The following is a 71,548-nucleotide window of genomic DNA, read 5'->3' on the forward strand; positions in this document are numbered from 1 at the left end:
CAATGGTCTTTGTGTTGTCGCTACTGCATCGCTCTCTCTCTGCATGGCTTTCTTTCTCCTGTGTCCCGTGTGAAGAGAGAAAAAAAAATGGCTCGTGCCTCGTGACTGGTCCCTGCTGGTCCCACTTCCTGACAGTCCTCTACCCTGCTCGGCCTCTCTCAAACGTGACCACGCACAGGTCTGGCTGCATATCTGCATGCACATGTACTGTTGCGGTTACTGCTCCGTTGATCCGTTCGTACTGGAGTATCACTAGTACACTACTCTTGCTGTGGTGCGGCACAAGTGCTGATGCATCCACGATCCATCTAGCCCACCTCACAGCCACAGATTTGATTTCAACGTTCATTCAGGCCATTTGGATCGTAGGAAAACATCATACAAACATAGGGAATTTTTCTTCAAGTTTTTTTTTTCACGATCGGGTCTTGTACCCATTTTTCATGAAGAGGAAAGACAAAAAAAAAAGGCCAGAACATGGATACAAAGAACTTACAAATAATCATAGGATTCCCGGTGGAATCCTAAAAACACAAACAAACAGCAATAATACACAGGGGTGGGGGAACCTCCACCTCCAAAACACTAACCGACTATGCCTGCAAAAGAGAAAGAAAGACATCCGGCTCAATGGTCGCCAACTGGGGGGGGTTGAAGTCGTAGTGGCAAAGCATCCACCGAAAGATCCGTAAAGCGACCAGGTAGCCGTTGCAAAGAAGAAGAAGACTGAATTCGCCAGCGACCAGGTAGCTGCTGCGAAAGTAGAAAACGACAGTATCCGCCAGCGACCAGGTAGCCGCTGCGAAGTAGAAAACGACAGTATCCGCCAGCGACCAGGTAGCTGCTGCGAAGTAATAGACGACTGCGGCAACACCAACACCCAAGGTGGACATACCAAAGCGAAGAGGAAGCTGAAGCACAGGCAGACACAGTACAAGCAAGGAGCGGCTCCGACGGATGGTGGCCGACAACGAAGCCTCCAAGAAGGGAATGACGTCCACACACGTCAACAACGTTGAAGAGGGCACAAGAAGGACTTTCGTCCCCGAACGGCCCTAATGACACGCGCAACGAACTAACTAATCCTTCGACAACGCCTTTAGGAAGGTGGATGACACAAGTTGCGCCACCGTCGTCGGCCCTAAGCAAGAAGTCGGGCAGGGTTTTCACCCAGGAGCTTGTTCGACGGTCGCTGGGTGTGTCTCTTGGCCCCGGCCACCGGCCCAAGAGGCGCTGGGCACCGCATGCCCTGGCCAGCAGCCCACCTGCACGGGCCCCGCCATAGGCGCGGTGGATGGGACACTAGTAGCACGACGTCTCCTGCGAGAGATGGAGCCGCTCCAGGACGCTCCGCGCCCGTGTAGCTCCCCGCTGCCCTTGAGCAAGAGCACGACAACGCCTTACCGCCGCAGGAAGCTACGGATGCTCGCACCGCTCGACACGGCGCCGGGGCCCTGGTTGGATCCCAGAGCAGCTCCACACGGCGACGGATGTCCGAGAAGAAGTGCAGGGCGCCAGACGCGACCTCCATGGATTCACCCACATACCACACACAACGGGCCCGCATGGCCACGATGCCGCAGTTGCGAACCGGGCCCGCTGGCCACCAGGCCAGCCATTCGCCGCCGCCAACCGCATCCGGGCGAATCCACCACGGCACCCACAAGATCCGGAGTAGGGGCGCGAGATTCGGCCATGGAGGGCCCGGATCTGCCCCACCGCCCAACTGGCAGGCCACCGCGGGCCAACTGCAGCAGGGGAGCGAGATCCGGACATGGCTGGCCAGGATCCGCCCAGCCACCCATGGCAGCCAGGATATCCGGCACCTGGGACCCTGGATCCGGCCGCCCGCCCGCCCTAGCTCGCCGGAGTTGAGGAGGGTAGAGGGGGGGGGGGGGGGTTAGAGGGGAGATGGGGAGGGAGGGGGGCTGCGAACAGCACCCTTTTTTCGGAGCTGCCTCTGGCCGCCGCAGCCACACGCCGGAGGGCGGCGACGGCAGCCGGAAGAGGGTGCGTGGGCGCGGCGGTGAGTCGCCCCCGAGCCGCCTCGGGAGGTAGGTGGTGCCTCTATTTTTGTCTATATAAAACTAAAAACCCCTTTCTTCAAGTTTGAGTTTCTGTAACTTCCTTTGGTTCTCGGGAAATATTTCTGTATTTTTCATTCCTCCATTTTGTACATATGCATTCCTGTTCTATTCGTAATATCAATATATCATGCATGTATTTCTAAAATCCTACGGTCCAAAGCGCCTTAGATTTTATACTGGAGCTCAAACACGAGGACAGCGCTAGTGTAGCGTGCCACCGGTGCTGCAGCGTGCGTTCAGCGATAGTAGGATCATGCTGCTGGACAAGAATATGGGAAGGGCGGACGTAGCAGGCAAGGGTGCATGCCTCAGCTCAAACGTGACCACGCATGTAGATGTACTGCTCCCTTGATCCGTTCGCACTACACTTCCACTGCCAGTCTGCCACGGTAATGTGCATGAGTCAAAGTAACGTCTCGTCTCTTGCTTGGTGCTGCACTTGTGCTGATGCATCTAGGCCACACCTCACAGTCACAGACTTGATTTGGATTTCAACGTTCACATTCAGGCCTCTTGGATCGTAGGGGGAAAAAATCCACTCAAGCCTCATGTCCTTTGCTTTCTAATTTCCCTGTATCTCCGTAAATTGCTGTATTTTTCATTCCTTTATATGCATTTCTATTCCACTCTAAATTGCTGTATTCCTGTATTTCTGTAGTATCTCTGAAGCTGCTGCTGAGGGCGCGTTTAGGTCATGTTTAGATTGCAAAAAATTTCAACCTGATGAATAGTAGCACTTTTGTCTTATTTGGTAAATATTGTCCAATCGTGGACCAACTAAGCTCAAAAGATTCATCTCGTGATTTCCAACTAAACTGTGCAATTAGTTATTTTTTTTTACCTACATTTAATGCTCCATGCAAACGGCTAAAAATTGATGTGATGGAGAGAGTGAAAAAACTTGGAATTTGAAGGTGATCTAAACAAGGCCTTAGTTCCGGAAATTTTTGGCTTTTGACTACTGTAGCACTTTCGTTTGTATTTGGCAAAAATTGTCCAATTATGGACTATTTAGGCTTAAAAGATTCGTCTCGTCAATTACAGGCAAACTGTGCAATTAGTTATTCTTTTTACCTACATTTAATGCTCCATGCATGTGCCGCAAGATTTGATGTAACGGAGAATCTTGAAAATTTTTGGTTTTTGGGTGAGATCTAAACAGGGCCTGAGCAAGAACAAGGGAAGGGAAGACGTAGCAGGATCAACCAAGGATGCTCTCTCGATCAGTTGCTGCCATTCTGGTTTCTGGCGAGGCGGAGCAGAGCACCAAGGAAGCGAGGGCCAGTCACATGGGGTCTGCACAGATTGACGAAGCAGGGGATGGCGCTGCCTGCCGGCTGCTGTAGCTCCTGTAGACTTTTTTCTTTCTCCTTCCTGGCTCCACTCTCCATTGCTTCCAGCAGATCTGCCTTGGTAGCTGTGCCCTGCCTCTGCCCCGGATCAGAGGAGAGCGGTGAAAGGTCGTCGTCTTCTCCGATCCATCCACTCCTACCAGCAGCGCTGCTGCAGCAGCAGGAACTGCCCCGGCGCAGCCGCACAGTGCACGGCTCCGGGCAGGCGGCCACCGCCAGTCCGCCACCTGCATGCACGCAGCATGCATGTGTGCTACGGCCGGCTACTACGGCAGGGTGCAGGGACAGGGAGTGGGTCTCCTGCCTCCTGCCACAGACGTACCAGTGGCTAGCGCCATGGCCAGAGTTGCGCGCTAGCCCAGCCCCCACGGCCCCACCCCTGAACGGCTGAACTGCTTGGTCGTCGCGTAATGCCAAAGCAAAGCACCAAGCCGGGCAGCCGGCCGCCGGGCCCGGCTCGCTCGCCCCTTCCTTCATCCACGACCACGACAGGTTGACCGACCTGCCGGTGCTGTCAGTAATAAATATAAAACAAAGTGTGCAAGAATAACCGCTGGATACTGGAGGTCCAAGACCGACATCAGCTGCTACCGCATTAAGAGGAATATTAACCTGAAAGAACATTCGCCTCCCACTTCCTCCTGCTCTCCATTACAGTTCCCCTTTAATTAATATATACTACTAACAAATAATGATCCTCTTTCAGCATGATGATCCGCGGGCGATGGACAGAAAGGCTAGCTGCTGCTCATTGCCATTCATGTGCCGCTAGCTATGAGTAGTAGTGCATGGATGCATGGCAGCTGCTTTGTTTGTCTCTTTGCTGCAGCAAAGCCTAGGCACCTTTTGTTGCTCTCAAGTCTCTTTGCTCTGGCCTTTGGCACAAGTCAAGCACTAAACAATGGCCGTTCTGGTGGGAGGAAAGAAGAATCGAATAGCACAAGTGACAAATGTACTAGCTTTGGAGCTTGGGTGTTGTTATTAAGAAATGGAAGAAAAGCGTCGTCCATCCATTGCGAATTTGCAAAGTTGCAGAATTGCAGTGCTGCAGCACGGGGGGAGGGGAGATTGGCCGACCGAAGGTACTACTATCTCCTTCCCAAAAGGAAAGATGTAATTATATTTTTATGTTGAGTCAAACTTTCCAAATTCTGACAAAGTTTAGAGAGAAATATTAATATTTTATGAATCTAAATAATGTTCTATTAAAATTATTCCTGGATTAACCTGATTATACTCGTTTGGTATCGTAAATGTTACTGACTTTTTTTTATATATAAATAGATTTAGTGAAATCTATAATTGTTTGACTCATCAAAATGCTATTTTTTAGATGGGGAGAGTAAAACTCATTCATCCCAAACTCATGGTCCTGCTTGCTGCTCTGCAGGCAAACACTTTCGCTCTGTTAGGCCTCTGCATCTGCACTTGTGCTGATGATACGTCGCACTACTCAGGACCTGAAACGAATTCACCGTGGAGTGCGTCTGCGCAGTGCCACGAAGGTCCTAGGGCGAAATTTGGCAATTTGGCTACTGTAGCACTTTTATTTTTATTTGGCAATTAGTATTTAATCCTGGACTAATTAGACTCAAAACGTTCGTCTCGCGATTTCCAACCAAACCATGCAATTAATTATTTTTTCGTCTACATTTAATGCTCCATACATGTATCGTAAGATTCGATGTGATAGACACTGTAGCATTTTTTGGGAAAGACCAACATGTTCCAAAGCAGGCGGAGCGGAGGACCTGCTTGGTGGATTTTTTCTAGTCCTGTCGTCCTGCCCACAACACCACCATTCCATTCCATGCTGATGCTTATCCACTCCTTGCCCTGCTGCGTCTAGCGCAGAGAGGCTAGAGAGGTTCACTTGGCATCATCAAACTAACATGACCATGAGCAAAACACATGGCAATTAACCAGTAACCATATAGCAGATCTATTCAAGTCGCCAGAAAATTACGCAAGTAAAATGACATGTACCGTGACCTCGGTTTTCTTCCGGTCGGTAATTGCCATGAAGCTCTACGTGGAAGCCCAAAATAAATACTTCCTGTCTTCAGCCTACTCATTTACCTCTCTAACGGACGGCCCAACAAGGCTTGGCCCAGCTTAACTTCCACCAGCCATCAGGAACAGCCGCACGATTCACACCCGAGCATCGGACACTGCCCGCAGCGCTCCTCTGTTCTCCCTCTAGTTTTCCCACAAACCCTAGCAGTCGGCGGAGGCGGCGGCTGTCGGCGGACAGCGCGTCGGCCGTTGGCGCTAGGCGACCGGGAGCACAGGGCTGCGGGGCGCGGGCGGTGGCCGCACCCGCCGTGGCCCGTCGCGCGAGCTGCCACTGCAGCCTGCAGGGCCACTGACCGACAGACCGAGGGGCTACTGAACTGTGAAATTCAATATGTAAGTTAAAATTTGTTCAGTTGTCTTACCAATTTTCCATTCAATATATTACTGATTGCAATTAGTGAAATAGAATCAATACGCTGAACAATTGGTACTTTTTATATGTTAAACAATTTTCAAGTTATACTCAGTTCTATGCATCTATGGAAGAATGCATTAGTATATGTTATATCTGCTGTATATTATATAATACAAAAGTTCGGCACATATCCATATCCTGCCGACCGTTTCCAAAAATAAAAAAGCCAGATATTAAGGTTGTAAAAATAAAAGATGGCCCTTCGCAATTCAAATATCCAGCCTCAAAATTCTGGACCTGCCTACCCTTGTCAAGTTTTAGCTACGCATAGCAACTTGCTAAAGCCTGTGAGAACTACAATTTCACATCGATGACTTCAATGCGCCTCCTTGCCTAGATTTCATGTTAATATAAGACATCTGCCTTTCGTGTGTGTTTACGCTTTGTTCCTGCTTGTCCTTGATACATCGCTCCTGTTGCAAATGATGGTTCATTTCATTCGCTTCAACCTCCAGTTAACACTGTTTTTGCCTTCCTTTCCCGTCCAGTCTTTTTTTTGCCTGCAGAACACAGCGATGGACGGACAGCCAGGTGCTGCAACGGCGAGTCTTGGTTCGAGAGTAAAAGCAAACCTGGTTCTTGGATCTGAATCGTTTGCTATCAGCCCCGAGTCCGGTATGCTGTCAGAGCAGTTGGCTGCGATGAAGGAGAAGAGCATGGCGATCCTCAAGGAATACATCACCAAGCACAATGCTCCAAACGATGTCCCTGATGAGTCTGTTGAGGGTGAATCTGATGGCGAGGGTGAAGTGCTTGTCAACAACCCGCCAAAGAAATCTAAGAAGCAGAAGTGACCATCCTGAACTTGGTCAGATTTATTATTAGGCAAAGCTAGTGCATCTCCAGTTATGCCTGTGACACAGGAAGACCAGAATTGTTGTTTGGCACGTGTTGCTTGTGTAAGACCAGATTGTTGTCAGCCACAATATGCAGATGTAAACACTTGCTGTTCATACCATTATCATGCAATTCTGCCTCGTGTTCAGATTTTCCTGTCCTGCATTGACAAGGGTGCTCCTCTCTATCCGTGTGCTGCATATGCGTATCATACTGGAAGGCCCATCCTCCTTCCTCTCCACGTCCGCAGCTGCCATCTCTCCGCTCGACTCCGCCTCTCGGCCTCTCCCACACTCCCCCAGTCCCCAATCCCTCCCGCCGCCGGCCGTCGCCCGTGCGGCCCGTCACCGTCAGTGACTCCCGCCGGCCGCCGGTGCCTCATCTCCTCCCGACGTTGCCGTCCCTCCACCGCCTCGGTCCTCAGCCTCTTCCCCGTTGATCTCCTTCCCCACGGGCGACGGCCATGGTTTGTCTGCTCTGCACCTGTTATTCTGTTAATCTGTTATACGTGCTAGAATTTCACCTATGAGTTCGGTATCTTCCAAAAAAAAAAAAATTGCAGCACAATTACCTGTTCCTAGCTTAGCTAGTTAGTGTAGTGATGGAGAGCTACTTCTGGTTCGGCATGTATATCAGTATGTATATGCATGCTTATTTTTTTCGAAGTTTGTCTTCACATATTTACACACACGTTAATTACCTTGCCATGCACCTCACGTTACACGCTTTAGGTTGTTGTCACGTTACATATTGTTTTGGGGTAGTTAGATATAGATATATTTTTTCACTCTATATCATATTTTCCAAAATATAATATAATAACTATATTTATCTATTACTAGCTAGCTTTATATCTATATCTGTCTATACCTAATAAATATATTATTAAAGGGTGAAAGGTTTCTTTCGTCCTGCTTTTTTTACTTCCAAACTACCCTTGCACCCTCCATATTCCGTATGTGATTAGGATTCATGACCTACTTATATGAATTAAAACAACTCACAAGTCACAATCAATAACATGGAGTCCGATTTTTAAGATGTATTAGGTTCCATGCGACGCACGAGCAAGTTTGCTAGTATCTTAAAATATAAGAGATTTATGTTTGTCCTAAGTCAAACTATCGTAAGTTTGATCAAGTTTATAAAAAAGAATAATCATCTACAATATGAAATGAGCATTAGTAAATATATTATGAAATATATTTTCATAATTTTTCTCTTTGATGTAGTAGATGTTAATAGTTTTGTCTACTCCCTTTGTCCTAGAATATAGTGAATTTTGAGTTGCCTAAGTTAAACTATTCTATTTTTCACCAAGTTTATAGGAAAAAACAATTATGTTTATGATATCAAATGAGCATCATAGATACCTTATAAAATGGATATTTTAGTTTACCTCCTTGATACCATGTCAATATTTTTTTCGATAAACTTGGTTGAACTTAGAATGGTTTGACTTGGTATAAACTAAAATCCATTCTATTACATGACAAACGACGACGACGACGACTAAGTCCCAAACAAGTTGGGGTAGGCTAGAGTTGAAACCCAGCAGAAGCAATCAAGGTTCAGGCACGTGAATAGCTGTTTTTCAAGCACTCCTATCTAAGGCTAAGTCTTTGAGTATATTTCATCCTTTCAAGTCTCCTTATATTGCCTCTACCCAAGTCAACTTCGGTCTTCCTCTGCCTCTCTTCACGTTACTATCCTGGCTTAGGATTCCACTACGCACCGGTGCCTCTGGAGGTTTCCGTTGGACATGTTCAAACCATCTCAGCCGGCGTTGGTGCTACCCCTAATCTATCACGTATATCATCGTTCCGAATTCGATCCCTTCTTGTATGACCGTAAATCCAACGCAACATACGCATTTCCGCGACACTTATCTGTTGAACATGTCGTCTTTTCGTAGGCCAACATTCTGCACCATACAATATAGCAGGTCTAATCACCGTCTTATAAAACTTGCCTTTTACCTTCTGTGGTACCCTTTTACCATTCTATTACAGGACAGAGGGAGTAAAAAATTAATCTAACTTAAGATATGTAGCTTGACTTAGGACAAATGATGGAGGAACCGAGGAAGTACTCTTAGAAAGTAATATATCATACATTTGCAATCCTATCCATCTAAATGGAGGTCCATGGTCGTGTCAGGTTATGTAGAAATCGCCATATATGTTTGCCGTTCTGGCTAAGTCTAGTTTATTAGTGAATTGTTAACAGTCTGTGATTTGAACGGGCTAAAAAAAATGTTGTCCACCAGACCGTCACCACCTTTGCTACAACCCCTCTAGCTAGCATCCACTGAAGACGGACTCAGTCAATCCCTCTAGCTAGCATCCATTGAATACCGACAGTTACTAACTGCCAAGTGCTGTGAACATAGAGAGTAAGTATATGTGAACAAGGAATAAGCAAGAACCGTCGCTAGTCGAGCAGGGTAGAGCTAAACACCGATAATGGAGCAATTGCTTTCTTCCATTGCACTCCTGGTTCCCACCCTTGTGTTCTTACTCCAGCAACCTGCTTTGCTCATGGGCATTGCTGCCCAAACTAACCAGCTAAAAGCCAGACCCAGATCCACCATGACACCCACTCATCAAAACCTGATACGGAGATCCTCTGGCCTCTTTGCATTTGGCTTCCGCAGATTTGATCCTAGTCTCCACCCAAACCAGTTCATCCTAGCCATATGGTTCAACTTTAATGCGAGAGATTGCACTAGTAAGTCAGTGGTGTGGTTTGCGAGAGACAGCGTCTCGGATGACGCAGTGATCACCACAGAGCGGTATGCTCTTAATTTCCATGGGAACAGCCCGCTATCCCTCATCAACGATCACCAGCAAGCAGTATGGACTCCAAGCCAAAAGTACGGCTCCACTCTGGTACTCCAAGAATCCGGTAACCTCCAGCTATTTGGCCAACCTGGTGGTGGCGGCGTTGCTGATGTATTATGGGAAAGCTTTGTTGATCCCACTGATGTGCTCCTACCAGGTAATAACATCACCGTTGGCCCTGCTGATCCCAAAAGGCAGCCTTCATCCAAGAAAACATACACAGATTTCTCTTCTGGGCGTTTCGTTCTGGCGGTTCAAAATGATAGCAATGTTGTCCTGTACATGAGGGACCAAGAAAGTGGTATAGGTTATCCATACTGGAGTACAAGGACAGATTACAAAGGCACCTGTGTTGCAACTCTTTTCTTCAACGAGTCCGGGATCTACAACAACATCACCAACTGCATCTACAGTAACATCATGTCAAGGGCCTGAGTATCGAGGGTAGGAGGCCCTCGGCTACGTAGATCGTAGCCTTGGTCCGTCTTCTCCGGTGAGGTTTTGCCCCTCTTCCGAAGGCTTGAGTGCGGTAGGGAGAGGAGAGAGAGTTCACGGTAGAATTCTTGATTGATTCCTCGGCTACAAGGCTTAATAGCCTGTTTTGCAAAACAGAAGGAAACTATCTCCTATAATTAAGGATCTCCTCTAATATCCCAACTAATTCTATTTCCTATCTTAGCCACTATTTCCCTTTCCTTCCTCCAGAAGTTCGGGCGTGGCCCTGATAGCCGCGCGCTCAGCTGCGCGCCTCTGGTCCCTCGCGCGTCTACGGCGTGTATAGGGGAGGCCCCACATGACATCTCTCCCCCCCTCGACTTGCAGCTCGTCCTCGAGCTGGAATGAGGGATGCTTGGCTGTGAACTCCTCCCAATCTTCCCATGTAGCAGCAGACGCCGGCTGTCCCTTCCAGCGCACCAGCACTTGTTTGATGCCCCGGGCGAGGCGAGAGCGTACCACGCGCTCTGGTTCGGGCACTACTGCACCATGCAGCAGCTCAGGCAGCGCCGGAGTGGAGGTTGGAGGCGTGCCCACCCATTTCTTCAGGAGCCCCACATGGAACACATCATGTATCTTGGCTTGGGGTGGGAGGGCCAGACGAACAGCCGCTTCGTTGATGACCTCAGTGACCTGATAGGGCCCAAAGAACCTGGGCTGCATCTTCCCCTTTGGCGCCAAGGACATAGAAGCTACTGGCCGGTTGCGGAGGCGCAGCAGAACCCAGTCCCCGACGTCATAGGCCACTGCACGGTGTTTGTTGTCGTAGAACCGCTTCTGGATGGCCTGAGCTTGCTCCAAGCGATGGCGTACATCCTCCAGAAAGGCCTCGCGCTCAGCCATTGTCTTGGCCACAGCTGCCACCCGGGTGTCACCCTCTTCATAAGAACGGATGGATGGAGGGTGCCGGCCATACACCACCCTGAACGGGGTGTCACGGAGCGAGGACTGGTACGCCGTGTTGTACATGTACTCCGCCCAAGGCAGCCACCTGAGCCAGTCCCGTGGGCGATCGCCGGTGATGCAACGAAGGTACATGGTGATCACCTTGTTGGCTGCCTCGGCCTGACCATCAGACTGGGGATGGAAAGCCGACGTCATATGCAGCTTGGCGCCCATGAGCCTCATCAATTCTTGCCAAAATGTCGAAGTGAACACCACATCGCGGTCCGAGACGATGGACTGTGGCATGCCATGAAGGCGCACAATGTCGGAGAAGAAAGCCTGTGCCACAGTTTCAGCGGAGTATGGGTGCGCCAATGGGATGAAGTGCGCATACTTGCTGAAACGGTCCACCACCGTCAAGATGACGGATTTGCCTCGAACCTTCGGGAGAGCTTCTATGAAATCAAGACCGATGTCCGTCCACACCGCTGTTGGGATCGGCAGAGGCAGCAGCAACCCAGCCGGCAGGAGATGCTCAGACTTGTTGCGCTGGCAAGTGGAGCACGCCCGCACAAAGTCCTGCACCACGCGGCGCATGTCGGGAAAGTGGACGTCCCGGCGAAGACGATGAAGGGTGCGCTGTACCCCTTCGTGGCCGTCCTCATGGACTGCGGCCAGCAGCTCTCGAAGCAGCGGCGACGACGGCGGAACGTAGACGCGGCCATCGTATGTGAGCAGACCGTCAGTAATGGCCCAGGGAGCAGAGCGCGAGCCGGCAAGGACCTCCTCCTTCAGAGCCACAGCCGCCGGGCGGATGGCCTGCTCCTGGCGCAGCCGGTCGATGTAGTCGAAGCGGGGTGCGGATATGGCGAGCACCGTGCCCTCCGGCGTGTCGCGGCGAGACAAAGCGTCGGCCACCGCGTTCTGGGCGCCCGGCTTGTACTCGACGCCGAAGTCAAAGCCCAACAGCTTGCCCACCCAGTGATGTTGGGGGATGGTCGCAAGCCGCTGATCGAGGAGGAACTTCAAACTGTAATGATCCGTGCGGACTGTAAACCGGCGCCCCCACAGGTACGGCCGCCAGTGGCGTACAGCGTGCACCAGGCCGATGAGCTCGCGTTCATATGCTGCGAGGGAGCGATGTCGAGGCGCCACCGGCCTGCTGAAGTAGGCGATGGGGTGGTTCTCTTGCAGCAGCACGGCGCCAAATCCGTGCGTCGAGGCATCGCACTCCACTATGAACGGCTTGGTGAAGTCCGGGAGCGCGAGCACAGGCGCCGACGTGACAGCGGCCTTGAGCGCCTGGAACGCCGCCGTGGCCTCGTCCGTCCAGGAGAAGCCCTCCTTCTTGAGCAGCGCCGTCAGAGGTGCTGCGATGACGCCGTAGTCGTGGACGAACTTGCGGTAGTAGCCCGCTAGCCCCAAGAAGCCTCTGACCGCGCGCACCGACCGGGGCTGTGGCCAGTCCCGAACCGCCTCCACCTTGGCGGGGTCCATAGCCACACCATCAGCGGAGATCACATGGCCCAGGTACGCCACTGATGCCACCGCGAACGCGCACTTGGACTGCCTGACGAAGAGTTGGTGCTGCTGATGATAGCCCGACCGCAGATCCAACTTGGTGAAGAAGCGGGCGCCGTTGAGCTCGTCCAGAAGCTCGTCGACGACTGGGATCGGAAAGGCGTCCTTGATGGTGAGCGCGTTCAGCGCCCTGTAGTCGACGCAGAACCTCCAGGAGCCGTCCGGCTTCTTGATGAGGATGACCGGCGACGAGAACGCCGAGTCGCTCCGGCGGACGATGCCCTGGCCCATCATCTCCCCGCATTGCCGCTCCAGCTCATCCTTGTGGGCTGCTGGGTACCGGTAAGGGCGCACAGCCACTGGAGCGGCGCCTGGCTGTAACGTGATGGCATGGTCGCGGGTACGCTGCGGTGGCAGTCCTGTTGGTGCAGCAAAGACGTCGCTGAACGCGTCGAGGAGGCCGTCGAGGAGGGGGCTGTCCCCAGCGGTCGCCGTGAGGCGCGGTGCGCGCACCTTCGCCACATCAGTCCAGCAAATCGCCCGGCCTTGCCGAGTGAAGGACATGGTCCTGACGGTGAAGTCCCAGACAATCTGTCCCAAGGTAATGAGCCACTGCGTGCCCAGAACCAAGTCATAGCCGGCGAGAGGCATGACATAGAGATCCACCAGGAAGTGTTCACCGGCGACGGAGATCGGTGCCTGCCGGATAACGCCGGGGCAGCGGATGCGCTCCCCGTTCGCCACAGTCGCCGTCAGACGTGGACGTTGCTGCACTTCCAGTCCGGAGCGGCGCGCTGCCTCTTCGCCAATGAAATTGTGGGTGGATCCTGTGTCCAGGAGAGCCACCAGTGAGACCGCGCCCACGTCGACCGGCACCTGCATGGTGTCGCAGACCGGCACCCCCGCCACGGCCTGCAAGGAAAAGACAGGAGCCTCGGCATCCTGATTAGCAACTGCAGCGGCCGCCTCCTCCTCTTCAGTGATCGTGACGCCGTCCACGAAGAAGATGCGGCGGCAGACCCTATTATGGCCCCGTGTGTACTTCTCATCGCAGTTGTAGCAGAGGCCCAGGCGGCGACGTTCTGCTTGTTCTTCTGTAGACAGCCGCTTGATCGGCTGGCCGGCTGGACGCGCAGGCGCTGCTCCTATGGCTGGGGCAGGAAGCGCCGGCCGAACCGGGGGGGCCGGGAGCGCCAGGGGCAGAGGCCCTGGACCTTGCTGGACGCGTGTGCCTCCTCTGCCCGGCTGAACTGCTGGGGCAGCCGCCAGCCGTTCCTGCTCCATGACCTCCACCTCGCGCGCCAAGCTCATGGCGACCGCTAGCGTCTGGGGATTGTGAAGGCGGACCTGGTTGCTGATCGGAGGAAGCAGCCCCCCGGTGAAGAGCTGAACCCTCTGCGCCTCTTCCAGTGGCCCCGCGCGCGGGAGGAGCGCCTGAAACCGGTCCTGGTACTCCTCGACCGTGCCGGTGCGCCGACACTGCGAGAGCTCGAACAGCGGCGCCGAGCGCAGCGGCGGTCCGTAGCGGAGGTTGAGCAGGTCCTTAAAACGGCGCCACGTCGGCACCCCTTCATCCTGCTGCACTTGCATATACCACAGTTGGGCATTGTCCTCCAAGTTGTAGGAGGCCATCCACACCTTTTCTTCCTCCATTATCCGCTGTTGGTGGAAGTAGGACTCGCATCGATTGACGAAGACGAGAGGATCAGACTTGCCATCATAGCGGGGGAAGTCGAGTTTCTGGAACCGGGGAGGCCGATCGGTGTGATGCTGGCCGTCGGGCCCAGCACCCGGCGCGGAGGCACCCGAGGACGACGCCTTCTCCTTCTTCAGCGCTTCTAGGTCGGACTGGAGGGAGCCAATCTTGCCCGTGAGGCCCTCTATCATCTTGGCGAGGTCAGCGATCGTTGGCTCAGCCATGGCAGAGGAGCGGGATGCAGCGGAGGTGGGCGATGGAGGTGTGGCAGTGGGGTCGATGGTGGCTGGAGGGTCGGCGGCTGCAGCAGATGAACCTGCCGATGAACTGGAGGTGGTGGATCGACGTGACCGTGATACCAGGTTGTCAAGGGCCTGAGTATCGAGGGTAGGAGGCCCTCGGCTACGTAGATCGTAGCCTTGGTCCGTCTTCTCCGGTGAGGTTTTGCCCCTCTTCCGAAGGCTTGAGTGCGGTAGGGAGAGGAGAGAGAGTTCACGGTAGAATTCTTGATTGATTCCTCGGCTACAGCCGGATACAAGGCTTAATAGCCTGTTTTGCAAAACAGAAGGAAACTATCTCCTATAATTAAGGATCTCCTCTAATATCCCAACTAATTCTATTTCCTATCTTAGCCACTATTTCCCTTTCCTTCCTCCAGAAGTTCGGGCGTGGCCCTGATAGCCGCGCGCTCAGCTGCGCGCCTCTGGTCCCTCGCGCGTCTACGGCGTGTATAGGGGAGGCCCCACATGACACATCACTAATGGTACCGTGGTGCAGCTGGAAAAGAGTTACACCGAGGGATACTACAAATACATGGCCCTGGATCCGGATGGCACCCTCCGTGTATATGTCCACCCAAAGAACAACATGGACGGCAACTCCCGGGACATGGTCAGATTGTTCCCAGACGATGATAGATGCACCAGGACAGGCATATGCGGCCCAAACTCATACTGCACGATATCCCCTGACAAATACCAGCGCCTAAACTGTTCGTGCCCAGAGACCTATGAGTTCTTGGATGCACAACATAGCTACAAGGGCTGCACGCCAAGCTTTATCCCCTACATCTGTGATGGGAAGGACCACTCCGGTGAGTTCAGAATAGTGGAGATGCCGACCACATCCTGGAGCACTGAATCCACATACAAGAAGTATGCATTACCACCAGATTCATCTCATCAGGAATGTAGCACCTCCTGCTTAAACAGCTGCTTGTGCGCAGCTATACTGATCGACGACAATAGTCGCATGGAGGTATGGACGCTTACAGCCGGGAGGCAGGAAAGCGGAGCATGCCCGCCATCATCCGTGTATCACTGACAACCAAATTGCTTTACATAACAATCGGTGTTTTGGCAATTGTATCTGTGGTATCTATCATGTATAACCTATGGCAATCCTACGTGACAGAAAATAAGGCCAAAATGAGCATGTCAGGTCTCAGAAGCTTCACTTACAAAGAGATTAAACAAGCGACCGGTGGCTTCAAAGAGCTGTTGGGCAGAGGTGGCTTTGGTCATGTATTCAAAGGGGAGTTGAGCTATCTGGAGCCACCTTATGTTGCAGTGAAGAAGCTCATCAGATCAGACGAGTTCGTTGAGAAAGATTTCAACAACGAGGTGCAATCGATCGGCCAGATCCACCACAAGAACGTGGCCCGCTTGATTGGGTACTGCAAAGAAGGCGTGCATCAGATGCTGGTGTTTCAGTACATGCAAGGAGGTACCCTTGCCGACTTCATCTTCTGGTCAGAGAGACGACCGTGCTGGAGCTGCCTCACTGAGGCCACAATAGGCATCGCCAGAGGGCTCGAGTACCTACACGAAGGGTGCAAGTCTCAGATAATCCACTGCGACATCAAGCCCGAGAACATACTGTTCGATGATATACATACACCGACGATCACAGATTTTGGGATTGCCAAGCTCCTCGGAGACCATAAGACACAGCACACGGTCACCAGGATTGCTGGTACGAGGCCTTACGTCGCGCCCGAATGGTTTGATGGTGGGGGTAAGGTGGACAGCGAGGTGGATGTGTACAGCTTTGGTGTCATGTTGCTGGAGATGATATGCTGCAGGAGGGCAGCAGCTGGGGGACAGCCTAACGACCAGGGTGAGAGCGCCACCATGAGAGCCTGGGTAGAGAGCTTGGTCAGGAGTGGGAAGGCCGAGCTGTTGGTGGGAGGGGAAAGTGAGGCGCTAGCAGATATGGAGAGCGTGGAGAGGTTCGTGCGCGTTGTGATATGGTGCTTGCAGAAGGAACCGTCGGCCAGGCCGAGGATGCGCAAGGTGGTACAGATGCTAGAAGGTACTGTGGAAGTCGACCCTCTCTCTGACCCTCCAAGGCCTCCGACCTTCTCTGCAATACTTTCCGCCGACGGCAGCGAGAGCCTCCCTGTGAGACCCCGCTAGATAGGCCGGTCGTGGGCTGGGCCGAATGGCTGATACTGTAGCACAAGGTGATGTGAGACAGGGTAGCTCTGGTTGCTGGTGCTGTAGCACGCGGAACACTGTAGCACAGGAGTAGTACCACCTCGGAAGCTGAAGTTGAGCCAGACCAACTTAAATAGCCTGGTCAAAGAACGCGTAGTAATCTTCGGTTAACCGTTTTACGCGAAGCTAGGACGAAAGTGTAAACGGGTTGCTACGTAGGTGGGGTCCACCCCTCGGTAGAGTGGGCCTGTGCCGTGTTCTAGGTCTGGGGCGTTACAAATGTTATTCAGAGCCAACTCTCGTGGTTTCACGGATATATGGCTCTTGAGAGCTCGGACAGGCTGCGTTTGACTCCTGTGAGAGCATGGCACTTGGGTCGGGGAGCTGAGAATATAGGGAGCTGGGAATATAGACGTGGGCCAAGAGAGTCGAGTGGTTTCACGGACATATAGCTCGGCAGCCCGGACAGGTCGCACTTGGGCCGAGGAACTGGGAATATGGACGTGGGCCAAAATAGTCGATCCTGGACTGGTTTAAGTAGGTTGGTTCGGCCCTCAACGAGGACGTCGAGTCATTAAGGGTGGGTGTATGTGAGACCCCGCTGGATAGGCCGGTCGTGGGCTGGGCTGAATGGCTGATACTGTAGCAAAAGGTTATGTGAGACAGAGGTACTGTAGCACGTGGAACACTGTAGCACAGGAGTAGTACCTAGCCAGGTCAAAGGACGCGTAGTAACCTTCGGTTAACCGTTTTACGCGAAGCGAGGACGAAAGCGTAAGCGGGTTGCTACGTAGGTGGGGTCCACCCCTCGGTAGAGTGGGCCTGTGCCGTGTTCTAGGCCTGGGGCGTTACAAATGTTATTCAGAGCCAACTCTCGCGGTTTCACGGATATATGGCTCGGGAGCTCGAACAGGCTGCGTATGACTCCTGTGAGAGCATGGCACTTGGGTCGGGGAGCTGGGAATATAGACGTGGGCCAAGAGAGTCGAGTGGTTTCACGGACATATGGCTCGGGAGCCCGGACAGGTCGCACTTGGGCCGGGGAGCTGAGAATATGGACGTGGGCCAAGATAGTCGATCCTGGACACGTTTAAGTAGGTTGGTTCGGCCCTCGACGAGGACGTCGAGTCCTTAAGGGTGGATGTATGTGAGACCCCGCTAGATAGGCCGGTCGTGGGCTGGGCCGAATGGCTGATACTGTAGCACAAGGTGATCTGGCTGCTGGTACTGTAGCACGCGGAACACTGTAGCACGGGAGTAGTACCACCTCGGAAGCTGAAGTTGAGCCAAACCAACTTAAATAGCCAGGCCAAAGGACGCGTAGTAACCTTCGGTTAATTGTTTTATGCGAAGCGAGGACGAAAGCGTAAGCGGGTTGCTACGTAGGTGGGGTCCACCCCTCGGTATAGTGGGCCTGTGCCGTGTTCTAGGCCTGGGGCGTTACACTCCCTCACTCCGCAGTCGCACTTGAGATCGATTGATCCATCCATCATATGCTATTATTATGCTATATGATATTATTATATTATGCATGCGTGGTCAACTTCTTATACCACTCCCTCCTGTTTCTTTTTCTTTAAAGTTATAGCACATTTAGGACAAGTTAATTACTCCTACTTTGTATTTAAGTGATTAGCTTTACTAATGTTTGTTTAAAAACGGAGGAAGTGATATCTTGGATGTCACTTTACTTCTTGTGTTCAGGAATATGGGATGTATGTATATGTAATAATCGAGTGCAGCTGTTGTATTATTACAATATTACTGCTGCATGTTTGCTCATCAATCGTGCTGTATTCTGTTCTATTGTATTCTAGGGGATGGGAGCATCAGTTCCAGACTTCCAATGTGATCTGATTATATTTTTCGATTCCTGTGTCGATGTTCTCACATGTACTAATATGCTTGTGCTCCTAGTTTATGAATGCTTATGTTACAAAGAAATAGATCCTATATAGTATATTATTACATAGAAGAACGACCTCAGGCGCAAGTTAGCTAGGGATCCTAAGTTGATTATTACTCGCGAATTAATTATACAACCTAGGCCCTGTTCGGCTGTAGCAAACAGCCGCTGCTGCTGCCTGGTTCGTTCTAGTGTTGTATCCCTCCACCCGCTGGATGTCCATGGTGATGTGCGCACGGTGTAGGTTCATGGTTTTGCGCAAGTTTAAGCGGATAGTGCAGGAGACTGAGCTGTGACTGCAAAAACATGCCGCGTTTAGACCCTGCTAAACTATAGACTCAGTATAGTTTCCTTTGCATCAGCAATGTTCAGTTACTACTAAGTGGAGCATGCGTTCCTCTTCTGTTTCAACTATGCATAGCACAGCAGCACCTTGGACTTGGATATGTCAAAAGACTTGATTTCACCTCCTTTAGTGTACGTTACTTGTTATAAGGCATCCAACTTTATTTGCAACTGCACAGTTTTATGCTTTGTTCATATACTTGAGACGGCTGCTCCTGTTACTAATCATCCGTCGGATTTGACCTGCCATACTTATCATAGTCCTCGCGTTCAGTTTTCTGCCTGCAGGCCACCACACCAGCAATGTTGGGCGAAGCAGGTTCTGCAGCTGCAAGTCTCGGTCCGAGAGTGAAAGCTACTCTGGTTCTTGGAGCAGAATCGTTTGCCGTCGGTCCCAAGTCTGGACTCCTGTCGGACTAGCTGGCTGCGATGAAGGAGAAGAGCATGTTGATCCTCAAGGAGTACATCATCGCCAAGCATAATGCTCCGAACGACGTCCCCGATGAGTCTGTAGAGGACGAATCTGATGAAGAGGTTGAAGATCTTGTCAGCAGATCAGGACTTGCGATGTGGAATCCAGACGGAGTACATGTCTACTTCAGAACTTCAGTACGTTTGCATCAAAGAGCATTTCCATGCACCATTGAAACCTGATTAGTGACAATAGTGAGGTAGCAAAGCAGTGAGACAATAAAAAGCCACGCACATCACAAAGGAGCTGCTGACAATCATTAGTCTGGTATCAATAAGGCAACAATGACTGTAATCAAAGAAGCACCATGTTGGGAGTAAGAGATTTCAACCCACTCAGTAGATCGTGCAAACTATTTGCCCTGTACATTTTACATCATGGAAACTAATCACAGTAAGTCACAACACTGCAAAACTTCAGAATTGAGATTACCCAACATCACACTATTAAGTACTTTAAAAACTACATCCGTGGTCCTTTGCTACCATCGTGACCAAATAAATAGAAACCTAAATAAATGAAACACATACACATCTAAACCCGGTTTCTAGGTATTGAAAGAAATCTCCAAGAGTTCTCATGTTTTGTTCAACATCCCCAGTCTTGGTTTCATCTCTCACTGGAAATGTTGAAAGTCCATGGGCGGTTTCTTCAGTTAACCCCAAAAATCCATCAATGACAACCTTACTGTACTCAGCTCTGATAAAATAGACCTCAAACCAGACGTTGCTGTGTGCTACAAAATCACTGCATGTCTCACTATGTGTTGGCACCACATTATTATCAGACAACACCATCACCATTTTGGGCATCACTTGATGTAACTTTCCGTAATTCATCAAGCACCTCCGAAAAATCATGTGGTGGGGGGCATGAGAATTCAAGGATCTTTCCTGAATGTGGATGCTTGAATCTGGGGGGAGAAAATGGTAATCACATTCCGAACTTGTTAAAACACAAGATACATGCTGTGTAATACCTACCCAAGCAATGCAGCATGAAGACATGGCCTGTCCACTTTAGATATCAGATTTGAAAGATCGCTGTGATATTTCGAAGGAGTCCTTGGTCTCAAAAGCGATAATGCCATGCTTTTGGTACCTCCATAAGTTTCATCACCAAGAAGAGGGATCCCTATATACTTTGCATGCGCCCGGATCTGATAATCACTAAGTTCAAGATCAGTACAGAAGTAGTCATATTTAAGATAGTTTCCCAAGCTCCATAACAGAAATGCGTTGAGATCAAAATTTAACTATCACAATGCTTCTTAGTGCTACTCTTGAATAAACAAGAGATGTAATCCAAATAACATACACGTTAGTAAATAGCCTAGGATCACAAAAGCTTTTTCCTTCTTTCAGAAGAACTTTAGGCGGTGATGGTTCTCTTCTAAAAAATTAAACTATCATGGGATGATTACCTGATGAGTGCGTCCTGTCTCTAATCTCCACTCCACTAGTGCAGATCCACCACCAGCAAAGACCTCTCTTACTTTGTACCTGTATGATTTTTTTTAAATAAGTTCCCTAAATGAGCCAAAGTACATATGAAACCATGAAACTTTTAAATCAGGTTGAAGTTCGGAAAATACTTAGTTTCAAGTTCCCTTTTAGAATCCAGCCTTTTGTACATGAATTTTTTTTGTTACTTTTCGCATGGCCGTGGCAACCCACTAGTGTAAATATAAACTCAATTTTCATGACTGGATTAACTAATTGGACATCATTACAACCTCTGACTGTTACATGGACCCTTCTAGGTCCTCATTCTTACCTGCTTACATGGGTGGTACTAGCAATTAAGGTGTTGAAACAGAATGGTTGCAGTAATTAAGCATATCTGAACAAGGTAAATAGCTTTAAACTACATAATTAAGATCGTTATACTATACCTAGGATATATTTTTAATTCAAGCGAAATAGCATTGAGGAGGCAACGTCATATAACGAACTAAAAGAAATGGCACAAGTGGCAAGCATGGATCACCTACTAGCAGCATGCCGTGCATATCTGTGGCCTGATCCAGCAGTAGCAATCATACGAATCCTATTGTTAGGATCACGTGCAATAGATGCCTCAATCCTGCCAGAATTTGGATTCGGCACGCCACAAGTAAGACTGATGTATACTCTACGAATTGTATGCAGCTTGAACTGTTCTGCTAATTGAGCATGAGAATGGTCATCCTGTCCCAAAAAAGGAAGAAAAAGAAAAGGGGGAGAATTCAGCATAAGTCTGTAGTTATGTACTGCTACAAGCATGTGCAAATTTCATAAAACATTTTGAAGTTCCAGTTTTGTCACGACTCATAATTAAATACCTTAGCAACAACAAGAAGTCCGCTTGTCCCCTTATCCAGCCTGTGCACAATACCAGGGCGCACAAGGGCATTCCGGACTTCTGAACTTGCGTCTTCAGTAGCAAATTGATCCACATTAGATACATCAATGTCTTCATCTGAAGAATCCGGGAATTCATCACCAGTTGAACTGCGTGCTAAGCAAGTAAATGTAGAGATCTTGCAGTGATGAAGAATAGCATTGACTAATGTGCCATTGGTGTTTCCTGGTGCCGGGTGAACAACCATATAAGCCGGCTTGTTGACAACAAGAACATGGTCATCCTCATAAACAATGTCTAGAGGGATGTCCTCCGCCTCTGCCCTCAGCGGCTATAGCTCTGACACCGTGCAGCTGACCAGGTCCCCTCCCTTCACAGTATGCGAAACCTGCAATGCACAAAGTAAAGCAGAGCAGAGCAGCCTAAGACTCGATTTAGACACAAGAACAAGTATAATGTCTAACCAAACCAACAAACTACAACTACCATCATTAATTATCCATTATATACTAGTGCTACTAAACAGTACTAGATGTTAATATTATTGGAGCTTGGCGCTGCATGACTTCATAGCCTTGTGAAATGTGAATTATTTCGGCGGTCTCTCCAAAATCAGATTGCAGTTTAAGCTACAAATTAACTGCAACTATTGTATAAGCACTGTTATTTCACGGTTCTGCTAGCACAAGGATCATCAAACTTTGCAGGAAGCAAACAGAGCACAGAGGCAGAGGATAACAGTGGCACCTTGGAGACCGGGCGGCCATTGACGGCGACAAGCCCCGCGCGGATGCTGGCCTGCACGCGCGCGCGGCTGACGCCCCTGCCGCCGAGACGCGCCGATATCCAGGCGTCGATCCGCGAGCGCCCCTCGCCGACGGGCACGGCCTCCTCCAGGCGCGTCCGGCCGTGGCCTCCCCTCCGGCCACGGCCACACTCCACAGGAAAGGGAAGAAGATGTAAGTATTGCTACGGTTCTGCGTTTCTCAGGCGAGGCAACACCCTTATCCCTTTCAACTGCATGTAGCTGGCTACAATATATATATATATATATACACACACACTACCCTGTAGCTGTCTACAAAATAACTTATTCTATAACCACTTTAAGTTACGATAATTACTATGTTAATTTACGAGATTATAGTAACTCATTACTAGGTGGTTTACTATAATATTATGGTAAATATCCCCATGTATTATAGTAACCCAACTATCGTAAATATGTATAGACATTATCGTAAACTAGTATATAAAATTATCGTAAATGGAGGTGGCTACAGAATAACTTATTTTATAGTTGGCTACTGAATATACTCTCCCTATATATACTATCCCTATATATATATATATATATATATATATATACACACACACTTGTGTAATGCTTGTGTTAATTCACGTAACATTATTAAAATTAGTTCTATAGGTTTTGGAATCATGAATTGCGGCACCGTAAAGATCAGCTATTTTCGTTATGCTTTGAAAAAAACGGATACATGCTAAGATCCTGTTCGTTTGAACTTATCAGCTAGAATCTACAGTATTTTTTTCTCACAACAAAACAGTTTTAGCCGACTTTAATACTAGCCGAACAGATCCATTGTTCCCTGCCATTCGCCACGTGCGGCTACACGTGTGGTTCGTCGAGAGATCTCTTGCAGCAGGGTACATTAACACGCGTGATATCTTGTGTCGGCAGTGGCCGAGACAGGGGTAGGGAGGCTTAGACCCTCCTAAAAAATATTTTTAAATTTAAATTTGTCTAAAATTTAAAAATGCGCTGCTGCCTTTTCCTGAAGAAGAAAAAATCATATTTGTGTGGATCCATGCCTTTTCATGTATGACGAGGACATTTGCTAAATTTCATGTTGATTGAACCCTCTAATCATAGATATACACATTTTGACTTAAATTCATCTATCCATCTCTTTTTTTTTTCTAAAAAAGGTTATACGTACGGAGTACTCCGTATGGCGCATCACCATTAACTCGCTGCCGCGCAGTTGTACTTGTGGAAAACTTGGGAGCTTGTTCTGCTGGCCGGCTCTGGTTGGTTGGCGTTTTTTTTTTCTTCAGCCGAAACAGTATTTTTCTCCAACTATTTTTTTTGTTGCTATAGTGTTTTTTAGCTGCTGCAGTGCCATTTTAACGCCAACCGAACACTCTCTGGATTTGTCACTGTGGCCTGGCCCACGCCCTTCTTCCTTTGGACACAAACAACAGTCCCCCAAAGATCTCTCCTTTCAATTTTTTTAACACCCTCTCTCTCTCTCCTTTGCCCTTGCTGTTTTGATTTCAGGCAGAGAAAAGTAGCTTCACGGATGATGCAACTATAGTGACAGAAAAACAGTGTAGTAGCTATAGTAACGTGTCAGCTTGGAGCAAGAGCCGGCGTCGTGAAGAGGTTCTCGTTAGCTAGAGTGGTTTTGACGGTGGTCTTAGCTCATGTTGCATGTAGGGGTCCCAGATATATTTCTTAATCATACCATATTTTATTGAATATTTAGTGTCTTCAATAATCTCAAATAAAAATTAACTAGAAAGTTTTAGATCTTTTTAAGAAGTACAAAGTGTAGAGCATGTCTCCATGCAAGATTGTCTGAAAAAATTGAAAATTTAATTTCATAGCCAAAGAACTTAAAACGAATATTTGGCCTCTAAACGATCTCAAAAAGAAAAGTTTTGAACTCAAAAGTTATAAATTACTTTGAGATCTATAACTTTGGTATCGGACTTGCTTGCGTCCACACGTCCGATCCGAGGGCGCTAGCATCAGATGAAACACTTGAAACAAGCGTCCGAAACACTTGTGAAAAACACCTGAAAACATTTGAAAACCATTACAAACATATACAACATCTAGATGAAACACTTGCAACATATGTATAAAACACTCGAAACATATGCTTTCAACATGCATGTATATGTAACATCCAGATCTACTTTTACAACATCCAGATACAACACTTGCAACATACGTCTGGATCAAATGAAACATTTAGAACATACACTTGAAACATGTGTATAGCCATTGCAACATGTACAACATCCCAATCTACTTTTGCAACATCGATATACAACACTTGCAACATACCTCTGAAACACTTGAAACATACTCTTGCAACATGCGTTTTCAGCATAGCATCTACTTTTTGCTTGGACGAATGGAGGCTCATCGACGCGGAGCTCGATGATGCGTAGCGGCGCGGGGGATGCCAGTGGGCAGGCGGCTGCGTGGCCTCACCGAGCGGTTGTGCAGCCACCGACAAGCTGCTGCGCGGCTCCCGATGACAGGGCGGGCGGGTGCGGTCCCCCGCGGTGGAGGCGACAGCGCCGGGCGACGGTACTGCCTGCTGTGTGCGTCTCCCGCGCTAGGAAGGTGAGCGGTCGGCAGGCGGCGCACGGTAGAGTCGGCCGTAGAAGACGCATGTGCGCGGTGAAAGAAGGCCACGACGGGCGATGATGATTGGGGAATCGGCATTTATTTTTTTTATGGAGAAGCCGTGAGTAGGCTCCGTATTGGGCTCCAGTGCTCCGTAGCCCAAAAGGAGCATGTCCGAAGCTTCGGACACCCTGAGGAGAGCATTTTCGCTTTGGTATAGACCTTGTCAAATATTGGAGGCCATTCGAAAAATTCAAAAAAACTTTAAAATATGAGAAATTGGGGACATCTAAATAATCTCAAGTAAAATCTTTTCAACTATAAAGTTACAAAAGACATTTAGAGCTAAAACTGTAGTATAGACCATGTCAACATCATCGGTCGTTTGAAACATTGGAAATTTTGAACTTCAAACTCTGATAACTTAAATGAAATATTTGAGCCTTAAAAAGATATCAAATAAAAAAGTTGTTAACTTTAAAATTATAGATCACATGAATCCATAAAATTCTAATATAATATTTGTATTAATTCGACTTCATATGAAATATTTATGATTTTTTTTTTGTAAAGAAAGAGAGAGATCACGGGACATACGGGGCTCACCAGTCACCACCACATCACCAAAAACATTCAAGAAACCACTTTAAAATGGTTAGGAGGAGGGTATTTTGTTTCATTTATGAAAATGCAGATGTATGTTGTCTAATATTGAAGTTTGAGGTTTATTTAAAAAAATCAATAACTATAGGGAGTATTTTGGACTTTACTCTCTTTGTTTGAAAATAAAAGAAATCGAGATGGATTTCCCTTTCATAAAAAGGAAAAAAATTATCTAAGTTGAGGTGACGGAAGATTAATTGCACGTGATATTTCTTGTTTTCATCTTTTGATTATTGAAGGAGCAATAGCAGCATGTGAGTTTCTGCCTGCCATACGTGACTTGCTCACGCATCACTCGTTCAGTCGACTTTCTTTATTTCGGCTCACGGGTGGATGGTGGGCTCTCATTGGTCCAAACGAAAGGGAAACATTTGTATTCATAAAATCAAGTAGGGTTAGCAAAGGACAGACGTGTGTTAGCTGATTTAATTACATCCCTTTCAAATGCCCAAAAAAATAAATAGATGTTATATCTATAGAATGTATAAAATTGCTTTGGACGGCCTTGAAGGTACTAGTATAAGTCAGTATCATTGACCATATAGTCTTATCAATCTGTGTATTTTTTTTAATAATTATGATAAAGCAAACGCTTATAGTTTTGACAAGTTCGTTTCAAAAGGCAGTTTTTTGTTTCGACCAAAGACTTTTGGAATGGGTTTTTAAAAAAATGGAATTGTTTGATTGCCTTCCATTAGAATCAGAACTTTGGGCAAAGAAACAGTGGAGAGGCCCAAACTAACACGGCCTTATAGAATAAATAAAAATAGATAAATTGAGGTTCTAGGCAATATACCTATATTATAAACATTTGTGAGGAACGATTGACCACATATGTGACCTCATGGGAGGAGGTAACTAGGTCACTTAAACTAACGTAGCGACAAAAAACTATGCTCAATGATGATCTTATCCATTTTCATCTAGATGTGCAAATAACATTGATCTTGTGTTTTCCTCACCCACAAAATTAAACAAGTTATGCAACCAAGATCAACTAGCAACTAGCATAACAAGGTCCTCTTAGAAAGGTAAACACACACATGCAAGTGTACATGCGGTAAGGTGATGATCAAGAGGATCGGACGCTCTCAAGACGAAGGATTTATTGTGTGGTAGAGGTGGACAAAAGCAACTCTTTTAGTCCATGTTTGAGCTCCACCAAAGATGTGCTCCCAATCATCAAGTCTCTTTAAATCAAGGCAGTGGACTCGTCATAGAGGTTCACGCCAAGCTGAATGAGCAGCTTGCCATAAAGGCAAACCCCACCTCAACCTCTTCCCCAGTTACCTTGACGTGATGTCTGCCCTAGAGTTTCTACACCAAGAAAGGAGTCTTCTCGTCCCCCAAACAAGTTGTTGTCGCCGCTCCACACCGAAGGGTCAATGAGCAAGCCACTGAGCCAACAAGTCTCGAACCATCCAGCACAAGTAGAATGGAATCTTGATGTCACATCTTGAACCAGTAGAGACTCAAGTTCACACTCTTCTCTAGACATTTAACACTAATCACACCTAGCTCTTGTGGTAATTTCATTGAACCATTTTTGAGCACTTTGGTGGCTAGGAGCTTCTCTCAAGTGTTTAACAATTGCCTTAAGTCTTAAGAAACTCTAGCAACCCAAATGGATCAGGAGGTGGGGGTATAAACTGGTTTAATCACCAAGTTAGCCATTACAACTCGTTTGATAGAAAATAGTGGTTGAGATTCAATTCCAGCAATCCTCCTAGGCGTCGAGGTGTGGCCAGTCATCCTACCACCATAACTCACACAGAGAACCTTCAAAACAGATTCTCTGGCCTGTTTGGTTGAGCTGTGGCTTTTGAAAAAGCTACTGTGAAAAAGCTGATGTAGGAAAGTTGAAAGCCTGTTTGGTCGATCAGTTGTGGCTTTTGGAAAAGCTTTTTTCACTTACGAGAGGACCCCACACGTCATAGACAGCAACCATTCATCTTCTTCTTTCTCTCGCCAGCGAACAGAGAAGGAATCGACCATGGAGGATGGAGGATGGGGGCGCCATAACTCCGCCCGAGCTAGCCGCTAGGGGCTGGGGCACCGCTGCGTAGACCGTCGGAGCAAGGCCACGGGGCCACTGCCAGAGCCATGCCCGCGTGGTCCGCGGGGTTAGATGCGAGGAAGACGATCCCACTCGGGAGAAAAACAGTCGCTCTGCGAGAAACAAAGAACCAAGCGAAGGGGTATGTTTCATAACTAGTGGCAGGTGGGTAATTTTTGAACCCAAAAGTATATGAAAAGCAGGGAAAGGGTTGCTTTCAGCTTTGTATTAAAGCAAAAGCAACTTTTGGTCTAAAGCAGCTGATGCTTTTGGGCCCTTTGGTTGACCTTTTGGCTTTTGGGGACAAAAGCCACAGCTAAAAGCCCAACCAAACAGGGCCTCTATTGCCTGCTCTATCTCTCAATATTCTGATACGAAAATAGTGTCCGGAGATCCAATTTTGGGAAACCTTCAGGCAGACAGTGGTGACATTCAGGGCCAATGGGGAGTGCCAAGAAAAGAAAATGGCGCCAACACCGATAGGGAGTATCGACGATCCACATATCATTGCACGTGGATACCTCAATTTTTTTTCCAAACACTGATAGATTGGGAGTTACATAAGGAGTTGTAGGAGTGGGGTTTTCCCATCATAGCAAAAACAAAAAAGATTGGGAGTGAGTTTATCAAACCGATAGAGATGCTTTTACATAGAATTTATGCCAGCTGATGCGGTAGGGTGCATGACTCCATGAAGGAAGGACACCTGCAATCAATCAAACATACAAAACTATTTTGCAAAATATATTTGAAGAAAACAAAAAAATGTCGCAATGCGTGGGTCACGGTGCTAGCAGTCCCATACTTTATAGTTAAACTCATAAGAGTAAATTGCACGGCCGGTCCTTAAAGTATTGAGCTGATTTCGTCTGGGTCATCAAACTATGAAATCGCACTCTTAGCTCCCTAATCTACTTAATTCGGTCCATGTAGGTCCTAAACAGCCCAGACGGTGTCCACGTACGCAGGGGAGGCACGTGAGGCACACGTGACCCTCGGCAACTACTGGACAACGAGCACATAACCATGACGCCTCCCCACCACCAACGCTGCCCGCTGAGGGCTGCACCACAACCTGAAGGGGGCGCAACAGCCTCGTGGTCGCGTGCTGCTGCGCGTGCGAGCTCAGGCCAGCGAGCACATACGCGCGCGCCGACCGCTCGTAGCTCTCCTGGTTCGCCACGTGCTTTCTCATGCGCGACACCTCGGCCCGCAGCGCCCCGTTGGGGTAGCCGCCGCCTCGCTCCGCCGCCCGTGCCATGGCTCGCCCCCGGTTCCCGAGTATCTCCGCAGCCTCCTGGTAAGCGCCCCACTCCGCGGCCACCCTAGCCGCCGCCATGTCCTCGATCGCCTCCACCCGGGCGTGCTCCCGCTCCACCTCGGCTGACCGTTCCGCGTCCACCACGTGCTCCGGCCTAGCCACCATCGTGTCCTCTGCCGTCACATCGACGTGCGTGCCTCCAGCGGCTTCTCAGTAGCTGCAATGAGCTTTGAGGAGAAGAGTCTCGCTCTCGCCGCCGCCCACGGCTTCCATGGTTGGAACAGCCATGAACAACAAGAAAACATCGCTCCTCGTCCGCGTAGAGCTCGCCGGCGACGATCGACGTTGAGCGGATGTCCTCGAGGATGCGGCTCTCGTAACGACCGGACTTGACCGAGCTGATGCGGACTCCGGGATGCCTGCAGGCGATGGCGATGCGCGCCTCCTGCACCACGAGTCCACGACGGTGAGCAGGCTGCCGATGCACTGTGCGAACGCGTCCTGGATGACCGCCTCGTTCTCAATGAAAGAGAACGTCCCACCGGTGGCCTCAGCCATGACGTGCATCGCCGCCGCGTCATGGTCGTTGCCGAAACCAAAGGTGTGGATGGGTGCAGACAATTCGCCAGTGCTGCCAGTGCCAGGCTTGAAGGACGATGGCACCAGCACCTCGTAGTTGGGCACACTGCCCTGCGCCAGCCGCGGCATGCTTTGGTTGTCCCGGTCGATGGAGAGGAGAATGACGCTAGAGACGGCGTTCCGATGCCGGTGCTCGGTGAGCACCTTGGCGGCCATTCGGAGCCCCTCGGCGATGTTGGTGGTGCCGCCCCCTCTGAGGGCCTCCACTGCCTCTGTGGCGAGACTCTTCCCGGTGTCCGACGTGCGCAGGAGCCTGGTCACGTTGAAAGGTCCTAATATGGCTAGAGGGGGGTGAATAGCCTATTTAAAAATCTACAAATCAACTAGAGCAATTTGATTAGTATGACAAATAGCGTAATACAAACTTGCTCTAGCTCTACAAGGGTTGCAAGCCACCTATCCAACAATTCTAGTTGCAATGATTACTTGGGCACCCAAACTTGCTATGTAACTACTCACTAAGAGCTCAACTAGATGAATGTAAATAATAAAGCAAGCTCTCAATTCTAATTACACTAAAGAGCTTGTATCAACTAGTTTGCAAGAATGTAAATGAGTGAGTAGGGTGATTATACCGCCGTGTAGGGGATGAACCAATCACAAGATGAAGATTAAGCCAATCACCGGGAGAATGCAAATGACAAGAGACAATCGATTTTTCTCCCGATGTTCACGTGCTTGCCAACACGCTAGTCCCCGTTATGTCGACCAACACTTTGGTAGTTCGGCGGCTAAGAGGTGTTTCACAAACCTCGTCCACACGATAGGACACCACAAGAACCAACCCACAAGTGAGGTAACTCAATGACACGAGCAATTTACTAGAGTTACCTTTCGGCACTCCGCCGGGGAAGGTACAACTCCCCTTACAATCACCGAAGGAGGCCACGAACAATCACCAACTCGTGCCAATCCTTCACCGCTGCTCTAACCGTCTAGGTGGTGGCAACCATCAAGAGAAACAAGCAAAATTCGTAGTGCAACACGAATACCAAGTGCCTCTAGATGCAATCACTCAAGAAATGCACTTGTATTCTCTCCCAATCTCACAATGATGATGGATCAATGATGGAGATGAGTGGGAGGGCTTTGGCTAAGCTCACAAGGTTGCTATGTTAATGAAATGTGCAAGAGTCACTCTCTTGAGCCGACCATGGGGCTATAAATAGAGCCCTAATCAAATAGAGCCGTTATATCCCTTCACTGGGCAAAACGCGCTCTGACCGGACGCTCCGGTCATACTGACCGGACCCTGGACTCAGCGTCCGGTCTCCCGATGGACGCCACGCGTCACTTGCTTCAAATGTTGTTCGTCAGATTCAAACGGCTACGAAACTGACTGGACGCACCAGCAAAACTGACCGGACGCTGAAGCCCCAGCGTCCGGTCATTTCCAGTAAGCTCCCCGAGGCTTATTTCTTCGACCGGACGCATCCGGTCCACCTTGACCGGACACAGACCAGTGTCTGGTGCAGTACCCTAGGTACTGTGCCGCTCGACCAGTTCGATCGGACGCACGCTGCCAGCGTTCGGTGCTTTCAGACCCAGCGTCCGGTCAGTTGACCGACGCTAGCGTCTTCGCGACAAACTCGTTTTCACTTCTAACTTCTTCACCCTTGCTCCAATGTGCCAACCACCAAGTGTTTCACCTTGTGCACATGTATTAGCATATTTTCACAAACATTTTCAAGGGTGTTAGCACTCCACTAGATCCTAAATGCATATGCAATGAGTTAGAGCATCTAGTGGCACTTTGATAACCGTATTTCGATACGAGTTTCACTCCTCTTTATAGTACGGCTATCTATCCAAAATGTGATCACACTCACTAAGTGTCTTGATCACTAAAACAAAATGGCTCCTACATTTTATACCTTTGTCTTGAGCCTTTTGTTTTTCTCTTTCTTCTTTTCCAAGTTTAAGCATTTGACCATCACCATGCCATCACCATTGTCATGATCTTCGCCATTGCTTCATCACTTGGAGTAGTGCTACCTATCTCATAATCATCTTGATAAACTAGGTTAGCACTTAGGGTTTCATCAATTAATCAAAACCAAACTAGAGCTTTCAATCTCCCCCTTTTTGGTAATTGATGACAACCCTTTCACAAAGATATGAATTTAAGTTCATTTGAATCCATGTTGCTTGCCCAAGCATATTTACCATGTGTAAAGGGTATGTGCAAGTTTCATGAACTCCATATGGTAGTAATTGCTCCCCCTACATATGTGCTAAGAGTTTGGATTGTAGCTTTGCACATATGCTTAGATAAGAAATATAGGAGTCAATTTCTACCAAATGATGCTAAGGTATAAGAGATGGACCTTTGAAGCGTGATACCAATCGAAGTGCACCAATATACCATCCTTAGCATCATTAGTAACTAGACATACACAAACACTAGAATACCCCATGAGATCAATATTAAAAGCAAGGATCTAGTTTTCATAATGTGAGCATGAGTCTAGTTACTTTAGCCTATGCATACTAGTTTTTCATTTCATCATTTAAACCTATAACTAGCATACACCACACAAGCATGGATATTGAAATTAAGAACTTGTAACATGCAAGCAAATATATGAAATGTTCATTCAAATGCATCATACAAGTTTATGAGCTTGCTCCCCCTACTTGTGTGCTCAAAATTTTAATTTACCCCTTTCCTTTATTATATTTCTCCCCTAACACTCATATCTTTGTTTCTCTCTCTCCCTCTTTGTCAACAATTAGCACAAAAGGTGAGCTCAAATTATGGATAGGTTAGGGTGAAACTATGTGAAGTAAGGATCATTTTCTCAATTTAGTTCAATCTAGATTACTTGCAAAAGATATTTAACTCGGTTTGATCCAAGGACAAGCTTCTTCACACCTCCAAATAGGGGTTATCTTGTACCATGTTGAGTTAAACACTTATAGCTCATTTTCTAAATCAAACACTAGGTTTACAAGTCCGCAAACATGTCATATGCTACCACTAGATCATTTCAAACATACAAGCAATAGTGGTACTATATAAGCATCAAATTCATTTGATTTTCATGAATGAGCCTAGGACATGATAGGAATGACTAGATGCACTAAACAAGTCCTTAGTAATGGATGGATGGCATGTCAATCAACTTTACCTTGCTTTGCTCGAAGGAGAGGCATGTCATATAATGGGGGTGCATCAACACATATTGGAGAAGTCAAGTATGTTCAATTCATTCCTTAGCTTGCAAAACCTCTTCTCATCAAGTGGCTTGGTGAATATGTCGGTAAGTTGATCTTCGGTACCCACACTCTCTATGCAAATGTCCCCTTTTTGTTGGTGATCTCTTATGAAATGATGACAGACATCTATATGCTTTGTTCTTGAGTGTTGAACCGGATTGTTGGTGAGCTTCACGGCACTTTCATTGTCACATAGCAATGGCACTTGCTTGAACTTGATTCCAAAGTCACTCAAAGTAGCCTTCATCCAAAGTAATTGAGCACAACAACTACTGGCCGAAATGTACTCCGCTTCGGCGGTTGAAAGTGCTACACTATTTTGCTTCTTTGATGACCAAGATACAAGTGATCTTCCCAATAGTTGATATGTGCCCGATGTGCTCTTTCTCTCAACTTTGCATCCCGCATAATCGGAATCCGAATACCCAATCAACTCAAATCTTGATCCTTTGGGATACCATAATCCAACATGTTGTGTATGCTTCAAGTACCTCAATATTCTCTTTGTTGCCTTCAAATGACTTTTTCTTGGTGAAGCTTGAAATCTTGCATACATGCATACACTAAACATCACATCCGGTCTTGATGCGGTCACATAGAGTAGACTTCCAATCATAGACCGATACATCTTTTGATCCACCATGTTGCCACTAGCATGACTATCTAAGCTTCCACTTGTCCCCATTGGTGTACTAATAGCTTTACTCTCATCAATTTCAAACTTCTTGAACATGTCTTTGATATACTTGCCTTGACTCACAAATGTACCATTCTTCATTTGCTTGATTTGAAGACCAAGGAAGTAACTAAGTTCTCCAATCATAGACATCTCAAACTCACTTGCCATCATCTTGCCAAACTCCTCACAAAATTCTTGATTTGTTGATCCAAAAATGATGTCATCAACATAGATTTGCATTACAAATAAGTCATTTCCAAGCTTCTTGGTGAAGAGAGTGGTGTCAACCTTTCCCATCTTGAATCCCTTAGAGAGTAGGAAATCTCTCAATCTCTCATACCATGCTCTAGGTGCTTGTTTTAATCCATACAAAGCCTTTCTCAACTTGAACACATGGTTGTGTTTCTTTTCATCTTCAAAACCAGGAGGTTGCTCAACATACACAAGCTCATTGATGTACCCATTGAGAAATGCACTTTTTACATTCATTTGGTACAACTTGATATTGTGGGCACAAGCATAAGCTAGCAAGATCCTAATTGCTTCCAATCTTGCAACCGGGGCATATGTTTCCCCAAAGTCAAGACCTTCAACTTGAGTGTAACCTTGAGCCACTAATCTTGCTTTGCCTTATTACTATCCCATCTTGATCTTGCTTGTTCCGAAAGGCCCACTTAGTTCCAATCACATTATGACCCTTAGGCCTCTCAACTAAATCCCATACATGATTTCTTGTGAAGTTGTTTAGCTCTTCATGTATAGCATTGATCCAATCAACATTCCTCAAAGCTTCATCTATCTTCTTAGGTTCAATGGATGACACAAATGAGAAATGCTCACAAAATGAAGCCAATCTTGATCTTGTTTGCATACCTCTTGAAATATCACCAATGATAGTGTCCAATGGATGATCTCTTACAACATTGGTTGGTTGAAGCACTTGCACTTGATTGCTAGTATTTGATTGATCACTTGGTTGAGATGATGAACTAGCCATTTGTTGATCTTGCACATTGCCATCACTAGTGCTTGCTTGGATTTGATCATGAGAATCACTAGCTTGCACATTTGAGTTAGAGAGACTTGATTCTTGTCATCTTCAATGTCAATCACCTCTCTAGGCCTTAACTCACCAATGTCCATGTTCTTCATTGCATTGACCAATTGAGTGCCTCTTACATCATCTAAATTCTCATCTTCCTCTTGGGAACCATTTGTTTCATCAAACTCCACATCATGAACCTCCTCAAGAGTACCACTAGCCAAATTCCAAACTCTATAAGCCTTGCTAGTAGTGGAGTAACCAAGCAAGAAACCTTTATCACATTTCTTTTCAAACTTGCTCAATCTAGTGCCTTTCTTCAATATATAGCATTTACAACTAAAAACCCAAAAGTATGCTATGTTGGGCTTTCTTCCATTCAATAGCTCATAAGGTGTCTTCTCCATCATGGGGTGACAATAGAGTCGGTTGCTATAGTAGCAAGCCGTGTTGATTGCTTCGGCCCAAAATGAATGACTCACATTGTACTCACTCAACATTGATCTTGCCATATCAATCAAGGTTCTATTCTTTCTTTCAACTAGCCCATTTGATTGAGGTGTATACTTGGCCGAGAATTGATGTCTAATTCCAAATTCATCACACAACTCATCAACTCTAGTGTTTTTGATTTCACTACCATTGTCACTTCTAACTTTCTTGATTGTGGTTTCAAACTCATTGTGAATGCCTTTGACAAATGATTTGAATGTTGCAAACACATTACTCTTATCAACAAGAAAGAACACCCATGTGTATCTAGTGAAATCATCCACAATCACAAATCCATATTTATTTCCACCAATGCTAGTGTATGTGGTTGGTCCAAACAAGTCCATGTGCATCAACTCAAATGCCTTAGATGTGCTCATTATGCTCTTCTTAGGATGTGTATTACCAACTTGCTTTCTGACTTGACATGCACTACATAGCTTATCCTTCTCAAATGTGACATCTTTCAAGCTTCTAACTAAGTCATGCTTAATCAATTTGTTCAATTGTTTCATTCCAACATGACCAAGCCTTCTATGCCATAACCAACCCATGCTAGACTTAGTGATCAAACATGTTAACAATTGAGCTTCTCTAGTATTGAAATCAACTAAGTATAGATTCTCATATCTAAATCCTTTGAATATCAAGTTAGAGCCATCTACACTTATGATCTCTACATCATCCACACCAAATATGCACTTGAATCCAAGATCACACAATTGAGCTACCGACAATAAGTTGAAGTTCAAGCTCTCTACTAGTAGCACATTGGAAATGCTCAAGTCATTGGATATTGCAATCTTACCAAGCCCTTTGACCTTGCCTTTGCCATTGTCACCAAATATGATACTATCAATCCCATTGCTTTTGCTTTCATTGATTGAATTGAACATTCTTGAATCACCGGTCATGTGTTGTGTGCACCCACTATCAAGCACCCAATGCCTTCCTCTGGCTTTATAATTTACCTACAAAAGAAGATCAATTCTTTTTAGGTACCTAAACTTGCTTGGGTCCTTGTAGGTTAGTCACCAAGGTCTTTGGTACCCAAATGACCTTCTTCTTTGGGCCCACAATTGGTGTACCAATGAACTTAGCCTTCACATCATTGCCACCCTTATAAAGCATGTAACAAGAATCAAATTTGATTGATGATACATTAGGTAGCTTGTTCTTGTTAGTCTTGCAATTTTGCTCTATATGCCCAACTTGCTTGCATCTATTGCAAAACCGACCATTGCACTTCACAAAGCTAGCTTTGGGAGTGACAAAGGCCGCCTTGCCTTTCTTGGAGGTATAGCCTAATCCCTCTTTGTTGAGAGAAAATCTTTGGCTACCTAAGTACTTTAGCAAGCGGGCATCTCCTCCATAGGCATTGCCTAAGGCACGAGTGAGCTCATTCACCTCCTTCTTGAGGGTTTCATTTTCTACCATTAGTGATGTATCATTCATAGGTGGAGTGGTAATGGTTGTGCTACAAGAAGTGTTAGTGGGAGCAACAATAATGGGTTCTTGAAAAGATTCTTCAATAAGATCACATGTTAGTCCCACATCACATGTTACTATCACTTGCTCCTTCTTGGCTTCCTCCTTCTTGACTTGCTCAATGAGAGAGGAGTGAGCCTTTTTCAAGCTTAGAGTGAGTTTTGCTAAGCTTCTCATGGGCATCCACTAGCCCCTCATGAGTGGCATTGAGCTCATTAAAGGATTGCTCAAGAAATTTTACTTTCTTGCGCAACTCTTTGCGTTCCTTTCTCTTCATCTCATTGCAAGCATGCACTTGCTCACACATGTCCAAGAGCTCCTCCTTGGAGTACTCCTCCTCATCATCATCATCATCATCATCATCATCATCATCATTATCATTCCTACAAGAGTCACTTTCACATTCATCATCATCACTCTCATCATATTTTACCTTGGTAAGCTTTGCCATGAGGCATGTTGATGGAGTGTCGAAGATGGAGGGCTTGTCATTGATGGCGATGCTTGCTAGTGCTCTCTTGATAGACTTCTTGCCATCATCACTAGAGTCATTACTATCCGATGAGCCATCACTATCCCAAGTGACTACATAGCCTTCACCCTTCTTCTTCTTTTGGAAGGTCATCCTCTTCTCCTTCTTCTCCTTCTTTTCTTTCTTATCCTCCTTGTGCTTCTTCTTCTCATCCTCATCATTGTCACTATTGTATGGACAATTTGCTACTACATGATTGGGGCTCTTGCAATTGTAGCATCTTCTCACATACTCTTTCTTCTTGGTGTGATCTCTTCTCTTTCTTGCACCATAGCCCTTCTTCTTCATGAACTTGCCCATCTTGCGCACAAAGAGAGCCATAGCCTCATCATCAATACTTAGATCTTCATCATCACTTGATTCTTTCTTGGACTTGCCCTTGTTTTTGTATGATAATGAACTAGCCTTGAATGCTATGCTTTTCTTCTTCTTGTCCTCTTCTTCCTTCTTGTCCTCCTTGTCATCCCCCTCCCTTTCCACACGGTATGTCTCTTGTGTCATGACATCACCTAGTACTTGGTTGGGGGTAATATCCTTCAATCCTCGTCTTATGATGAGCAATCTTAACATCTCAAATCTTGGAGGTAAGCACATCAAGAATCGATGGGAGACATCATCACCCTTGATCTTCTCTCCCAATACCTTCAAGTCATTGATAATGACTTGCAATCGATGGAACATTTCCGGAATGCTCTCATCTTCCTTCATCTTGAAGCTTGTCAATTTATCCTTGAGAATATACAACTTGGCACTCTTCACTGCCGGTGTGCCCTCATATGTTTCCTCCAATCTCTTCCACACCTTATTTGCTCTATCACAATCCTTGATTTGCTCAAACACCTTGGAATCAATGGCATTGTATATGGTGTTGAGAGCCATTGTATTGCATTGCTTGTTGATCTTATCTTAATTGGTTAGATCATCGGGATCAATGATAGCATAGTCATTTTCGGTCACTTCCCACACTTGATCATTGATTGAACCAAGATACATCCTCATCTTTCTCTTTCACTAACCATAGCATGTACCATCAAAGAACGGTGGTTTACTCCCCACATGATTGAACACAACTTGAGCCATAATTTGACATCGAGGTTGTTAAGCCTTTAATCAAACGGTGACCACGGCTCTGATACCACTTGAAAGGTTCTAATATGGCTAGAGGGGGGGGTGAATAGCCTATTTAAAAATCTACAAATCAACTAGAGCAATTTGATTAGTATGACAAATAGCGTAATGCAAACTTGCTCTAGCTCTACAAGGGTTGCAAGCCACCTATCCAATAATTCTAGTTGCAATGATTACTTGGGCACCCAAACTTGCTATGTAACTACTCACTAAGAGCTCAACTAGATGAATGTAAATAATAAAGAAAGCTCTCAATTCTAATTACACTAAAGAGCTTGTATCAACTAGTTTGCAAGTAAATGAGTGAGTAGGGTGATTATACCGCCGTGTAGGGGATGAACCAATCACAAGATGAAGATTAAGCCAATCACCGGGAGAATGCAAATGACAAGAGACAATCGATTTTTCTCCCGAGGTTCACGTGCTTGCCAACACGCTAGTCCCTGTTGTGTCGACCAACACTTTGGTGGTTCGGCGGCTAAGAGGTGTTTCACAAACCTTGTCCACACGATAGGACACCGCAAGAACCGACCCACAAGTGAGGTAACTCAATGACACGAGCAATTTACTAGAGTTACCTTTTGGCACTCCGCCGGGGAAGGTACAACTCCTCTTACAATCATCGAAGGAGGCCACGAACAATCACCAACTCATGCCGATCCTTCACCGCTGCTCCAACCGTCTAGGTGGTGGCAACCACCAAGAGAAACAAGCGAAATTCGCAGCGCAACACGAATACCAAGTGCCTCTAGATGTAATCACTCAAGCAATGCACTTGGATTCTCTCCCAATCTCACAATGATGATGGATCAATGATGGAGATGAGTGGGAGGGCTTTGGCTAAGCTCACAAGGTTGCTATGTCAATGAAATGTGCAAGAGTCACTCCCTTGAGCCGGCCATGGGGCTATAAATAGAGCCCCAATCAAATAGAGCCGTTATACCCCTTCACTGGACAAAACGCGCTCTGACCGGACGCTCCGGTCATACTGACCGGACCCTGGACTTAGCGTCCGGTCTCCTGATGGACACCACGTGTCACTTGCTTCAAACGCTATTCGTCAGATTCCAACGGCTACGAAACTGACCGGACGCACCGGCAAAACTGACCGGACGCTGAAGCCCTAGCGTCCGATCGTTTCCAGTAAGCTCCCCGAGGCATATTTCTTCGACCGGACGCGTCCGGTCCACCTTGACCGGACATAGACCAGCGTCCAGTGTAGTACCCTAGGTACTGTGCCGCCTAACCAGTTCGACCGGACGCACGCTGCCAGCGTCCGGTGCTTTCAGACCCAGCGTCCGGTCAGTTGATCGACGCCAGCGTCTTCGCGACAAACCCGTTTTCACTTCTAACTTCTTCACCCTTGCTCCAATGTGCCAACCACCAAGTGTTTCACCTTGTGCACATGTGTTAGCATATTTTCACAAACATTTTCAAGGGTGTTAGCACTCCACTAGATCCTAAATGCATATGCAATGTGTTAGAGCATCTAGTGGCACTTTGATAACCGTATTTCGATACGATTTTCACTCCTCTTTATAGTACGACTATCTATCCAAAATGTGATCACACTCACTAAGTGTCTTGATCACTAAAACAAAATGGCTCCTACATTTTATACCTTTGCCTTGAGCCTTTTGTTTTTCTCTTTCTTCTTTTCCAAGTTTAAGCATTTGACCATCACCATGCCATCACCATTGTCATGATCTTCGCCATTGCTTCATCACTTGGACTAGTGCTACCTATCTCATAATCATCTTGATAAACTAGGTTAGCACTTAGGGTTTCATCAATTAACCAAAACCAAACTAGAGCTTTCACATGCGGCGCGCCCCGGACGAGAAGGACACCACGCTGAGGCGGTCGTGCGGGCCGAGGCTGCCGATGATGAACCCCATGGCCTGCTTCACCAGGGCAAGCTTGTTTCGGCGCATGCTTCCGCTCACGTCCAGCACCATCACGAGGTCGAGAGGAGCGCGCGGCGCGTCTCGGTCTCCGGCTGCTGCCGTCTCGCCATCGACCACCCCGAAGCCTTCACGTGCACGAGAACGGCGAAGTTGTCGTGCGACGAGTCCCTGGCAACAGCCGAGAACTCAACGTGTGTCTTGATGGCCAACGTCCCACTGGATGCCGCAACTTGTCGCTGGTCGTCTTCGCCAGAGGGCAGCTCCACCTCGTCGTCGTCGTCGTCGAACACCTCTGGCTCCGCGGGCTGTAGCGGTGGCTGCACAGCGGGGACAGGTGACGGCTGCACTCCGTGCATGGGCTCCATGCGGGGAAGTGGCTGCCGCGGTAGCGTGGGTGGCATCGTCGACGGCTGTGACGGCCGCACGAACAGCAGCTCGCGCCACTGCGCATTGCAGAGCGGGCAGACGAGGTGGCCGTGCGCGACGCTCGCGGAGATGCAGTGGCTGCCGAGGGTCACGTGTGCCTCACGTGCCTCCCCTGCGTACGTGGACAACCACGTCGACTGTTTGACACCGTCTGGGCTGTTTAGGACCTACATGGACCGAATTAAGTAGATTGGGAAGCCAAGAGTGCGATTTCATAGTTTAGGGACCCAGACGAAATCAGCCCAATACTTTAAGGACCGGCCGTGCAATTTACTCAACTCATAATAAACACAAACATAAATCCTTTGAGGATATATGATACACCGACGAAGGACATACAGGTCACCTCACGCCTATACACGGCCTACACTTGGCTCACATCCATTTGCAACTGTTTCATGTGCTTCTAATAAACGCTCCATGGACAAATTCTCTTTTGCCTTCCTACTTCCTAACCTGATTATCAGACGTGTTAAGTTCCCTTTGGATATATAACCGATTAGTTACTAGCTCAACTGATTGAAGGTGACTGAAGGGCAACTGATTAGAAAGCTAGTAGTGTGTGCCATCAACTTGGAAGATTACCATGCTAATCCCTGCTGTTCACAGCTAAGACGATAGTAACAACACATCCTCGTCACCTAAACAGATTTTCTCTTTTCAGTCTTGGCCCACCGAATGCCTGAATTGACATGAAATCGTCAATCCTGTACGTCGTCATGTCATTTTCGAAGCTGGCTGGCAGCGATACATATATAATAACCACCTGTGTATATCCTATCCATAATTGGCGACCTGAATGAATCCAAGAGAAGAAAGGAAGCAGGCGGCTAATTGAGCTTTGCTGACAGCGACGATGGCCAGTGAGAGTGATCGATTGACCACTCATTAGCCTGTTGCTAAAGGCAAATTGAATCACCGACGTTATGCTATAGCTTTTAGTTATTACGGGCAGCGATCGATGACCCGGACCTGCCCTTTCCCTCTTCAGCTACTCTTGGAGGGTACCCGCCTGTGTACCGTACGTGCGTTGCTTCAGATATTTTGACCTAGCCATTACTCCCTCCGTTTCAATTTATAAATCATTTTGATTTTTTTCATACGTCGAATTTGCTATGTATCTAGATATAACGTAGTCTAGTCTAGATATATAGCAAATTCGATGTACCAAAAAAGTTAAAGCGACTTCGAAGAGGAAGTATTATTTAAGGCTTCTTTTCTGTTCAATGCACCTAATAGTTAAGTATTAGCAAAGTTTTTCTTGTTATTTTTTCAAAGAAAGGTGAAGAGTCCATTTGGATTCTAAGCTAATAGATTAGTTAGTGTCTTACCATCACTTAGCTCAACTAAAAATTAGTTGTTAGCTAGCTGGTTTATTCTAGCTAACACATACAACTAGTATATAGTTAGCTATGTTGATGATCTAAACAGGGCTTTACTAAAATTAGAGCTGGCCCGTATAATCCTCAAACCCCTTGGATTGGAGGGGATCGAAGAAGATTAAATTCTCTACAAGTCAAAATCCTCCTTTAATCTCCTCCAATCCCTCTAATCCCTTTGGTTTGAAGATTAACCGAATGAGGTCTCTTAGTGTTTTCATATCTAGACTAGAGATACAACCGTGTTTTTTTTCTATGAGCTTGCACATAAAGTGGTAGGAAATGAAAAGGCTATGGATCGATGTTTTTTCCTACTGGAGTTCCCTTTCTCCTGACACCACGCCAATTCTTGGCGAAGTAGCTATCCTACCTCTAAGGAGGTTAGGGTCTGTTGGGTACTTTTTCTTTGTTCCGGCTCCTAAGAGGTAACGTTGAGAAACTAGAAGAGCCACCGAAGCCACAACTTTTGGGGGGCGTGCTTGCTTCTCTTGCCCAACCCTATATAGCTTCGTTTAATGAGGGGGCATCCGTTCATTGACAGAAAAAAAACTTGCTTTGCCAGGCAATCTCGATCAGTTTAGTAAGGATTTCCTTGTCCGGTGAGGCGGGCCAAATTGGCTCTCCTGTCCGGACAAGCTCACTTGCCGCGTCCGAACCCCTGCTGCCGCTACTATACGACCAAGCAAACCAAAAACTGAATCATTATCGAGCTAGTTTATCATGTCTCTGTCATGTATGGTGAGCCAACAAAGGTTCCCCTTGCTCTCCACCAGCTTCATTGCAGCACTAGAGCTATAATCATAGGGAGCTAGGGCCGGCTCTAAGGGGAAAGAGGTGCAACCGCTTGGGGCCTACGCTGCTAGGGGGGGGGGGGGGGGGGGGGGGGGGGGGGGGGCATGAGCATATATGTATGTAGTTGATATATATTGGCCCATTGAAATGAGCCACTGAAGGACGATGTACTCGGATCGAACAACTAAAAAACATTTGAAAAAATTAATTTATTTTTTATTCAACTCGAAAAATCTAAAGTCCTTGGATGATATGCTAATCTACGTAAGTGTTGCACTACTTTGGTAGAATCTTCGTCTCCTGACAACAAGTCTGGTTTTGAGTTAGATGATTTTTCCTGAAATAAAAGTGGTGCAAGTATCTTTGCCAGATGAATTGATGTCAGCACCTAAGATTCTTCAGTTTATTAATATCCGAATGTCTTTGTTGCATATAGGATTCTCTTAAGTGTGATCATGTGACAAGTAGCATCATCCGAAAGAAGTTTCTCCAAATTAAAACTATTGAAAAATTGTTTGAGGTCAAAACTATGTTAGAAAAAAAGTTTGAATGGCTCGGCTACGTGCAACATTGACTATTGAGAATGATGTTTCTGGACGACATTGATTCTGATATTGTTCTTGAAGATTTTGCATAAAAAAATGCCTCAAAATGTTTTTTTTACAAAGCACAGAAGCAGCATTGTTTCATTTGAAATAACTATAGTTGTTATTTTATTGTTTTAGTTTCTTTGTTGTATCTTATATATTATTCTTTTATAAACTAAATATATGCTGCAAGCCTGCAAGTTAACTCTTTTTTTTACGAATTACACAAGTACAGACGCAGATGCTCAACACGTAATTATATATTTTAATTGTCATAAAAAATTAGTTTAGTGGGCATTTTATTGTTTTAGTTTCTTTGTTGTATCTTATATATTATTCTTTTATAAACTAAATATATGCTGCAAGTTAACTCTTTTTTTTTTTGCGAATTACACAAGTACATACGCAGACGTTCAACACGTGATTATATATTTTAATTGTCTTAAAAAATTAGTTTAGTGGGCACTTGCTGTCTTATATTTGTCCAAGAGCCCTTAATGTTGTAGAGCCGGCACTAGCTGGATGTAGAGGTAGGCCAAACAAACGCTTAGGATTAGCGGTTAATTACATTAGATTTTGGAGACGGCCGGCCATGCATGTCGCAAGAATCTGATGGTGAGGATAGACGGAACACGACGTCAGCAGGGCATGCCTAACATGTATGGTTGACACGGCCGGTGAAGTTGCTTGCTGGCCAATTAGTCAGCAAATTCAAATTTGCTCACTGGAAAATGAAGTCAGAAAGCTCAAGCGCCGGTTGCTTTAGCGCCATTAATTTGCACGCCGAACATGTAGCACGGCGTGGTTGATAGATTCACTGGAAAATGAACACGTACTACTCTCGATCGACTCGATCTCGTAGGAGGATTCTGGATATATATATATATATATATATATATATATATATATATATATATATATATATATATATATATATATATATATATATATATATATATATATACATACACGTATACGGAGTATCTCCTGATGACTCGGCAGGCTCTGAGTACTGTGTACAGCTACAGAAATACGTATATGTGTAGTATTACGGTACATAGGTAAAAACCTGGGGAGGTGAACAACGGAAGGCAAGAGGTAAAGGTACGGAAGCGTAGACGACCGTGCTGTCGTGCGGGCCATGCTCATGCTCATGCACTGCACTGCACACATGCATGCACGTGGCGTTAAAGCGGCCAAAAATATCTCTGGCTCGCAATCGCAGTATTAAAAGGCTTCTCTGGTGGCTTTTGAAAACCCGGTTACTCAACTAGCCGTTGTTTCATTACTGCACCTGCACGAGTAATTTCACAAAATACAAGCAGGTAGCCTCTCCGGTTCATAAAATACAAGCAATAGATAAATTGCTGACCCAGCCTATCTCACAAAACACAAACAGGTACACAAATCAGCTCTCCTCTCCATTTGAGAGAACACAAGCCAAGTTTGTTGAACTCTTCAACCTCAAGCCTAGAACTTCAAGGACCACAATGTGACAACCAGCAGTATCCAAATATTTTTTTAATCACTATGAATCGCCTCATGTTTTTTAATCGACTCCTGACACCTAGCTTCCATGGGTTGGTGGTTCTCTAGTGGCCATGAGTCCGACTCATGGTCTGCCACCTCAGTCTATGAGTCGGTTTTCAAAAGCCACTGGAGAAGCCTTAAGAAGTGTATGTAAGAATTGTAAATCAATGTGAGACACATGGGAGGAGAACAACCCCGATCCAACTCCGTTTAGAAAGAATTGAGAAACTAGAGGAGCCATGTAAGCTACAATTTTAGGACTCATCAGCTCTGTTAAAGTTAGCACGGAAGGTAGAGCATCTTCAAGAATCTATTTTAAATTTATTCAAAATTATTATTCGGAGAGTTATTTTAAAAAATGTTCTCTATATCCTTTTTTACCATGCGGTAATTTTTTTTTATCTTTTGTGCGTACTTTAAAGAACTAGCCCGTTCAACATTTTTAGTTAGCGAGAAATTCAAAATAGGAGATGACTATATCAAAAGATCTTATGAAAAAAGATATTAAAAAATATTTTATTTACTAAAATCCCTATTTTTATCGATTAGGAAGTATATAAAATGACTCGTCGATCTTTAGAATGGGCCATCTCGCAAGAATCTAGTGAGGGCAGACAAAACACGACATCAGCAGGGCACCTACGTACGATGGTAGCGGTAGCGGTGGAAGTTGCAGCGAACTTCGAGATAAGATAAATGCTTTCAACTTGCATGCATGTCTTTAGCCCATCGCTACCGCTCTCTATCCTTCCAACAGTTGACACATGTGTATCTACTATCTATAGTTCATCCTGACCCTTTGCTACCACTTTCCTTTAACAAGCTACTCCGCCTTGCCAACGCTTGTCTTACCGCTTGCCAACAAATTAAATAAGGTTATTTTCTTTTTAGGATTTGCTATTAAAAAAATCCATAAACTTGGTCCAAACAAGCAATGGATTGAGAAACTAGCGCCAAAGCCATTACACTAACGTGCATCCTCTTGCTTGCTTGGCTTGCTGAACACTACCCCAGAGCAGAAAATTCCTGATAGCCAGAAACCATCAGGAAAAGCCTAAAAACCGTCAGGAATCTACACCGACAGGAACGACTCGATAGGAAAGATGAATATTTTCTGATGGTCAGCCGACAGGATACATTTCCTGACGGTTCTGGTTTGACCATTCAACCCAGAAGCCTGACTGTAATGCCGTCGGGAATTCCTGACAGGAAATAGTAACAGACATGAATCCCTTAACTATTCTTGACATTCAACCGACAGGAAAAAAATGGTCAAGCCGACAGTAAGCTGATTTTGGTAGTATAAAATTCATATGCACCAAGGACATGATCTATCAATTCTACAAATTGATTTGTCCACTCACAAGACACAATACACGTTAAACCAACAAGTAACTAATAACTAACACAAGTAATCCATCAAGTAATCCATCACATTCATGCCAAAATCCAAACACCAACATATCAGTACATATTAATTGTTTGCGACACTAGGAATACAACAATATGACAGCTAATAAACTGTGGATTCAGAGCAGTATGCAAGTCAACTGCAAAGTAAGTCCAGTATGTACAGGATACCACCAGAAAAATGTCAGGCCCAATTTTTCATACCAATATGACCTCTTTCACATGTTTTGATGTAAATAGGGACACAAACAGGAACAAAGAACACAAGGGAGGGTATTTGTACTTTTAGTTCCACCTAAGTCAACTAATACAGCATAGATGTTTTTTTCTCATTAAAAATGTCATTGTGTGGTAAGTCATGCACCTGGTACTGTTTGTCTCTTGCTGCTAATTTCTCACTGATCATGCATCTTAGAGGTTTCTTGGTATGCAAGTCCTGCAAAACACTGTCAGCTCTCTGGACAACTTCATTTGGAACACCTGCCAACCAGGGAATGTGCACAAAATAGTAAATTAGTTTATCATTTTACTGAAAAAGTAATCATGTTATCATGACATGCTAGGTGATTAGAAATTCGTCCAGGTGCATGACTTAAATTTCAAGAAGAAGCCAGTACTGTACGCAGTTTAGTTTAGACATCAATTTCAACTTAAATTTGAAGTAGCCTTTGAAGCCTGCTGCTAAAGACAACCGATGAAACTCCATACAGTGTACATAGGCAAATTTGGGGGAAAAAACAACCTGACCTATTAGTTTCCCGTAAGGGCATCAGGCAGAGGTCAAAAGAAACAATCCAGTTTCTCGAACCTAATGACAGAGAAAAGAATGTGCAAATGAGCAAGCACAGGAGTCACAAAAGCATACCAAAATGCTATCTTTGAAATTACTCGAACCCCGCTCCATTTTTCTGCAGCCTAGGAAACCAAACCTGCAATGAGACAACAATGAGACATAATGAATCGTAGTAGTAGTAGTTCAAAATTATGCATTTTCTCCTAAGATTGCATCTGTCTGCATGAAAGGACTGCGGATGCTCTGGTTTTTGGAAGATAGCATCAGGCAGAGACAACTGGGTGTGCCACTATTGGTCAGGCACATCTACAAGTATGCAAAGGTTTTTTATGCAGACCTTACAGAAAGATCTACACTCTTCAAATGACTTATGGAGAAGAATTGTATTGTCATGGTTTCTTGTGCATACCAAAAGACTATTAATTTCTATACAAGCAAGCTACTACAGTAATGTAAGTAGTGCTGCTACACCATGCTGCCTAATTTCAGCATAAAGAAGGCATAACAAACAGTGCTAAATTTCACATCATAGTATAGGAACAATGTATTAGAAACAAGAAATAATATCTAGGAAAAACAATTACAAGCCTGTGTGAATTACAAGCAAAGCAACAATGTTTTAAAGCCAAATATGACTCCTACTGTACATTGAGTTGTTCTATGACAGAGCTATGAAAGGCCAATTGAATTATGATATATAGAGATAATATTTTCACCAATTGCAGGACTCTTGTTTGGTTATCATAACATGACCAAAATAGAAAAAGAATCTGTAGTGCAGAAATCAAAAGAAATAGGTTTCTTTACAAAGAATTGATCTTTTCAAATTAATTGTACAATTGCAGGATGTTAGTTTCATAGAAACATAATGGAAAAAAATTGACCTGATTTTCGTTTTTTATGCAGAATAAAGTAGACAACAGCAAGGATATCAACACGACCATATTCCATTCTAAACCAAAACATCGATCTCATCATTTTTATGCAACTGTGAACATAGATCCCTTGCAGGAATGGAAAGAGAGAGCATATCTGAGAGGGAGATCGGGAGAGGGTGAGAGAGAGGGCACGTTGCACAGGTTGGGACCTGGAGGGGATAGGGTGGCAGCGCGGGCATCGGGGAGCCCCTCGGGGCGGCGGCTACCGGTGGCGCGGGCGTCAGAGAGCGCGCTCACGGCGGCGTAGGCGTAGGCGTTGGATTCCCTTGGGGGCGGCGGCAACGCGGACATCGGGGAGGTACGGCGTGGGAGGAGCCCGGCGGCGGCAGGCGTGGGAGTGGGAGGATAGAATGGGGCAGGTGTGTGGCTAGGGTTTCACGTTTTTATTTATGCCTCCACGTGGGACCCACAATACAGTATTAGTAGGCGCGTCTTCAAGTTTTTCGCCCGGGCCGCACGGCGAGTAGTGGGCGCATCCTCCAGTTTTTCCGAGTGAGTCGCGCGCACGAGCAAATCCCGTCGGTTTCGACTGGTCGTCAGGAGTCGTGAGTGCATTCCTGACGGTTTTTATGTTTCCCGTGGGTTTTCAAGAGCCGACAGTAATACTCGAGCTTATTCCTGTCGGTTTTTTAACAACCGACGGGAGTTACTGAAATTCTCGACTGTTTGAACGAAGGCGACACGGAAAATGAAAACCGACAGGAAAAACCCTGTGTCTGGTAGTGGAATCAGCGTATGGATATGGATCACTTCATTGAATTTCTTGGCCCGAGCTCTTGCGATTGGTCTACTTGGAAGGTGGAATGGATCCTTAGCAGGTTCGTATGTTCCTTGTCTAAGTAGCTCTTCTGTAGTCAGCAAATTCAGATTCGCCCATAGAGAAAACTGAAGTCAGAGAGCTCAGGCTAGTTGTTTTTGCGCCATTAATGAATTAGTCAGTTTGCACACCGAACAGTAGCACGGCGTGATTGACGGATTCAGATCGAATTAGTTAGCTTGCGTGGAGGAGATATCTCCGGACTAAGCGGGTGTTTGGATCCGGTAACTAAAATTTAGAAGGTATCATGTAAGGGTGTGGTATGGGGTGATGAGATACTAATAAAAAAATAAATTATAGAATCCGCCGGTACTCTACGAGATGAATTTATTAAGACTAATTAGTTCATCAATAGCACATGTTACTGTAGCACTACATTGTCAAATCATGGACTAATTAGACTTAAAAGATTTGTCTCTTAAATTAGTCATAAGCTATACAATTAGTTTTATAATTAGTCTATATTTAATACACCATGCATGTATCTAAACATCTGATGAGACAGTGACTAAAATTTAGGAGAAGAAAGCAAACACCCCTGCCTACGCAGGCCAGGCTCTGAGCGGTGGTGTACGTGTACTGTGTACATCAACAGGTATACAATATACTACTACGTGTGTATAGTAAGGCACCCGTAATGGTTGGAATCAGTTACTACCTCTAAACCTCTCCGATAGTGGTCAATCTTTTGTTCTTTTTTCTTTCATTTTTGTTCCTTAATTCTTTGGGACTTGTTTTGTTAGAGGCGGATCTATATAGTAACTTGTGGTTGTGAGTGCACCCCCACAAAAATAAAAAAACAGTGGCTAAGCGTAGACCTTCTTGATTTTGCTCTAGCTCTGTCCCTGTTTATACTGTAACCTTCATTCTCCTTTTTAATCCATTTCAGTAGGGGCCAAAAAAACCCCTCCTGTTCATTAAAAAAAATATATAGTAGGCAAGAGGGATTAAGTCTTGTTTAAATTCAGGACACATCAGGTGTTATATAGAGTGTCGTATGAGGTGTTCGGATACTAATAAAAAAACAAATTACAGAATCCGTCAGTAATCCGCGAGACGAATTTGTTAAGCCTAATTAATTCAGATTCGTCTCGTAAATTAGTCGCAAATCATATAATTAGTTATTTTTTAATCTATATTTAATACTCTGTGTGTATGTGTTTAAATATTTAATATGATAGAGAGTAAAATTTAGGAGGCCGTGTACTCGGATAAGTACGGAATCGTAGGCGACTGTGCTGGCCGGGCCGGGCCGGGGCATGCACTGCACCCATGCACGTGGCGCCAAAGCGGCCAAAAATATCAACTCCTACTCGGCTACTCCGACACGGCCGCCTCGCAGACGCGGCTACTCCGGCAGGGGCTCACCAGGGGCAGCAGAGTTTTTAAAAATTTTTACCATAAAGTGTCATATTGAGGTAGTGCTTAGTTTTCAAAATTTTATAAAATTTTTTAAGATTTTTCGTCACATCGAATCTCTGGACGCATGCATGAAGCATTAAATATAAATAAAAAATAAAATTAATTACACAGTTTAGACGAAATTCACGAGACGAATCTTTTAAACCTAATTAGACTATGATTGGACACTAATTGCCAAATAACAACAAAAGTGCTACAGTATCATTTCGCAAAAAATTTCGCCAACTAAACAAGGCCCGAATCTTGCGGCACATGCATAGAGTACTAAATATAGATGGAAAAAAAAACTAATTGCACAGTTAGGTGAGAAATCGTGAGACAAAACATTCGAATCTAATTAGTCCGTAATTAGATACTAATTACCAAATACAACAGTACCCAACCCAAAAAAAAATTTTGGGAACTAAACGCGCGGCGAGCCGCGTGAGGCGGCGCAACCTGCCTGCCGTGCTCTCTCCGGTCTCGTCGCGGCATAAATGCAGAGGCGACGGCTTGGTTGGCGCCATAAATTCTCGCCACCACCGCTCGACCTACCCGTCCTCCTTCCTTCCTTCCTAGCTCATCCCCCCTCCCCTTCCCCTTTGCTTGCATCAGAGCAGCTGCTGCCTGCGCCGTCGCCACCTCAATTCCCTCGCTCGTCGTCCGTTCGTCACCTCGTCCAACTTCCCCTCAGTTCCCACCACCTCCTCAACCGCACCATCGTCGTCTAGCGGCCGGACTAGCGGAGATTGCTACGACCAGATCGGAGAGCTAGCTCAGCCAAACCCAGGAGCGGGAACAAGAAGAAGAAGAAGAAGAAGCTAGCGAAGCGGCAGGTGAGGTGGTCCTTGCTGCCGGCGCGCGGCTAGCTAGTTTAAGCTACCTGCTAGGCCATGGATCCGTCGGGCGGCGCGTTCCTGCCGCAGCTGCAGCAAGGGAGCTCCTCCTTCCCGCGGTCCTCCAGCAACACGTCGCTCGCCAGGAGCGGCAGCGGCGGCGCCGGGCGCGGGAGGGGCGGCACCAGGGGCAGGAAGATGATGCGCAGGGTCTGCCGCGGCGTCATCACCTTCATCTTCGCCATCGGTACGAATGACGTCGTCCGAACCAACCCCCACCCCCACGCGCTTTCGCCTTTCCTGCTCGTCCTTTTCTCCCCTGGTTCTTCCTTGCTCATCCTCCTCCTCCGATCGGTACCTTCCGCTCGATCCGAATTCCGATGCGCTCTCTCTGCTCTGCTCTCGTAAAATTGCATTTGCGGTGTGGCCGATATGGGCGCGGCGCGTGCGAATTGCATGCGATGCGAGTCTTGTTTAAGTTTCTGCAGAAGGTTTCCCTTTCTTTCTTCTTTGGTTTCTGTTCCCATCCGCCAGCCTGACCCACTGCACAAAATTGAGGCTTTTTTTTAATCAAAGTTCATGATTATGGGCCTCTAAAGTTTTCACTTGATTGAGTTGATTCTGCTTATTTTTCCTTTCAATCCTAACAATTTTCTTCATGGTTTGGCTTTGTTTCAGCTTTCAAGTGTTTTGTACATCATAGGATTATTAATCGGTTGCAATTGCTCAAAGCTCACAGCTTTCAAGTGTTCGTATTGTACTAACTCTGATGCCTGATCCCTAAAACAAGAAATACAGAATCAACCTTGTCTGACTAACATATTTGTTGAGCTATCTATGTTCTTCCCCACCACTAAGGTCATGTTTAGATTGAAAGTTTTTTCAACCTGATGAATAGTATCACTTTCGTCTTATTTGGCAAATATTGTCCAATCGTGGACCAACTAGGCTCAAAAGATTCATCTCGTGATTTCCAACTAAATTGTGTAATTAGTTATTTTTTTTACCTACATTTAATACTTCATGCAAGCGGCTAAAAATTGATGTGACGGAGAGAGAGTGAAAAAACTTTGGAATTTTGAAGGGTAAACAAGGCCTAAAGCTACCAGATTTTTTGGGCTAGCTGCAACATAAGATTTGATGGCTTCAATTTTTAAGTTCAATTTGGCAAACGATCTTTCTCTTTACTTTCTTTTTTGTTTCTTTGTTTTAAGGAAAACGATCTTTCTCTCTCTTTTTATATGTATGTATCAACTTCACTTTTGCTTTGTTAAGCAAGACAAATATCTTTGCATGTCTGATGCTGCAAACTACTAATCTGAAAAGGCACTGGGTGCATGTATGCATGCAGCTGGGCTATTCCTGGGAGCGGTGACCGGCGGTCTGATCGGGCTGGCGACCGAGAGCGGGCTGTTCCGCGGCACTGGAATCGGCGCCATCACCGGCGCGCTCGTCTCCATCGAGGTCGTCGACTCCTCCATCCGGCTCTGGCAGGCGCGCCGCTCCGGGATCTGGAGCATCCTCTACGTGGTAAGCATAAGCACTCACCAGTCACCACTAAGCACTACTGCAGATCAGGATCAGCACTGGTGATCACAAATTCAGCAGTAGCTGGGAGTAGGACAACAACTCGCGACTGCATATCTGACTTGCTTTCTTGCGTGGACTTGCTTGCTTCTGTCTGCAATCTGCATGTCGGCTAGCTTCTGTTGCGCATCAGTCAGTTAGTAGTAGTTTATAAGTATATGCATGGATCATTAGTTATTTTAAGGCTGTGTGCTTCTTTCACAGTGCTTATAATGAAGTATTCAATCAAACCTGCAACTCAGCCAAGACCCGTTTGGACATTTTCCTCCTCCTCAACAAAGAACAATTCCTGCCTGCAATTAAAATCCTTGTGGAAAATTTGTCTTGACTTAGCATTTCATACCTTACCAGCTACTAGTTAGTATATATACTAGACTACTGGTAAATAGCCGAATAGGATAGTTGCAACTTGCAATCTCTGGCTCTCTGCGTCATCTTTTTTTGTAGCATATATACACATGATCCATACGCTTGCTCATCTGTTGCTCATGAAAGAGGCATGATGTTTTGTGAACATGATCTGAGACTGAAACGCGGCGTCTCTGAAGTCTGAACTGAACTTTAATCTGTTGTGCTGCTGCTGCTGCTGAATTTTCTCTTATCTTGCCTAACGGCCGCAAACGGTTGCAATGCAGCTGAACGTGATCTACAGCCTCCTGACGGGCAGGCTGGTGCGCGAGAAGGTCGACCCGGCGGTGCAGCGGGTGGTCCGGAGTCAGGTCGGTTGTTGATCCATGTGGGTCGATCGTTCATGCATCATGCATCTTGTTCGTGTGCTTCTCTCTGAACCTTAGCCATTATTGCAGATGAACGCGGTGGACTCGTCGCCGTTCAGGGAGTCGCCGGACCTGTTCGAGGTGGAGGCCACCAACGGCATGCCGCGGGCGTCCATCGACAAGCTCCCCGAGTCGTGGATCACCGAGGAGTACAGGCGCGACGCCGTCGGCGACCTCTCCGGATGCTCCGTCTGCCTCCAGGTACGGTCCAGATCGATCTTTGACGACGTCCATTTATTAATTTCAGACAGAAGAAATCGCTACTGGGACCTGGGAGTTCTGAAAATAAATCTGGATGGATGGTGTTCGTAAATGGTTGCAGGATTTCCAGGTCGGGGAGAAGGTGCGGAGCCTGCCGGACTGCTGGCACGTGTTCCACGTGCCATGCATCGACGGCTGGCTCATCAAGCACGGCTCCTGCCCGCTCTGCAGGAGGAAACTCTAGACCGTACGCCATGGATGCGTTCATGGCTTCATGCTCGCTGGATGATGTGCCCGTCGCTGCTAGGATCGGAGGAGGCTGGAGCTGGAGGAGGAAGAAGAGACTGACATCTATAGAACCCTCTTAATTTATAGAGAGCTTTTGTTTTTTGCTTTGCTGCTGCTGCTTGTACGTGTCCTACTACGTACGTACCTTTTGCATCTTTTTTGATCCCCGCCATGATCGATCTTCCTCGTCCATGCATCTATCTCCTCTCGTCGGTTCCTTCTATCCTGAAGATCTCATGTAATGGACCGGCTTGTGCTTCGATCCATTCCATGCATCTCCGGACTGTGATCTGGTGTAATATATAAAAACTAGTACGTATGTCATCGCACTTTGGACACGCATGCTGATTGCCGATTTGCCGTTGCTGTACGCCTGGGCTCCTGGCAGTTTTGTTCTTCATAGCTTCTTCAGAGACGAACTCACTTCAACAGTTAAATTCTTGAAAAATTCTTGGACTCGGTCAGATTAACTGGTCGGCCTGGGCCTTAGTTTAGATTCCTAAGTTTTTTCGCTCTTTCTCCATCACATCAAATCTTTGGACACATGCACGGAGTATCAAATATAAATGGGTATCAAATATAGATAAAAAAAATAACTAATTACATAGTTTGATTGTAAATTACGAGACGAATCTTTTAAGTCTAGTTAGACCATGGACAATAATTGTCAAATACGACGCCATGATCGGCCTGTTCGTCGTGTGTTCGTATCACTGGCGATTGTACGCCGACCGCCGACAGAGGTCGCCGGCCTGGCGGCCGGGGATTGGATTGGATTGGTTCGGTCCGTAGGTTAGGTCAGATGATTCATGGCGTCGAATAGTCACCGTGTCCGGTTGCCACTGCGCATGCGTGATGCCTGCGTCTGCGTCGGCGACAGCGAGAGCCATGGCAATAAATACGGATCTCGACCATCTGTGTCACAATATAGCGGTGCTCAAAAGAAGACAGGCTATGGATCGGCAAACGTCAGTACCTGCACCGGTCGTTGCCATGTGCCACGCCATGCATGCGATGCAACGAGAGCGCGAGAGAGACACGGAGGCATGGAATTGAAAGGCGGCCGGGACGAACATGGGCGTCGTCGTGGTTTTCATGGTGGGTGAGAAGATCAATGCGTTCCTCACACAACCGACGAGACCCAGCTTCAGTTTTGAATAAGTTTGGTATCCATATCAATGAGCTATAGCATGTGGGGGATATTTGGTTGATAGTCACGTTCCGCCACACTTCGCCTTAGACGAATTTGACTAAGTTAGCAAGTGTTTGGCTCGCAACTAAACTCGAATATAATTTTTCTAGTGGAAGGTCTAGCGTCCGGAAGTCCGGACAGGATGTCACGTGCGGACACGGCTCCCACACCTGCGTCCCGCATCCCGCCCATCACAGCGAAACCCTCGTCCGCATCCCGCCCAATGCCCCGCGTCCGCATCACGCCCAGCGCCCGTGCCCGTGTCCGTTGCAGGACCCGCGTCCCTGCGCCCACCCCGAGCTCGCACGGGGGAATCCACGTGGGTTATCCCACAGTTGCGCCCCAGCAGCAGTGACAGGCGCCTGCAGTAGGCCGCTGTCCGTCAGCCATCAGCGTCATGCAACACCCCGATCTACTTTTGAAATATCCAGATAAAGCATTTGCAACATACATCTGAATTAGATGAAACACGTGAAACATGCGCTTGAACACATGCGTGTATAGGCATAGCAACATATGCAACATGTAGATTTACTTTTACAACATCCAGAAGGAACACTTGTAACATAAGTATGAAACACATGAAACACTTGAAATATACGCTTGAAAGATGCGAGTAGAGCTATAACAACATATGCAACATTCAGATAGAACACTTGAAACATACATCTAAAACACCTGAAACACTTGAAACATAGCCTTGCAATATGCGTACATTGTCATTGCAACATATGCAACGTCGCAGATCTACTTTTGCAACATTCAGATGAAACACTTGAAACACAACGTCGCTGGGGACCACGGCCTACCTGATGGGGAACTGCGGTAGCGAGCAAGCTTGAGTCTGGAGAACGTTGAGAGCTGCCCAGCGTATACCCAGGCGCAGGCCTCCCCTTCTTGCTACGGTATCTTCGGCCAGCCGCGTTGCACACCATGGCCGTGACGACGCGAGGTGGATGGGGGCGCGGCGCGGAGCGCGGAGGAGCACGAGATGGGGGCCATAGGTGCGGCACACCTACGCTAGAGAAGGCTGCCGGACTAGAGAAGGCGAGGTAGAGAAGGCCGCCGGGCTGGAGAAGGCACGAGGTGGATGGGGCGGCGATTGCATGCGTGCGGCTGGCGAGCAGCGGTCACATGCGTGCGGCGGTAGAGAAAGGAAAATGTCGCTATCTTTTTTTTCGAAAAACCGTGAAACACTTAAGGTGGAGCGGAGCAGGCCTATTAGGCCGGATGGTTGCGCAGGCTCGAGAACAGGGGAGTCCGGACGGATATGCCGGGACAGACGACTTCACCAGAGAATTTCTGTGTTTTTTTTAGATTTTACGGCTTACTTGATTGGCTTCTAAAATTTGCCATGCTAAAGATTTGGCAAGCCAAAAGTTGGCAAAAAAGTTGTCATAGATTTGGCAAGTTTTGATAGAAAACCAAATACTAGTTAAAATCATGACTTGCAAATTTTTGGCATGGCAAATTTTGGAAGCAAATCTTTGGCTTGAAAAAAGTGTGGCAAGATTCTTTAGACATGATAAAATGTGGCATAAAATTTTCTAACCACATTTTTTTGAAACTTGTTACACTTATTAACTAAAGTTAGTTATGACAAATTATGGCTAGAACCAAACAACCCGTAACCTTCAGTTTTACTATCTATATCAACGGGTAGTAACCTAAATACTGCCTCCATTCTCATCATCAGTCCTAAAAAGAATCTAATTCTAGGCCTACTCAAAGTAAAAATTATTTTAAATTTAACTAAATATATAGAAAATATTATTAACATGTATGAAATAGATATATCATAAAAAAAATATCTATATGACGATTCATCTAAAATGAATACAAAAGATGTAATTCTAGGCCTGGTCAAAGTTAAATTATTTTAAATTTCACTATATTTATATTAAAAAAATATCAACATAAATGACTCCAAATAAATTTACTATAAAAATATATTTCTTGACGATCCATCCGAAGAAAAAAACTACAAATGATACCATTCTAGACCTGGTCAAAGTCAAATTATTTCGGTCAAAGTCAAATTATTTTAAATTTGATTAAGCTTATAGAAAATTATCAACATGAATGACTCCAAACATGTATGCTATAAAAAATATACTTCATGACAAATCTAATAATACTCTTTTAGTACGATAAATATTAGTATATTTTTATAGAATTTTGTTAAATTTCAAATCATTTGATATAACACTATTAGAATTGCATGCTTTATGAGGAGGGACAGGGAGTAAGTACATACTAGGAACAGTCAAATCAGAAATACTGGGAACTGATAATAGTGAGACGAAATCAGCGATGTCACTTTACCAGCGGTCAATTAACAACAGTAGATGCAGTAGCAGTAAAAAACAGTACACATACAAAACATACATACACCTCACAGCATCAGTTAAATAAGTTACTTCTCCTTTTGGCTTATTATTATTTCATATATATATATATATGCACTAGGGTTAATTCCAGCACTGGAAGACATATTACTTGCTTTTCGGGTGGAAAGGATTCGAGCTTTCCACAGAGCATCATCAGAAGAACAGTGACGAGCTATCGGCTTGAGTCCACACCTTGACACCATTGAGAGCATTCAAAGACGCTGGGGAGGAGCTTCCGCGCCTCTCCTACTTCTTTACACCATTGAAGGGGGATGGATGATATTGGCCGGTACAAGTACATATATAACACATTCGACACGAGGAAAGAAAACCTCCTCCAGTCAGGGGTGTAGCCTCCTCTCCACCAGGCACTTTATAGTCACGTTGGTGGAAGCGTGTTGCTGCGCCGGCCAGCGCTGGCACCACCGCCTCGCAGGGAAAGAGTGGGACCTCGGTGCGTGCTCGCCTTGCTTACGAGGCTGGAGTCAAGGAACACTACTATGACTGTTATGTCGTCGTGGAAGTGGCGGCGAACACCGCGATCGATCTTCTTGAGGTCCGAGTACCTCATCTCTCTTTTCTTGGCTGCCTCTTGCAGTGCCGCTCTTATCAGCCTCCTAGCACAGCCCTGCAAGACCAAACAGAGATGTGAAGCATTAGACGGTGCAGTTAGCAGCCAGCTACCTCCTAACATCTAAACTTATCTTCTGTTTGGCTAAGAGCAGCAATACATGTACCGAAGTTTTCTTACTACCTCCAGTCAAGTATAGTTGATGTTTTGGACAAAAATATATATTTAACTAAATGCAGGTCAAAATAGCTGTCCAAGACGTCATTTGATTTCGACCAGAGGGACTACAGAAGAAATTACTGAAAAAAGGAAACTTTTTCTGCATTAGAGTGTTCAGTTAGGAGTTAAGAAAACCCCATTGTTTGGAGAGATTTCTAACATCTAAGCATGCTCCTTTGGCCAAACAAGGTAAAAAAGGCCATGATGCTAGGCTCCTGGGAGCTATAGGTCCAACTCTAAGTCAATCTGACAATCACAATTCTACAGCAGTGGTTCCGTTCTCTACCTTGCCTGAACTGCATTATTATTTGCCAAACATTTGACCCTTCTATTTTGTTTACACATATTTCGAAACAAACACGATGGTGCACATGCACAGTGCCCAAGGGTTATTATATTTCTGTTACTATGAAATAAATGATATTTGCAAAAGATATTAGCCTTTTCTAAAGGATGCAACTTTTTGTGTAGCAACAGTCAGCTATACAGTAGGCAAATTCATCATATTATCTTAATCACATAGTCCATGCCCCATCAACAGAAGCTTGTAGTGAGTATCCAAAGTAAAATGAAATATAACAGGGGGAAAACAACTTACACTGCGGGGGCTACTGTGAACAATATCAACAGCATCTTGGTTGGTTAAGTGCTCCCACAGTCCATCAGATGCAAATATGAGAAACTGGTCGTGTGGTTGTAGTGGTTGCACACTGATTGATGGTTCTGAACTTAGTATTGGCTTGTTAAAAGGTTCACGGAGGCGGAATTTTGCATATAGGGGTTCCCTGTTGAACTCTTGCTTTTTGAGATAAGCATCACCAATCGATCTACAAACCTGCAATGTAAGATGGAGAAAACTCAATAATTGATATACATGTGAAAACTTAGAAAGTATTTCCAAATTTGCTAGTTGTAACTCATAGAATAAAAAAAATCACAAACTTAACATCTTAGCATAGCAAGCCAGTTGGGTATGTTAGATACACGGGGATCACATTCAAGTCCTTCAGAATGCAGATTAACAGGCAATTAAACCATTAACAGATTGGGCATAATAACTGTAGAGAGTTAGGAAACACCTCACACCCAATTAGGGGGGGGGGGGGGGGGGGGGGGGGGGGTGACTTTCATATAGTCAAATACAACTTGGAGTACAAGTAACATGATATACATGTGTACATATCTCTAATAATAACTATCTATACAAACAAGTCTGAAGTTGAAGGGTAAGGGGGACTCGTGTATTTTCAGTAATAGAAAGTTAAGCTGATTGACGAATAAACATAAATGAACATGATATTCACCAAATAACACTTTAGCAGTAATAATAGTAACTAATGAGAAAGAGCTTAATGCCATTATATGCTTTAGGCACTAACAATTGATACAGAAAAAATAACCCAACACACATCCAATTCTAAAGCTCCCTGCACAAGAGAAATATGAATGGTGCCACAATCAATCATAACACAAAGTGAGTAAGAATATTTCTGACTTTCTGTTGTACTTCAAATAGCACCTACGAACCACTTTTTTTTTCATCCAAAGACCTATACAACTGGTGTCATTTAGTAACAGCATTAACAGATAGTTCAAGACGACCAAACATCAGGCTTGGCACAGCTCCAGACCCGAGATGGCGAGATTCATGCAGGGTTTGGAATTTGTAGAACAAAATAAAGTGGTTTAAACATGTGTTCAATCTAGAATAATAACAAAATTTTTCAACTAAATACTCTCAACATGCCCACAGCTCCAGTTCCAAGACTTTCTGGAGCTAGCGATGACCAGTTCCAAAAAATTCTTGGAGCTGGGGCTGTACCAAACAATCTGAACCCAACAAATCGGTTCTCAGATACAGAATACACACCTGAATTAGTCCTTTTACACGCCAAACATTGTGCTTGAGAACAACAATGTGCCTATCTTCTGGGTGCATTGACTGCAGTTCTTTCCTCACTGACTCAATACTTACATTATGCTCTGCAGACAGTTGGACAGCCAAAACTTCTCCAGTAGCTTTAACATGTCTTCCTAAAACGACACGGGAATCCCCAACATTGGCAACATAGAGCATGCCACCACAAATTACACCGACCAGGCAGCATGAGCCGACAGCTGCTATCTGAGGCTTTACAGGCCATTGTTTGGTAACAACAGAGAAGAATCCATCTTCTGTAGCTTCATACGCCTTCTTCAGTACATCAGCAGACATTGCATTCTGCTCAGATGCAAACCCTAAATACAAGCCACGAAAGAATGGATTGATCACTGGATCGCTCCTTTATGTGCAAACTGAAAGCCAAATGCAGATATAGTACTAAGAAATGGGAATAATGCTACTGCGCAGTATTAAAGGTTAGCAAGTTACTTTTCAGATTCTGGAAGAGATGATCATTGATATAACAGGCTGTCTCTGGGCCACCATGTCCATCGTAAACGCCAACGAAAGTGCCATATGGTCCAGAATCTAGAAAACTCAGTGGGCCCGACTCGATCTGACACTGGTCCTCAAGTAAGTTATTGGCCTGAACAACAGCCATGGAGAACTCCCCATTGACATGCTGCCCGGCATCCTTGTACCATAGAAGTCCATCCTGCCTACCGGTAACATCTGAGCCTGTTCGGGCATGCCGGTTCGATGATGGTCGCCAGCACGCCCGCAACAAGTTCATCAATGTCACTAGCATCCCTCATCAGTCATCTCTTGCACATACGCCTTCGAGCCCGCTTCATCTGTAGTCCAAGAAAACCACAGTTGGATTTGTCAGCGCGCCAATAGTTTTCTTCCCTGTGTCCTATAACAAAAACAACTGGAAATGAGCCAAACACAGCTATGGCTTATGAATGTTAGTGAGAACTGCGAAGTCTGTTGACTTTCGATCTGAAAGCACGATTCAATGATAAGTGGATAACGTTATTTCTTTTACTTCATATCAGTTAGCAAATAACATTACAGGTATCCTATCAATGTTGCCGTAACTGTTCTCTAAACCCCTTAGACCCCAGGAATCTCCTTCATAATAGCAGTAGAGTAGAAGTGCAAATAATCATGACATGTCCTTCCCACAATTGTTCAAAGCTAGCACTGGACTTAAAAATACTGAGAAGAGAATCCAATGACAAATGCAGAATTTTGTAGGACTCCTTCCACCAGATAAGCAGAAGAAAATATATCTAGTCTAGGCATGTAAATGACAATCAAAGCCAATCCCCCAGGAACTATAATTACGCAAAGCCGGCTCCTCCCCTCGCCAGGTAAATTGTTAAGCTCTCTCTGGGTCCTTATCCTTATTCCTTGGCGACGCGAATGAACTGCATCATCAAAGAGGAAACGAAAGATAAAATTGGGACACCGCAATTCACACATTAATTTCGCCGAAAAGCCTCCACCCCTTCTCCTCTGAAACGCTCACGCGCTTCCCGCACATGACAGGCACCCCGTCAATTGGAGAAACAAGACATGATTTTTCTTAGCCCGCGAACGAAAAAAACCACAAAATTGGAACGATACCACGGCACGCCAGCGCCGAAAACTAATAGGACAAACCCGCTGATTCGGATCAAGAGGGAGGGTGCCTGTCACCGATCCTGGGGGCCGGGGCACGCGGCTCCAACCTCCAAGAGGGGGGGGGGGGGGGGTGCAGCGGGGGGTAGGAGGGGGAAAATCGCACCTTTGCGTGGGCGGGGTGCCCAATTGGCGGGCTCGGATTGGGATTCAGCGAGTAGGGGCGAGGGGCCTCGATCAGGTCGCTCGATTTGGGCGTCGCCACGCTGCTGCTCCTCCTCTCCCCTGTGTCTCCCTCTCCTTCTGGTCTGGACGAAGAGGGAGAGAGAAAATAGCAGAGGAAAAAGGTTAAAAGGAGCCCGAGCAGCCGCGAAACGGGTCGGGTGGCGCGCTCTCGCCAGGCCCGGCCCGACCCGACCCGACCCACACGAGGTGACGCGGTGAAATGATGAAGGTGGGGGAGCACGGGAGGGGAAGCTTGGGTGGGGCGCGCGAGCGCGACCGGCTGAAGTCGGGGACGACGGGCGGCGAGGGTGAGCTGAAAAATGTCGTATCGTTGCTGTTTCGTGTTGCTGGTCGGTTTGTGTGAGAAAAAAATACTGTTCCGATTAAAAATTTACGATCGTTTACGACAAGCCATAGCTAAACGAACAGGCTGGTCAGACCTGACATTTTTCACTGCCCATTTCGTTCAGAACAAGCTAAATTTCGTCAGAATCGATGTCGAATTCACCTCGCGAAACCGCCAGAAGATTCTTCCCCAGTCTCGATTTTATCTCTGACGACACTGAAATTAAAGAAAGAGAGAATCGTGTTCGGCTGTTCACTTGCACAGTGAATTTCGGATTATTTCGGATGATTAGTGCTCTGTGAAAGAATAAGGTGAAACAAGCTTGAGAAATGAACAGCCGAACACGTCAGCGTTATGTGAATGAATGACCATCTGATCTGTCAATGCGTTCACATGTGGATGCAGTTAGTTGGTCACACTTGGGAGATGACTGATGGCTCTGCCTGCCCTGGCAACGGCAGCTGCTTCACCTACCTGTCCACCAAGGTCGTCATCGGCATCTGCTGCCGGCTCCGTCGAAAAGCCACGAGCTTGCCAAAGATCACGGTCACGTTTTTGACCAAATTTGTTGGCTGCAACTGATCAGGCCACAGACTCTTGGACCCATATCTGACTGAATATTCATTTTTGCGGTTCCTAACTGGACAGAACTCTGAATATTTGCTTCTGAACTGTGAAAATTCAGCAGCTGGTATGCGACGACGACGGCCCGGTATGCCAACAGTGTGGTACCGCTGTAAGTCATTTTAGATTTATCTTAAGTCAAATTTATCTAATTTTAACAAAGTTTTTTTTTAAAAAATGTATATTAACACCTTATATAATTTTTAAAAATACACCGTCAAAATATAGTTTGATGTTGTAGAGATTTGCATATTTTATCTATAAATTTGATCAACTTAAAGATGTTTGACTTAAACAAAGCTAAAACAACTGATAATTTGGGATGGATGAAGTACTTATCTCTGCCAAACACAACATAAGCATGCCGAGCTGTCAACGTCCATCTTTTTGCACTGCTTCTATATTGAAGCGTAGATAACAACACGAAGAAAAATGTGGTGCAGGAGTATGAAGAGCCTGCACCAGCAAACACCCAACCGGCCGGCACCTTTTGTATGTATCCACTGTACACATAGTGCACCAGTCCTTGCTTCACTGCATGGCTTTCATTCAGGCGTTCACACTGACCATGACTAGATCATGTCAAGGCAGATGATCAGCACTGACCAATTTATTAGAGTGAGAGGGTGTTCGTACGTTCAATAATAGCCTATCAATATAGTACATATCTCATTGATTAGTGATAGAGCAAGGTGGGTGGTAAAACCAGCCAATTCCGTTCTGCAAACAAAATGAGGTTGAGCCATACTTCGGAGCTAAGATAGGATGTTGATCCTATTGTTGGAATATGAGTGAACTCTCACAGGTTTATAAACTTTACAATTGAATCGGCTGGCGTATGTAGCTCAATATCTAACCCGTCACTCCAGTTATAATGAAACACGCCTCTCGCGCCTGATGTTTGAGCCATCGTGCTATTGTATTTGTTATTTTACCCTCCTAATGAAACACACGTCAATGGACGTGTTCTTGGGGGAAAAAACTGAGCACAACTTTACCTAGTCGATAATCTAGTTATAATGCAATCCAAGCACAACTTTTATGCTATGCTTAACTAGAATTGCATGCGACATCTTCGTGGCATGTTACCATCCAACGAAATGTGTTGACTTATTGGTCTACACATGGTTATTCATGAATATTCTTTTCACACTTACTCTATCTTCATAAATATTCTTTTCACACTTGCTCCCTCTGTCCCTGAGATTCAATTCTACAATAGCGCTAGATCAAATAATCTAAAGTTTGACCAAATTTAGATAGGAATATATCAATATTTAGAGTTAAATTCACGAGCAGTCCTTAAAACCTGTACAATGATATCACTTAGGTCCCGAACTCTTTTTTTTTATAGTTGAGTATGTAAACTTGTACTGTGGTGTTACTTTGATCCCTAACCCTTAAATTTTGATATTTGAATCTCTGAACTTGTACAATAGTGTCACTAGGTCCCCAAACTTGCAGAACAACACACAATTAGCATACCCGGTTAGCGTCATCAATGTATTGACGCGCAAGTTATGGGTCCTAGATGACTTACAAGTTGGGGATCCAAATATAAAAATATGAGAGTTGGGGACTCGAGTGACACCGCAATACAACAATTTAGGGACTCAAATGTGACAAATCGAGATGACACCAACGTGTAAGCTTAGGGCCTTGGCTTCACCTGCTCCCACTGGCTCTGTGAGAGGAGGAGAGAGGAGAGAGAAAAAGAGCTCTGGTGAACAGTGCATAAACAGTGAATACGTCAGAGAAGCTGGAGCCGGTAGGAGTCCTACCAAACGAGCCCTTAGAGACCGCTAGTGAATTCACTCCGATATTTATTATACTCAATATGTATCATTAGATTTGTAGGGAAATATATTTTCATAGTATACTTCTTCAAAATCATACATGTTGATACTGTTTCATATAAAATGTAGCCAAATTTAAGATAGCTTGACTTTGACCAGACTTAGAATTGTATTTTTTTTTACAAAAGTAGTAGCTAATTGGTGGTTTCATCGAGGCCTCTTGTTTACCCGTTCTATAGAAAGTTATTCTTGGTGCCTTATCCATGCAACTTCCCAGCCTAAAAAAGTATGCAAGACTTTTGTGGCCATTCTCTGCCAGTGCTGTTTAAAGAGCTAGTAGATAAAAATTAAGGGGAGTAACTATGTGCCATCTCTTCCTGTTGGGAGACCAATAAACTTTTCGGACTCGATCCAAGTTCTCATTGTGGAGAAGTTTCACGGAGAATGGCCAGCCCTGAAAAAATATATATAACTCATGTCTGTGCCGAACTTCGCTGAATTCCTTTATGCTCCAAACACTTCAGGCCATATCGATGAAGCCAGTGCTATCAGGCTCAACAACACTACATGTGAAACAAGAATGGCGTGGCTAATCCTTACAAAAGTCTTGCACACGATCGACAAATAGATACCGAAAAATATATAATATATAAGGGGAGTAACCATGTGCATTCCTTTCTCTATATATAAGGTACCATACCAAGGTTTGGATTTTTTAAAGGTAAAGTATATTTTTAATCTTTAAGCTGCTCGTCAGTTCGATTTTCAACCATAAACTATGAAACTGGATATCGGGCACCTTTCAACTGTCAAAACGGTCCTCTGGCTGATTTCATAGGTGATTTTCTATTTTCTAAAATAATAAAAATATGATTCATCTCTTAAAATTCATAATTAATTTATTTTAAATTAGAAATATACCATTTTTCTAAAAATGTTATATACATGTTTATGATCTATATATAGTTATTTGGAAACACTTTATTTCTGTTTCTATTTCTTTATTGCTGGTAGTCGTACTTATTATTTATTTATAAAACAAATAAGGTCTAAATAACTCTAGATATAGCACCGATAGGTAAATAGCATTTTTAGAAAAAAAACATTATCTGGTTTCATATTTTCTAGATTTAAAGTAATTTAATTATGAATTTAAGAGATCAAACTAGATTTTTATTATTTTTAGAAAATAGAAACCTACCTAAACCAGCCGAAGGACTAAGTTAATTTGTCCGATTTCAACGGTTGAACGTGTAAGTTATCTGATTTCATAGTTTAGGGTTGCAAATTAGATTGACATGTAACTTTGAGATCGAAAAATATATTTTATCCTTTTTTATTTTTAAGGGTGGGGGAGTCTTCACTCTAACATAGTATACAGGAGAATAAGGACATGCTCCCCCCCCCCCCCCCCCCCCGGTCTAGCCGCACCAAAAGTTCGGCCAACAAAAATGAGACTGATCTTTTGGCTATCTTAGGCACAGAAAATAAACTACAACTCAGTTAAAGACGAAATTGTCCCTATGTTTTTCCGTGTCCACATTGGACTTGACAAAAGTAAAGGCAACATGCTACACCCCGTTCGTTGATGCTGAAATTTGACTTATGCTGATAATTATGCTAAAATGTTGTGAGAGAAAAATATTATTTTATGGCTGAAAAGTAGTTCTGAATAAGCGCAAGCGAACAGGGTGTAGTGAACACCAATTAGCTAGATGGTCCAAACAACCCTAGCTAAGGTGGATCCAAACATAACCTTAGACACATTGAGTTGTGACAAACCTATGATGGATTCTGGTCATCAACCAAATACGCTCTCAGTTATCGTCTTCCATCAAAGCAAGTTATTCGGTCTCAGTAAGCTTGGTCGTGCCTCTTAGTGAAAACAACATTTTTCTATTGATGCTATTATGTGGTTTTTATATGGGAGTCTTGCACAAGATTCTTTTATATAAAGCACAATATATGCATGTTCTGGTCATCGACCAAACACACCCTAAATTGTCATCTTCCATCGCAAGTCCAGAAAAAAAGCAGCCTCGTTTTCAGCCCGACGCTTCTTTGTGCCGCTTAGTGAAAACGTCATTTTTTTATGGAATTACATATGAGTCTCACACAAGAATTTTTGTTATGAAACATATTATAGACGTGGACACATAACTAAAAAACAAGGGGAAGTAACAAAAGCTGTGCAGTCGTCCTTTCTCTATGAGATGTACGCAAGTTTGTACCAAAGTTTGGTTTTTTGTTTTGGGTGGTTGAGTAACAAGAGTCTTCACTCTGATGTAGCATCCGCGAGAATTGTCGTCGTTTATCAGAGCAAGTGCAGAGAAATTGGGCTCGTTTTTACCCCGTAGCTTGGTTGTTCCTCTCAGTGACAACATCCCCGTACCTTGTCGTCAAAGTCGCATGCAGCATCAAGTGCAAGCATGTACGGAGGTTTAGAATGGAGGAAAAAAACTGATGAGTGATTGTAAAGCCTTCGTGTGTAGCCAACACCGTTGCTGTCAGTCTGAAATCTCGGTTGTCGGTTGTCACAGTCTTAGCGGGCACACAGCTACAACTATTACACTGTGCATTGCTCGACATTGCAACTGACAGGCACTGATTCATATGTTTATATATGTATATATGTAGAGTTATCCGGAATGGCGAAGAACAAGAACAATGTATGTGTCATGATATTCAAACTTTGTGATCTTTGATGGACAATTTATTTACAGCTAATAATATATATGGTTGATTCTGTTCTTGAAAATGATAGTGTACGTGCCACTGTTGGTGTTGTGACTGAAAGCGTTTACTCCCTTATCGTCAAATTTTGCTGTTTGCTGATATTTGTTTGGCTTTAATAAGGAGTAATTAAGTACTCACAATATAAACTAATATATAAGCCTGAGTGATGGAATTATTCTACTGAAACGACGTGGAATGATGAATTTATTGTTATAACTCATGGTTACCACGTGATGGGTCTAGAACTCTTTTTATGGAATATGCAGGATATTCTAAATTGTAAGAAAAAGAGAAGAACCCTTACAAATCACACACCTCCAAGAAAAAAAAGAGATACAAAGAAAGGATAAGGACGCATGACGACTGGGCAAAAGAGTATGAAATACCTTTACCCTAGCCAAACCCCACAACTGGATTTCCTCAATAGCAAGCAATAAAGCTCTAGCCAAATAAGGAGGTGCATCATCAAAAACACATTTATTCTGGTGATTCTAAATGGCCAAAGCCCCAAAAATCACAAGAGAGTTAAGACCTTTCTACAATCATCCTCCAATAGCAAGAATAATGTTCTTCCACCAATCATCGAAGATCTCTTCTCCAATCTAAGGGGCAAGGATCTATAGGCCTACTCTTAAGAATAACTTGAACCAAAAATCAATGGCAAAGACACAAGAAAGAAAAAGATGATTTATGATTCCTTAGCTTAAGAAAAAGATGATTTATGATTCCTTAGCTTGATCATAATGACGACACCTCTTTGGACGATGGAGCCCTCTTCTCGCCAGTCGATCGGCTGTCCAACACCTGTCATGAGCTACCAGCCATAGGAACAATTTACACTTGCTAGGAGCCCAATATCTCCAAATCTTAAGGTAAGTCTGAAAGGAGTGCATCCCTTGGAAGAAATTCATATATGCTGACCTTGCCAAATACTGGTCTTTTGAAGGCGCCAAGTATGGATGTTGGGAACACCATACTGCAAGACCACCTCCCTGATGATGTCCGAGAGAATAAGCTATTTTGATTTTTACTCCCATGCTCATGGCGCCCTGAATGTCAGAAACCCACGAGTGACTTGTGATCGAGGGCATTCTGAACTGTCCTCTTCTTAGCTATTCTTTTTAAAACCAATGCACAAACTTAGGGTGCAAGGTCAACAATCCTTTGGCCAAGCAACCATATCCATCAATCCAAAAAAGGGTGTTTCTTCCTCCATCCCTAACCTCAGTCAAGATTGCCATAGGGAAAAGAGCCTGGGGGCAGCTGTGGACTGAGTGTCCATCTAAGATTTTGGAGATTAGCAATACCGAGCCCCCAAGTTCTTTGGGAATGCACACTTTAGTTCAAACTACACAACAATGACTACCTTTCACACCCCTTCTTCAAAGAAAGACATATGCGTGGTTTAGACCCTGCTTGGATCCCTTAGTCTAAAGTTCAAACACTAAACTTTAGGCCACTCTAACTCTTGAGGCTCCGAACAGATGGTCTAAAGTAGTTTAGCCAACCTCATAAGAAGACCATTATTTTGTTAGACCACACAAGTTAGCCTTATTAAATGAAACCTAGACCATGGGATCGATCCAAACAGGGTCTTAGTATAAATGTAACAACCTGTGTTATATTATATAGTTCTTCAAAGAAAGACACAAGTTTGGTACTAGTTGTAAGCTGATATGATTGAAACCGTGAGCTAAGTTTATAGCCAGTTAACCTTCTCCTATCTGGTTTCAGAAGGGGGTGGATCGGCGGAGGATGCAGATGAAACTAAGACCGAATTATTGGAAGCTATAGGAGCTGACTTGTAGCAGGCCGATCGACTAGCTTAGCCAATAATAGCTAAGCCATGACCAACACATGCTGCTGAGCAGCTGAGGGCATTGCATGCATGCATGAGGCAGCTTCCGTGCTGCTTCTCTGCACGGTGAGGTACGTAACGTACGGAGGTTACGTTGTACTCCAGTCTCCGGGGATGGATTAGATCATCAGACACAATAGAAGCTACTAGCTAGCTGGCGATCGGATCACCGATCACGCATGCTTGTCCCCTGCATGCTGCAAATCCTTCACCTCATTCATCTCCACCAGTCCCCACTTGAAGCTAGGTAGCTAGGTGCTTCCGTTGCAGTGCTTGCATTTCCCATCTATCAGTGAGATTGCTTTTCAGCAGAGTTGATAGAGACCCTTTTTTCGGCTGGCTTCTGCGTGGATATATATACTCCATATATGCTTGTACATGGGCTACAACTTTGGCCCATGTGATATTGGAAAGATGCATTGGGCCTTATTTTGATTCTGGGGCTCTTTTATATGGGTAAAGCGAAAAGACTTGGTCTGTCCAGATAAAACTAACCGGTCTTTTCTTCTTCCTCCAAAGTCCAAACAGAAACAAAAAGAGGGCACCAGCTGCAGTACAAACGATTCATAACTAGGAGTACTGCTTCCAGACACCTAAAATAAATTCAGGAAAATACGAACATCTGTGTAGTCGAGGACTTTGAACCTAGATGAACAAGTTCCACCATAAGAAACTTAACCATAGTGTCCAACAACAAATCATCCACGATTTTATAATGGTACTCAGCCAATTCAAATTTTAGCGGTTTGGACCAACCAATACCACACAAGTTTGATATGCCATATTAAATAAAAAAAGTTAAGTAGTATGATTTTTTACTTTAATCATTAATGATTAAGTTAATTTTTAACATAAGACAAGCTTACATGAACCTGTATTTGTGATAAGAGCACTAAAAGTGCTTACCTAACACCCCACCTCTCTCTTTCTCCATTGTCATCAAGAAAGAAATAACGGGAAATGGAAAGAGTTTGGTGCCTGAGGCTATAATCATACATGCCTAGAGATGGCAATGGGTAAATCCCCATCGGCTATTGATACCCCCATACTCCCGGTGCCGGCCCTGGAGAGGTGCCAGAGGTGCGACGGCCAAGGGCTTAGGGGAGGGAGGGGGCCAGGCCCACGTATACTGTAGACCATAGCACTATAGTCCGATGGCACTTGATAGGCAGCCCGAGACGTTCAGGATCAGGAGCGCCGAGCGCTTGCTTCCCCAGTCCGCGAGTCTGCTACGTACGCGAGCGCCTAGGGCGAAGGGTCACGGTCTCAGGGAGTCACGGAGAGTCGGAGACGGAGCCGCGCCGTGCCGCCGCCGGCCGCCGCGGAGAGCCGGAAACACGGAAACGGCGCACTCACAGGCTCGACTCGACGACGACGCGATCAGGCGGATTAGCCGATCATCAGTTTACATTTTGAGAGAAATGGAGTTTACGGGCCACTCCTGGGCTGTTTTAGTTTACATTGTTCCTCAATAACTATCAAACATGTTAAATTAAAATATATCACTGGATTTGTTTTCGTTTTGCAACAAAAATTAGCGCATATATATTATAAGATTTTATATGTGGTCTAGAGGGCTTTCGTGACGAGTCCGCCAGAGGGCCCTCAAAATTCTAGGACCGGCACCGCATACTCCTCCCCACCATAATAACCTAATACCACAAAAAATCCCTGTACCCAGCTACTGTTGGGGAATTTTCCCCACACCCATACCTAGCTAGAGAAACTAGACCTAGCAGGTCATTCGTATCCACCAATAGTGGAAGGGTGCATGCAGGAGGTTCTCTCGTGAGCGGTGGGTAGTGGCCTGTGGTTGGGCGGCTAGAAAGAAGGCGTGAGCTATGGGTGGTGGGCCAGTGGCGTGAGGGAGGGGTGAGGGATTGGCCAATTGGGAGGGGAGGGGTTAAATACTTAGGGTTTCCACTTATTTGGGCTAGGCTACTTTGATTTGGGGCCAAGGGAGGTGGAATGTCTATGTGGGTTAACGGGTATGGTGATCACTAGAACTTTTGGGGCTACAAAGCTACAACAAATCAGTTGTTGGCGTTCTTGCGGATGGTTATTCATTTCAGGAATATTCGATTCAAATGGAAGTCTCAGACTATGAAGCTAAACAATGG

The 71,548-nt window shown here is 45.5% G+C and overlaps 3 protein-coding genes and 1 pseudogene across 7 annotated transcripts; 1 reads left to right on the forward strand and 3 right to left on the reverse strand.

The window, feature by feature from the left end:
* Positions 1–19,105: 19,105 nt before the first annotated feature.
* LOC136528293 (RNA pseudouridine synthase 2, chloroplastic) lies at positions 19,106–22,669 on the reverse strand. Its single transcript, XM_066521233.1, has 6 exons — positions 22,459–22,669; positions 21,692–22,099; positions 21,358–21,557; positions 20,792–20,870; positions 20,352–20,527; positions 19,106–20,281 (listed from the first exon to the last, which is right to left on the reverse strand). Exons 2-6 carry the CDS (start codon positions 21,956–21,958, stop codon positions 20,152–20,154), a joined length of 852 nt encoding a protein of 283 aa, XP_066377330.1. The 5' UTR covers positions 21,959–22,099; positions 22,459–22,669; the 3' UTR covers positions 19,106–20,151.
* Positions 22,043–48,348, reverse strand: LOC136526604 (E3 ubiquitin-protein ligase WAV3-like; annotated as a pseudogene).
* A 2,469-nt stretch (positions 48,349–50,817) lies between these two features.
* On the forward strand, positions 50,818–54,320 carry LOC136527526 (NEP1-interacting protein-like 1). 2 transcript variants are annotated; one of them, XM_066520286.1, is made up of 6 exons: positions 50,818–51,358; positions 51,790–51,859; positions 52,463–52,641; positions 53,334–53,417; positions 53,505–53,675; positions 53,797–54,320. In XM_066520286.1, the coding sequence occupies exons 1-6, from the start codon at positions 51,169–51,171 to the stop codon at positions 54,021–54,023; spliced, it is 921 nt and encodes a 306-aa protein (XP_066376383.1). In that variant the 5' UTR covers positions 50,818–51,168; the 3' UTR covers positions 54,024–54,320. The 2 variants fall into 2 exon arrangements, with proteins under 2 accessions (XP_066376383.1, XP_066376384.1); XM_066520287.1 differs by lacking the exon at positions 51,790–51,859.
* A 3,132-nt stretch (positions 54,321–57,452) lies between these two features.
* On the reverse strand, positions 57,453–62,169 carry LOC136527183 (probable protein phosphatase 2C 60). 4 transcript variants are annotated; one of them, XM_066519802.1, is made up of 6 exons: positions 62,010–62,169; positions 61,568–61,650; positions 60,707–61,071; positions 60,206–60,573; positions 58,934–59,170; positions 57,453–58,173 (listed from the first exon to the last, which is right to left on the reverse strand). In XM_066519802.1, exons 3-6 carry the CDS (start codon positions 61,023–61,025, stop codon positions 57,925–57,927), a joined length of 1,173 nt encoding a protein of 390 aa, XP_066375899.1. In that variant the 5' UTR covers positions 61,026–61,071; positions 61,568–61,650; positions 62,010–62,169; the 3' UTR covers positions 57,453–57,924. The 4 variants fall into 4 exon arrangements, with proteins under 4 accessions (XP_066375899.1, XP_066375898.1, XP_066375901.1 ...); XM_066519801.1 differs by having other exon boundaries at positions 60,707–61,133; XM_066519804.1 differs by lacking the exon at positions 61,568–61,650 and having other exon boundaries at positions 62,010–62,166.
* Between the last annotated feature and the right edge of the window lie 9,379 nt (positions 62,170–71,548).

This window comes from Miscanthus floridulus, chromosome 19 (assembly GCF_019320115.1).
Source record: "Miscanthus floridulus cultivar M001 chromosome 19, ASM1932011v1, whole genome shotgun sequence".
NCBI classification, from domain to species: domain Eukaryota; kingdom Viridiplantae; phylum Streptophyta; class Magnoliopsida; order Poales; family Poaceae; genus Miscanthus; species Miscanthus floridulus.

Coding starts and splice junctions, on each gene's coding strand:
- LOC136528293 (XM_066521233.1), bottom strand. CDS start 21,958: ATGGTTGTTCACCCGGCACCAGGAAACACCAATGGCACATTAGTCAAT. Junction 20,528..20,791: donor AGACAGGACGCACTCATCAG/GTAATCATCCCA, acceptor AGTGATTATCAG/ATCCGGGCGCATGCAAAGTA. Junction 20,282..20,351: donor CTTCATGCTGCATTGCTTGG/GTAGGTATTACA, acceptor TTCTCCCCCCAG/ATTCAAGCATCCACATTCAG.
- LOC136527526 (XM_066520286.1), top strand. CDS start 51,169: ATGGATCCGTCGGGCGGCGCGTTCCTGCCGCAGCTGCAGCAAGGGAGC. Junction 53,418..53,504: donor AGCGGGTGGTCCGGAGTCAG/GTCGGTTGTTGA, acceptor CCATTATTGCAG/ATGAACGCGGTGGACTCGTC. Junction 53,676..53,796: donor GATGCTCCGTCTGCCTCCAG/GTACGGTCCAGA, acceptor AAATGGTTGCAG/GATTTCCAGGTCGGGGAGAA.
- LOC136527183 (XM_066519802.1), bottom strand. CDS start 61,025: ATGCTAGTGACATTGATGAACTTGTTGCGGGCGTGCTGGCGACCATCA. Junction 60,574..60,706: donor TCTCTTCCAGAATCTGAAAA/GTAACTTGCTAA, acceptor GCTTGTATTTAG/GGTTTGCATCTGAGCAGAAT. Junction 59,171..60,205: donor GTGTAAAAGGACTAATTCAG/GTGTGTATTCTG, acceptor CTTACATTGCAG/GTTTGTAGATCGATTGGTGA.